This window comes from Telmatherina bonti (genome assembly GCF_933228915.1).
Source record: "Telmatherina bonti genome assembly, chromosome: 23".
Taxonomy (NCBI): Eukaryota; Metazoa; Chordata; class Actinopteri; order Atheriniformes; family Telmatherinidae; genus Telmatherina; species Telmatherina bonti.
In genome coordinates, this window is record NC_136632.1 from 26,089,029 (window position 1) to 26,161,117 (window position 72,089).

A 72,089-nucleotide genomic window follows, 5' to 3' on the forward strand; every position below is an offset into this window, starting at 1 on the left:
ATAATAAAATGTTGGAATATATGCAAATTAATAATAGCATATGCAAATTAACAGTAAAGTGTTGTAACATATACAAATTAATTATTAAATATGCAAATTAATAGCAGTTTATGCTAGTTATTAATGATATATTTCTATATACAGTAACGCAGGTTCCTGCAACATGCAGGAATCGAACATGACCCTGCAACTGTGGTAACTGATGCTTCTCTGTCAAGCCCACTGCGCAGAGGGCCGTTCATGCTTTTCAACTTTCTCCTGGTGCTTCAGTCTTTTTCTTTTGGGCCGTTGGTCTTGAGAAGCATGAAGTCTGATTTCTGCAGCAGTCAGGATCACAGTGCTGCACCGCGGTCATCTTCTGGTCCTCTGTTTATCCCACCACACCACCAGAAGGACTCCTCACGCTTGTTAACTTTTATCTTCGTCCTTCTGGCTGCTGGACCTGAAAACTGATGCGCTGATCATAAGGTTTGATCCCAGGTGGTCCACACCACAGCGCTTCCTGCTACCAGCCTGAGCTTCTCCTCCTGACATGCTGCACCTCCACCATGAACATTTTCACTCTTCGTTTCTCATTTGACTCTTACATTGATTGTAGTTCTAATGGAGATGAAGCAGATTTCGCTTGGTTTGACTGGTTTTAAACCAGCTTCAGACTGGGTTTGGATCAGATGTGGACCCTTTCAGGCGGTTTCAGTCGTCAGACTGGTTTTTGACACGTCTCTGGTCCGGGGCTTCGTTTCAGGAGCTTCAACGCCTCCTCGCGGCCTTTGTGGCGCTTGACCCCGTTTCGCAGGCAGCTTTGACATAAATCAGCGACAGGAACCAGATCGCTGTAAATTCAGCTTCAACCCTGCAGATTGGATGTAAAAACTCCGACTGATGAGCGACAAACACAGAAAACTGGGCTCCATGCAGCTGTTGATCACACACAGGCTGGGAAGTTTGCTGGTGTTTCCTCTTTTCCTCCTCACACCTGTGTGGGAAATCCCCTGTGATGACATCATGCAGGTAGAGCGCTGTTGGCCCCGCCCCAAGTGGGAGGAGCTTAGATTAATGTGTGTGTGTGTGTGTGTGGATGACAAAGCCTCTCTTCGTGTTTTCCAGGTAAATGCAGACATGAATAGTTGGAGGATTTACTCAGTAAACTGTGAGAAAGTTTAACTTCACGTCGAGTTCAGCAGCAGGAAAATAATCCGCCGCCGCCGTCCACATGACTAAACCAGTTTTAACCGGTTCAGTCCCAGTTTGGTGTGGCTTTAATGACCAGAAACCAGCATAAAAGAAGGTTTCTTTGAGATTATTTACTGGTTTAAGAGGAAAACGTGACCACAGACTCACCTCGAAGCTTTTTGTGGAGATGATTCTCAGTCCATTTTAGAAGAAAAGTCCAGTAAGAAATGGAGAAATGGACTTTAAAATCAGGCGCTCTGATCTGGAACCGATTCTCCTGGCTTCAACAATGGATTTCCAAAACATTAAAACCACTAAAACCCTGAAACTGAAGGAAACAAGATTAGAAAAATGTTTAGAAAAAATAAAGAAAACTGGAAAATTTAAATAATATACAACATAAGAAATGATAATAAAGAACAGTAGAAAATTTAAATAATACATTAAAATAAATATAAGATCAAATAATTTAAGAAAATAAAATAGAAGTAAAAAAAGTACAATGAAAATGTTTTTAAAAGCATAAAAGTAACATTTTAATATCTATTTTTACATTTTCCTAGAGTTAATATTTTGATTATTTTAAGTTGAACTAAAGAGGGACTGAAAGAGGAAAACATAATTATCATCAATAAACCTGATCATTAAAAAACCAACAAACATCCAGGAAAGCAGACTGGATAAATAAAGGTCTCAAGCTCCAGTGTTTCATTGTTTCTCTGCTCCAACACACCTGAATCAGGTTGGATCAGACCAGCAGCTTTTTCACACTTTCAGTCAGGTGTGTTGGAGCAGAAAAGCAGTGAAAATTGTCCTGATTACAACCCTGTAATAAGTAAACATCTACAACTTTACATGAGAAGCAAAGTTCAAATGATCGCCTCCATCTGTTTGTTCCATATAAATGTTCGTGTGACAGAAAATTAAACAGCTGCAAAAGTCCAGAAAAGCTCAAAATCGACTCTTTCATGAAATAAAATGAAAAATACTTTATTAATCCCCAAAGGGAAATTCAAGAATCGGTTGATTCTTCCTCGTCATAAATACAGACTTTATAAAATAAAATGTGATCACATGATTTGAGCTTGTGCAGGTCAGTGTCACAGCGCCGCTCCAGTGCCTGGAAAAGCACGTCTTGACGTCATCTGCTGGCAGAACGTCACAGCTGCAAACATGGATGATGGTTCCAGCGCTGGTTTCCAGTCTGGTTCAGGTCTGACTGCTTTAGTGCGCCCTCTAGTGGACTTCCATGGTAACAAAGATAGAATAACGCTGGTTAAAGATACAAAACGAGACTAAAAAGCAGGAATATTCTGTCTGTCTGAGGAACACAAATAGAAACATCAACCATGATGAAGAACATGCCAGTGATCCTCATCTGCGGTGAAAAATTTCCCATTTAATTATTGATCAAATTCGACTTATTCCTCAGTGTTTGTCATCTGTCCTTCCATTTCCATCCAAACTGAGATAAATTTACACATTAACTTCTTACATTTTCTGTTTTATTTTTTAAAGGATCAAAAGGTTTAATTTAAAGTGACCTCTAAATAAATTTACTCTAATTCTGCACAAACAAACGCAAATAAACTGGAAACAGAAAAATAAAATAACCTTTTATAGAATGAAAGTGCAGAAAAACGGAACTTTATTCACTTTTATCAAAGAGAATTCATGCATCCTCCAATGTGAAATGCAGTAATGTTACGTTTGCTGCTTTGGCTTCTTTTAAATGCTGGTTGACCCCCCCCCCCCCCCCCCCCCCCCACACACACACACACACACACGCTGACATTTTCAGTCATAGCTGAAACTAAACCTGAAAGTAGGTAAGTAGGTTGCATCTACTTGTGGTCTCTGCAGGTTTCTGCACCAGTTAAGCCAATCAGAGAAAGTTTAGAGTCCATTGCGTGGAACAACCAGTTTCCATTTCATAAATTATTCATAATAATCCTGTACAGACGTAAAAACATGTCACAGGATGGACTGAACGCTTACAGACTTTCAGCTTCGTATGTGTACCGCCACCGCCGTCCCAGTGTACACGGGAAGGTCATCAACTCTCAACCTTGTTTGTTTAACAAAGAGTTCAGCATTTTGATAGTCAAAAGGTTGATATTAGAAATGACAAGTTGGCGCTGCGCATGTGAAAAGCGTTACGATCGTATTAAATCATGTGAATACACCTGATCGGATCATGTTCATGTTTCAGCATAGGGCTACACGATTATGAGCAATATTGTAATCATGATTATTAATCACGATCATTCATTGTGTCTGGAAAAACATGTATTTTTAATGAACCACTTGTAAACAACCTACCTGGCAACTCTACTTTATATACATATATATGTATATATATATATGTATATATATATATATATATATATATATATATATGTATATATATGTATATATATATATATATATATATATATATATATATATATATATATATATATATATATGTATATATATGTATATGTATATATATATACACATATATACGTACAATTTAAGGTTTATGTATATACACACACACACACACATATATATATAGCGCTCCATCACTATGACCTCGACATTTTTCATACAGCGCAGGAAACGCCCCTTTGGAGAAATAATTACACGAAGAAATCTCATATTTCTTATCCAGTGTTTTGATGCAGCTGTATTTTCCATTCTCGACATGACTTGCTCTCATCAGTCTAAAACTCGTTACATCCTCCACGAGAAGCTTCGTCTGAAGCCGGGAGGGATCACTGTGGGCGGCAATGTCTGCTTTTTGTGCAGTGAAGCTGCTTATTTCATATTTAACGAGCAACGTCATCCGCGACAGGGCGGGTTGTGCATGTGAGTTTGTGTAGCTTAATGCCACATGTTGTAAAAATGTTCATACTTTATACCACCTCGATCAGCTGTTTAATCAAAACAATTTGTTTTACCTGCAACAGGAAAAATGCGAAACTCAAATGTCCAACCAAACCAACAATACTTAACTGGCTGCTGGTAAAAGTTGTGTGCGGTCGGTATTTAGACAGCTTAATGAAGCCTTAACCACGTGTTCGGCCCCTGGTGGTTGGCAGACCACTGGTAGAGAACGTGAGTAATCAGCGACGCAGGCAGTGGAGCTCGCGTTTTGAATGTAAATATTGTTGACAATCATGTTTGTTTAATTGTGGCCACCAAAATCGTGATCCCGATCAAAATTCGATTAATTGTGCGTCCCTATTTCGGCATTAACTTCTGCTTCAGGCATCATTCAGTAGCATTCCTAAACCTAACCTTCTGGGTTAGGTTTAGGAACCCAACCGTCTGGGTTAGGTTTTGGAACCCAACCTTCTAGGTTAGTTTTAGGCACCCAAACTTCTGGGTTAGGATTAGGAACCCAACCTTCAGGGTTAGGATTAGGAACCCAACCTTCTGGGTTAGGATTAGGAACCCAACCTTCTGGGTTAGGATTAGGAACCCAACCTTCTGGGTTAGGATTAGGAACCCAACCTTCTGGGTTAGGTTTAGGGAACCCAGCCTTCTGGGTTAGGTTTTGGAACCCAACCTTCTAGGTTAGTTTTAGGCACCCAAACGTCTGGGTTAGGATTAGGAACCCAACCTTCTGGGTTAGGTTTAGGAACCCAACCTTCTGGGTTAGGATTAGGAACCCAACCTTCTGGGTTAGGATTAGGAACCCAACCTTCTGGGTTAGGATTAGGAACCCAACCTTCTGGGTTAGTCTTAGGAACCCAATCTTCTGGTTTAGGTTTAGGGAACCCAGCCTTCTGGGTTAGGTTTAGGGCACCCAATCTTCTTGGTTAGGTTTAGGGCACCCAATATTCTAGGTTAGTTTTAGGCACCCAACATTCTGGGTTAGGATTAGGAACCCAACCTTCTGGGTTAGGTTTAGGGAACCCAACCTTCTGGGTTAGGATTAGGAACCCAACATTCTGGGTTAGGATTAGGAACCCAACCTTCTGGGTTAGGATTAGGAACCCATCCTTCTGGGTTAGGTTTAGGAACCCAATCTTCTGGGTTAGGTTTAGGGAACCCAATCTTCTTTGTTAGGTTTAGGGAACCCAATTTTCTAGGTTAGTTTTAGGGAACCCAATTTTCTAGGTTAGTTTTAGGGAACCCAATTTTCTAGGTTAGTTTTAGGCACCCAACCTATGGGTTAGGTTCCTAAACCTAACCTTCTGGGCTGCCTCCCCTGCCAATCGGTTAAAATTGTAGTGATCAGATGCAGAGTCCAGACTCATCAAGTGTTTGTGTCTCTCACAACGCTGACGGTGGGTTTGGTGGAAGTCCACATTATTGAAGTAAATGAGTACCCGAGTTAAAAGATGTCTGAAAAAATCCAACAGTTGTTTGTTTACCAACATAAAACCATAAAAATCTTGACTTAAAGCTGGTTAACTCGTCTTGAAAGGGCATGACACATCCTGTCAGAGTGACTGTTGTCTCGTGTTGTCTCTTTGCCACAAGGTCTCGGCACTTGTCAGAATTCACCACTGATCTGTTTAAGATTTGCCACCACGAAAAAACCCAACAGTTTATCTCTTCACCTGAGCCGAGCATGGAGGCGGAGCCGGACGTTATTTCTGTCAGAACTAGATACACCTAGGGTGAAATGAAAGTCAGAAGATATGTTTTTTCCTTATAAAACTACATTTTTTTTCACAAACAGAAAGAAAATCATGCCTACCGGTTTTAAAAGCATGTTTATTGTAGTGATAAAGAATGAAAAAAATATGTTTATTGTGTCTTTTTCATTGTCTTTTGCATATATTTCTTGAAAAAAAAAAAAAAAAAAAAAAAAATTTTAGTTTTTCTTTGGAACTTTTTACTGAGGAAGATCAGGGGTTTATTCTACCTTGAAATTAAAAGTGAGCAACACGACTCGATCGTCCTGCTCTGTCCCCGTTTGCATCTTTTACTTGGCAGACGAACAGAGCGATGATCTCTTCGTCGAAGAATAGCTCAAACTTTCCCCTTCAGACACATCATGTCTTCTAAATGTGGCCCGACAAGTTCACCAACAGTGAACTCTGTTACTGCATTTCAGTCGGCAGTTGTCGAGCGCTTGCAAAAATCGAGCACATGAATGCGCCGGTAGTGTGTTGAAGGTTAATGATAATCAAGTAAAAGTTCAGAAGCGGGCTGTAAAAAGTGGTCCATCTTTCCTGCTTAATTAGTACAGATCAATGTACAGACCAGTTCATCATCATCAGTCTCTTAAAAAAGTAGAAGTTTGACCAGAATTCAGGTGTGTTGATGCCAAGGAGGAAAGACACCTGTCATTATCTTAGATAAGCAGCTCATCTGTCTGGGATGTCTATAAAGTCATTTTCAGGCTGCTTGAAGTCCGTTATTCTAGAAAGATTATTTACATGCAACACATGAAACTCTACATCAGACTGTCCAGGCCTCCGTCAGCATGTTCCTGACAGACCGAACCAGTGTGGCTCGTATGGAAGAGTTGCAGAAGAAAAACCACAAGACTTCTGAAACTATGTCCCTTTGGGTTAGAGTTAGACATCTGGAGAAAACCAGCAGTCCAGCACGGTGGTGGAAGCATGATGATCCGGAAACCCTGCAGTCATTCCTTCCACCATAAACTCCTCTGGATGCCAACGTATCCTCAAGTCCGACAGCTAGAGACAAGCATCCAAACACAGATTTTAGATGCTCTGGTTGGACCAGAACCTGTAAACCTTCATGAACCGAAGCAACTGAGTGCAGAAAACTGGACCAGAATATCTCCAGGATGATCTCAGAGACTGAAAACTGGATCGCAGCTTTTCCGACGACTCTAAACTTTACGTCGCGTTTCTGAGAAACTCCCAACAACTAAAGACAAATGTTTCATGAAGATTTTTATTTGAAAACGTCACCAATCTTACATTTCCTTCATGAATGTCCAAGTTTGAGACATTTAAATACTGTTTTTATTATAATAAGCCATGAACATGGCAATATGAGCAACACCAGAGTCGTCCAAAAGCTCTGGTCAATAAACTTATTAGTATAAATATTTTACCCACAAGTTTACAAAAGCAACATAAATATCTTTTAGTTTAAATAAATCAATAAATAGAGTATAAAAGTCTTGGCTGTAAAAGTTAAATAAGATAAAGGTGCTTGTGCTGAAGGCGTCAGTGGTCGTCGTTGGCGGCATGGCGCGGCTCCACGCAGTAGTCGTACAGGTACGTGAACAGGATGTCGATCTCTCCCATCGCCTTGTTTATGCCTTTATCGCCCTCCAGCTGAAACAAACACATTTTATTTACTCAATCTGATCAAAAAAGATTCAAACAAACCAGTTTTTCACTTTGCAATTTTTCACAAAAACATCTAAAGAAAATCACGAGGCGTTCAGGCTAATTCATCTTTTGTTTGATTAAACCAAAAATCTGTGTTTTAAAAAATCAAAATAGCAAAGTTTTATGTTATTAATATCATGATTATTATAAAAACTATCTTGGAACTAATAGATAACACTTTGTCTATTATAGAAGCAATAATGAAGCGAAATAGTCAAAATATTTCTGAATTTGTTTTAGTTTAATTGTGGAATTATCATATTTTAGTTGATCTGAAGAGGATGAAGCTGAAAAAGAAACGAAACCATCAGTAAATGTAGAATCTGTTGAAATCTCACCTTTTCCAGCTTCTTGCGGAACTCCACGGCGTGATGATGATCATGGTAATGAGTCACATTCTGCAGAGACAGACGGGTTCTGGAGGTTAGCGTCTTATCGGTCTGATCTGTGTGATGTCTGACTCTGTTCTGAATGTTCACTTTCAGCTCCACAGAAAGTCTTTATCAGTTCAGTGTGTGGAACAACTTTCGACTTGCAGAAGGTCTGATTAACCGCGTCTCAAGCGGAGTGTGCTGGAAAAAAAAATGGCTAAATTTCACCAGAAATCTGAGGAAATGAGGACTAAAGGATCTAAACTCACACATCCACGGGTCTGCAGATCCTGGCTGACACGGTGCAGGTCGGTCCTCAGAAGGTGCATGACCGGCTGCTCGTCGTCATAGTGATTGAGGATGTTGTGCAGGTAGAAGTCCAGGATGTTGGCGTGCAGGCAGCAGATCTTCAGGTGGTCCTGGAGGGGGGCAGGAGGTCACATGTCAGGTCATAGTGCCGCACCGGGAACGTCTGCCTGTAAAGCGGGATAACCGGACGTACCTGGTTGGTGGGGCTGACTCGGGGCATCAGTCTGGAGCTGGTGTCGTCATCTGGCTGCTGCTTCTTCTGAGCCTGGAAAGACAAAGTGGGAGCCGCCGTGAAGTTTCCAGCCTCCAGGTTGAGACAAACTCTTTCCTTCAGGCTCATGTTGTATAAAAGACCATTGTTCTGAATTTACCTGCTGCGAAACGACCCGGACGGCCTCATGCGTCTGCGGGTGTCGTAGCGGCGCGCTGAGATGCTGCTGAAGCGGGTGCGCCACCACCTGTTCGGCCCAGCCAATCAGAAGCAGAACGGCGAGCCCGGCGGCGACGGGACGGAGCAGGGAGGCGAGCATGGCGGCGTTGACCTTCATGGTTCGGGCTGATGAGCGACGATAATCCGTTCAGAGGAGTTTTCAGCTGAAACAGATCAGAAATCAATAAAATGCAAACAGCTGAAGGGATGTTAAAGTGTTTGATCTGAGCGTGTGCACCAACCTGTCAGCAGGTGCCGGTGTGAAGGAGTCTCTGCGGCACGGCCCTTTATACCGACCAACCCTCCGCCCCCACCGCCAGAATATAGGCCAAGAAAACCCCCAGACGCTCTCATACAAACACAGGTTGCTGCTCGCTTACAGAAAAAGGAAATTAACTGTCAATCTAATAAATCCCGTCATCGCTTTCTAATGCTTCACTTCTCATTTCCTGCCTGTGTGTGTGTGTGTGTGTGTGTGTTCCCTGGCGGATTACAAACTGGAAGTAGAGAAAATCTCACTTTACAAGATTTTATTACACATTTATTGTTGTCACCTGACCTGACTGCACACACTTCCAGTGTGCCGTTATGCAACAGCTACTGTGTGCTTTCAGAATCCTGCGCTCCAAACGGGAAAATTTGTTTGTTTTTAGCTTCAGGTTTTCTTGTTTCATCTCAGATAAACAGAAGTTTCATAACTTGTATCCTGATACTTGTAATTACAACATTAGTACAGGTAGAAACCAGATATGCAAGACTTATGGTTCAGTTTCATCTCAAGCAGGACGGACCAGAAAATAACCGATTAACAGGAAAAATTCCAGATTTTTCTTCAAATTTAATGCAAAAAAGTTCAGGTGCATTATCAGTGAAATAAGGTTTTTCCAGTTATATTTATCCTCAGTTACACATTTGCATGATTTCTAGGTGAGGTTAGGTGGGTGGACGGACAAACATGCCGTTTGTGTCTGCATATGGAAGATGTTATTGACAAACATCAGGATGACATGATGGTAAAACCAGCAGCATCGCATTGAGGGAAAGTAAGTAAATGAGAATAAAAAGGGGACCAGGATGGACCCCCTGGGGAACTCCAGAAAACACTAAACCTCCAGCAGTAGCTGCTCCTTTGTGTCCACTAAGTAAATTAGCTTCTGTGGACATGTAATCCCAACGCCTCCACAGCTCCTCTGTTAATACAGACGCTTCATCTCCCATCAGTTTCCCTGATCCTCTTTTATTCTGTCTTTATTCTCTTTAAGGATCAAGTGGCCACTTTCATTCATCCGTTTTCTACTGACTGTGTGGGCTGTGGGTGTGTGACTCCCTCAGAGACTCCACAATGAAAAGCTCCACACCTGAAGTAGAGCTTCACGCTTAAGACCTGCTGACATCATACATCCTGAAAGGCGGAAATTCGGCAATTTATTCCCACACAAACATTTCCTCTCTGATGCAGTACAGCCTGGTTAGTTAGCAGTAAACTAGTTCTGTGTCACAGGTGGAAATGTTGCGACACGCCGAGAAAAAAAAGCAATGAGGAGAGGAAACTGCAGAGAGAAAAATAATCACACCCTTTTATTTTTATCATCGTTGGAAACCCAGATCGCACTGGGATTAAAATCCACGTTGCCATAGAGACCGTCTCTCAGGTCGTGGTTCAGGACTTTGCTGGATTTCAGATTCTGTAGAGTCTAAAGGTGTCAAACTCCAGTCCTGGAGGGTCGGTATCCTGCAGGTTTTTGTTGTTTCCCTGCTCCAACACACCTGACTGATGGAGGGAAACAACAAAAACCTGCCGGATACCCTGAAGGACCGGAGTTTGACACCTCTAGACATCTTTTATTTAGTCCTGACTTGGTGTGTCTCGTCTCTGCCTCTATGCAGCTAAAATCCCGACTATCTGATCTCTCCGCTACGCGTTGACAAAACTGAATGATTCCAGTTGACTGAGCTGTCAGGACCCGGTCGGTCCACCTGCGCCTGTTTGATAGATTTATATTTGTGTTTGTAGACATAAACCAGTAGAAAGTCTATGTTCTTGTTACAGGAACTAAATATGTTAAAAACCAGTTATTTTTACCTTTTTCAGGATGTAAATGATAGAAGAGTGATGTCATGGTGGCGTTCCAGTGTTTGTTCTGCTCTGGACTTTCTAATGAGGGGAATTTACCCCCAGTCAGCGGCGGGGCCGCATACAGGTGGAGGTGTGTTTGAACAGAGGGAGCTGCCCGGCAGTCCGTCCCTCGCTGCCACTGGAGGAAGTAACGCTGTTTGCTCTTCCTCTGCTGTAGCGTCAACAGAGAAGCGTGGGAAAAACGTTTTCTGCTGCGTCAGCAAAGCAGGCTAAAAATAGAAGAGCCGCACCAGGAAGAAAAACTTTAAGGTGAAGCTTCGGTCAGAACGAGCTGAGCGTCTCATCTCTGCAGAGACTCGACTTTAATATGAACGTTTGCAACAGGAATGTCGTCAACGACATGCGGCGCTGTAAAAAATGTAAATTAAACCAGAAAGCAATGATTTATAAATCTAATCCGTGTTTTATTCCCTCATGAATCTGATGACAGAAAATTTAACATTTTCCATTCCAGTTTCACCATCAGATATGTGGTTTATCTCCTGATGGGAATAAAATGTGGCTCTCTGACATTTGTAACTCATTGCTTCTTATTTAGTTTCACCGGAGCGAGGTGGGCCGCCGTTACCAACAAGCCGGTTGGTAACGCACCGCGAGAAAGTTGTTTACAAACGTCTGAAAAGACCACAAGAAAAAGAAAGCAATTAAGTTTTCTTCTGCAGGTGCTTTTTATTTAGCCATTTCCACCATAGACATCATAAATACGCAAACGCCTCATTGAGCACTGGAGAGTGAACCAGCATCACCGCCATATTGGATGGGTCTCCACCATATTGGATGGGTCTCTGCTTCCGAGTCAACGTAGTTTCCCCACATAACTGTTTTCTGTGGAACAACGCGTAAATATTACACACAAACAAAACAGTTTTCTACATAACTGGTTGATAAATAATGTTAACACAGTGAATAATCTACTAAATGAAAATGATACATTTTACTCCTATGAGGTGTTTATGGAAAAATATGATATTGATGCTTCACAAAGAAAGTTTTCATGGTAGCATGTTGTGTTTTTACCAGCTTTATCTGTTTGTGTTCAAGACAACTTAAAAAGTTAAGGAGGAATTTTCATGAAATTTTCAGGACTTGTTGGAAACATGAAAAGGAAGAACTGATTTATTTTTGGTGGTGATCCGGATCACCGTTTGGATCCAGGAACTTTTTAAAGAACTTGGTGGAGGTTTACGCTCTCCAAGTGTTTTTCTGGGTAACTTCTGAATTACACAGTTTTGATTCAATACTTTATTTTCGGAATTTGTACAACTGTATCTCTATAATGATAACTTAATAAATGTAAATAAGAGTCAACCGTAGTCAACAGAAAGCCAGCAACTATTCCCGTATTTTGTTCAGCATACAGTTGCAATAACTGTATATTAAACATTGAAAGCAGATTGTGGTCTAATAATAATTTATTTGACCATATAAAAATAAATTATATATAAATATATATATATATATATAAATATAAAAATAGATAAATTCCAATAAATTCCAATGCATCAATAAACAATATATATATATATATATATATATATATGTATGTGTACACATACATATATATATATATGTATGTGTACACATACATATATATATATATATGTATGTGTACATACATATATATATATATATGTATGTGTACATACATATATATATATATATGTATGTGTACATACATATATATATATATATGTATGTGTACATACATATATATATATATGTATGTATGTATATATCAGAAGTAGAGGAAGTAAACCGAACAGGTGATGTTTGTGTCTTTATTATTTTAATTCTGCAGCAAAATGACTTTACAAGATAAAACTTTAATATTTTCTACAAAAATACGTCTAGTTATTCCACGATGATTGTCAGGCTAAACGCTCCGCTAACTCGTTTCCATGACGACAGGTGCAGCCGTCATCACGTCAGCTCTTCCCCCAGAAGTTCTCCCTCCTCTTCTGAGCGCGCTCCAGGACAGCAGACGCCGCAGAGCAGGAGGCCGCTGAACGCCATGACATCACAGAGATCCGGTCGTCTAGGCAATGAACAAAACAACAGACGTGAAGAGATGTTTTCATGCTTCAATTTAGTTTTAATGGCGTCCGTGACGAGGAAGTTCACCTTCGTCGCAGCCGCCTCCGGAACACAGCCGCTCCCTGAACCTCAGACCCAGCTCGCCTGATGGGACAAAAAGCAGCGATGAAGCACGGACGCCATCTCTGCAGTCTTCCTCCTGCAGCAGCTCCAATCTGTCCGGGTTAATGAGAAACCTGATCGCTGGAGGAAGCTGCAGGTAAAAAGAGGAGGAAGAAGAGGAGAGGGAGAGTCCCTGCCACCCCCCCCCTTCCTTCCCTCGCAAATCGTTTTTATTTTGCTGCGATTTGATGCAAGCTTGATTCGCTTTACATAAAAACCGACGCTTTGTGGATCTGAAGCTCCGGTTTCTTTCCGTCATTAAAGATGTCAGATAAACAGCGAGGCGGGAACTCGACACATTTCCTCCTTAGATCCAAGATACCGGTTCTTCATGAGACCCTGCAGGAAGCAGCAACGCCACATGATGCGGAGAGACTCGGCACGTCCTGCTGGTCTCCATGGAGATGAAGGTGGTTTTATTGTCAAGTATTCTCTCTGTCCTGGTCCTCATGTCTTTGTTTCTGAGGTGAATGTGGGATGTACTCCTGGATTTTCCTGACTGACCATCATCATCGACTGATGTACCTGGTAACACATCTTTTCAACACCTGGAAACTGTTGAGCTTCACTTTTTAGGAACTTTTTTTTTTTTACCTTCTGCTGTCGAACACTTCCTGATTACATATTACTTTCCTCATTCTAGGATTACTTTACTCGTCCCTAGGATAACTTTGCTTGTCTCAAGGATTACTTTACTAGTTCTAGGATTACTTTGTTCGTCCCCAGGATAACTTTATTCGTTCTAAGATTACTTATTCTAATTACTTTGCTCGTCCCTCGGATTACTTTACTCATTCCTAGGATTACCTTGCTCATTCTAGTTTCTTATTTTCGTTACTTTACTTTGCTAGTTCTAGGATTACTCGTTCTTTACCTATTCTAAGATTGACGTCTAAGTAATCCTAAAACGTTACTCGTTCTAGGATTACTTTGTTCGTCCCCAGGATAACTTTATTCGTTCTATTACTTTGCTCATTCTAGTTACTTTATTTTGATCGTTCCTAGGATTACTTTACTTGTCCCTAGGACAACTTTGTTCTAGTTACTTATTCTAAGATTACTTTGCGCATCCCTAGGGTTACTTATTCGAAGAAATACTTTGCTCATTCTAGTTACTTTACTTTGTTCAGTCCTAGGATTACTCGTCTCCAGGATTACTTATTCTAAGTTTACTTTGCTTGTTCCTAGGATTACTTTATTCGTTCTAAGATTACTTTGCTCGTTCTAGTTACTTGATTCGTCCCTAGGATAACTTTGCTCATTCTAGTTACTTTACTTTGTTCGTCCCGAGGATAACTATGTTCATTCTTGGATTACATTACTCATTCTAAGTAATCCTAGGAACGAGCAAAGTAATCTTAGAATGAGTAACTAGAACAAGCAGTTATCCTTGGGACGAGTAAAGTAATCCTAGGGATAAAAAGTAATGTTAGAATTAGTAATCCTAGGGACGAGCAAAGTAATCCAAGAATGAACAAAGTAATCCTAGAACGAGCAATCTTAGAATAAGTAAAGTAACTAGAATGAGTATAGTAATCCTAGATCGAGCAATGTAATCTTAGAATAAGTAAAGTAACTAGAATAAGATTACTTTACTTATTCTAAGATTGCATTGCTCGATCTAGGACTACTTTACTCGTTCTAGTTACTTTACTTATTGTAAGATTGCTCGTTCTGGGATTACTTTATTCGTTCTAGGATTATTTTGCTCGTCCCTAGGATTACTTTTAACACATCTTGACTCGAGTACTTCCGCTGTCGCTTTCAGCCAGATTAGACGTGAAATCCTCGTCGATGTAAAGAAACCTAATTTGGATGTTTCGTGTTTTTCCCAGCAGGCAGCAGATCGAGCCTCATGATGAATTTTAGCCACGTTTCGTGTCGCGTTTTCTCGTCTTTAGGAGGTAAAATCTGAATCTCGCCATGTTTTTATCCAAACCGTTCAAACTGAAAACGTCTGCTGGTACCAGACCCCCTCCAACCTGCGGCTGGACGTAGACATGGCGTCCGTGCTCACCGTTATGCTGGAAGTCGGCGTGCCTCAGAGTTCCCTGGATACCGTGCAGTGAGGCTGGGATCTGAGGGGGCGGGTCCAACTGGGACAGATGCTTCATTCTGATTGGCTTAGGCAGAGGGCTGGAGGTCGGTTTGTGGTTGGGGGAGGAGGCGGCGGGGGGATTCTCTGACCACGCTTCCCCCCGTTTGGTCGGCATGTTGATGGCTATGCCGTCCCCCGTTGCCATGGAAACAGCCAAGCCACATCTCTGAACAGGAGGAGAGCGTAAGCATCGTAGTGTGACATCATCATGGTAGTGTGACATCATCAAGCTGAATCACCTGTTCTTTGTTTGAAGACGAGTCGTCGGCGGACTTCGAGTTACCCACGAGTAAAGCGCCCCCTGCAGGACAAATGGATGTCAGGACGAGGAGGGTGATGCGGTCCACGGCACTGCTCGTGAGGTAATCTGAGTGCATTTATTGACGAACGGCATGAGTACGCTGTCGGACGTTTATTGGCGAACGGCGGGACTGCGTTGTCGGACGTTTATTGCCGAACGGCGGGACTGCGTTGTCGGACGTTTATTGGCGAACGGCGGGACTGCGTTGTCGGACGTTTATTGGCGAACGGCGGTACTGCGCTGTGGGACGTTTATTGCTGAACGGCGGTACTGCGCTGTCGGACGTTTATTGGCGAACGGCGGGACTGCGTTGTCGGACGTTTATTGGCGAACGGCGGTACTGCGCTGTCGGACGTTTATTGCTGAACGGCGGTACTGCGCTGTCGGACGTTTATTGCTGAACGGCGGTACTGCGCTGTCGGACGTTTATTGGCGAACGGCGGTACTGCGCTGTCGGACGTTTATTGGCGAACGGCGGTACTGCGCTGTCGGACGTTTATTGCTGAACGGCGGTACTGCGCTGTCGGACGTTTATTGGCGAACGGCGGGACTGCGTTGTCGGACGTTTATTGGCGAACGGCGAGACTGCGTTGTCGGACGTTTATTGGCGAACGGCGGGACTGCGCTGTCGGACGTTTATTGCTGAACGGCGGGACTGCGTTGTCGGACGTTTATTGGCGAACGGCGGGACTGCGTTGTCGGACGTTTATTGGCGAACGGCGGGACTGCGTTGTCGGACGTTTATTGCTGAACGGCGGTACTGCGTTGTCGGACGTTTATTGCTGAACGGCGGTACTGCGCTGTCGGACGTTTATTGGCGAACGGCGAGACTGCGTTGTCGGACGTTTATTGGCGAACGGCGAGACTACGTTGTCGGACGTTTATTGCTGGACTGCGCTGTCGGACGTTTATTGGCGAACGGCGGGACTGCGCTGTCGGACGTTTATTGGCGAACGGCGAGACTGCGTTGTCGGACGTTTATTGGCGAACGGCGAGACTGCGTTGTCGGACGTTTATTGCTGAACGGCGGGACTGCGCTGTCGGACGTTTATTGGCGAACGGCGAGACTGCGCTGTCGGACGTTTATTGGCGAACGGCGGGACTGCGCTGTCGGACGTTTATTGGCGAACGGCGGGACTACGCTGTCGGACGTTTATTGGCGAACGGCGAGACTACGTTGTCGGAACGTTTATTGGCGAACGCCGTAACTATGTTGTGGGATGGAGATTCGCCTGTTGGAAGTTACACTTTTATGCTTAAACTTTAGTATTAATAGAAAATCGAGTTTTCTGGCGAGTACGGAGACTGTAAATGGAAAGATGGGCGGAGCCTCCGTGACATCTTATGCGAGCGTCTGAAGATGTCGCCACCTTGGCAACGTCACATGCATCATCCCTCCCGTAAAAAGACGAGGGGGGGCCATTTTCCCAAGTGATGACCAACGTGTCACCGTATTTATGACCACGCCACTGAGCCAAACCGACGAACGGAGATCCAGTTCCCTGCCGCTGTAGATACATTTTTACAAAACTTTATTTCCATGTAAATATAAACAATCCACAACTGCTGCAGGCTGATGTCTGCCGTTGCCATGGCGACAAAAGCATCACTTCTATAAGACACGATCACATAGCTGGTGAATAGTGATGCTACAAGCTAAAATGCAGCCAGCCGATGTTTTTTTACTGCACGTTTAGACACGGCTGATCCCTTCTGGTCTCATTCATACGAAGCGACTTATCTCACGGACAGGTGGAGGATGATCCATCCATCCACCGAGACTTTCTCTACGTTAATTTTTTTCCTCCAGACATCACAGCAGCGTCATGGCGATCATGTTACAACACAAATCTGATTTGTTTTTCCATCAACCCCACACACTGAAAGGTTTCTAGGTCTTCTAGACCTCATCTAGACTTTCTTCCTGTTTCTGCCTCATGAATTGCAGTGAAAGCAGCAGCTTCCTGGAAGCAGCAGTGACCATCGGTGTTGGGGCTTTTCTGCGAGCTGTTAGGAAGCCGGGAGGAAAGCTTTAAACTCTGCATCATCTGGTCCTTTTGTAACAAATGAACCTTTCCTCAGCGTTCGACAACATTTCATTTGTTACAGATCGGCTTGTCTTCACTGAACAGCGGCGACAGCTAAAGCTGATCGGAGCACAGAGGGAACCTTTCAGCTGAAGGTCTGAACAGGTGGGAACGTGGCTGTGTACCTGTAGCAGGTGTGGTGAGGTCATGGTGAGTCCTCTGAACCGGTCTCGTTTTCAGTCTCGGAGTCGGTAGCCTTCCCTCCTCTCTGTGCACACACACACACACACACACACACACACACACACACACACATTGAGTTTCTGTAGAAACCATGTGGCTGCTTTGATCTGAGTTTCAGACTTTCGACACACTTTTTGTCTTCAGAAACGAGTTCATGTCTGAACCACCAATAAAATCCCCAAATCAAAGATATTGTGGACGTTGTTGAAAATTAAAATCAAGATGTTGCTCAATTGGAATCTCCTCCTGCAGCAGTTTGTTACAGTCATTTTCTGTATGACATCAGAAAATGTATGACACCGCCAATCAGGCCGGTCCTCTGAGGTTTGCTGCTTTCTGAAGGTCCAATTCCAGTCTGGACTTTGGATCCTGACAACAGCCTGACTGCTGCTGCGTTTCATCATCCTGCACCATGAGCCAGTTTCAGACACATTTATGCTGGATGCAGCAGGCGGACGGACAGATGCGCAGCCAACAGACACGCAGATAGACGTGCAGGCGGACAGATGCGGAGCCAAATGAGCGTGCAGACGGGTGGACACATGCACACGCAGACGAACGCGCCGTACAAAAGGACACACAGACGAACGCGCCGTACAAAAGGACACACAGACGAACGCGCCGTACAAAAGGACACACAGACGAACGCGCCAGACGGACACGGAGACTGACGCCCAGCCAACAGACACGCAGATGGAAAGACGCAGCGCGCGACACGCAGACAGACGGACGCACGCGCAGACCAACAGACACACGCGGAGAAAGACAGACGTCCAGACGCGCAGACTTATGGACAGAGACAAATGCACAGACCAACGGGCGCAGGCGGACAGACGATGGACACGGAGACTGACAGAGACCGACGCGCAGACGGACGGATGCACGTGTAGACGGACAAACGCACAGACCAACAGACACACGGGCAGACGTGTCCACACGTCTACGGACATGCAGATGGACGGGCAGGCGGATGGATGGACGCGCAGACAAACAGTGTTTTTCTGGACTGGACTGTCAGGAACGTTCTGCAGTTTCTCTCAGTATTACGTGATCTGACTTTCAGCTGGACTTACTGGGACGTCCACCACTGGACTGAAACATCTCCCTCCAGGTTAATGGGCAGCGGTTGCATCTCTAAGACAACTTCTGGCTTTCCTCCTTGGCGTCATGGTAACAACTAAAAGCCTAAAGGTTCTTCCTCAAGTTGTCTGAGTGCGATGCGAGATTTAATTTATCTTCTATAAGAAATTTAAAATGATGCGCGGAACATCCCTACATGTTTAAAGAAGAAAGAAAGAAGCTAAAAATGATAGACCAGGATGAATCAAATAAAGAATCACACCTCCAGTACGGATCAAACATATTAATTCTGCACCAAACTGAACATTGTAAAGAAAATATAAACTTACTCATCTGTATTTTCTTTTTCTTCTTCCCACGCAGTCCGTCGTTCATTCGGAGGTCCTGGAGATGTTCGTAGTTTTCTTTGCGTCTTCTTGTGTGTGTGACGCGTTTCTCCAGCACCAGCTAGTGACGACGCCTTACTGGAGTTACTGGAACAGACAGAAATGAGCTCATTTACTCAACCGGGAATACAGCGTTTCCCTCCATCACCGCAGAACCACTTGATGTTTTGACATGACGGCGTCACCTGGCCAGGTCCAACGCCTCCACGGAGGAAGTGCCGCCGCTGTCCGGCTCGGGGGAGAGGCTGGAGGTCAGGCGGGGGCTGGAGGGGCTGACATGGGAGGCGGTGGTGTCGGTCGGCTCCCACAGGGCGTTCTGTTCAGACGTCAGCTGGCCGAGGTGGACTCTGGAGAAGTTGGTTCCCCAGGCTCGAAGGCGGTACGACCGCGCCTTCTGCCTCAATTCCTTCATCTGGACGAACAAACAGAAAGTCCCTCATCGCTTCCTGACCGAACACTTCATTAGTTTGGGTCATTTCCATGTTTCTGACCACCAGAGAAACACACACTGCATCCTAAAAGCTCCTTAAATGGAGTCTAAATGTAAAAACTACACACAATAAGCTAAACAAAGACGTTTCCTTAGTTCCCTCACACCCTCGTCTGGCTCGTCACCTCTCCTGGAACCTTTAACCAGTGTTCAGGCCCCTGGGGAAACTTTTGCCCGAACACCCCGGAGGAGGCACCAGTCAGGTGGCCAACGGACCACCTCACTACAAACCACATCCTGAACACACACATTTACACATCTGCCGTCTTAAAACTGAGAAAACTTTACGAATCCTTTTCTCTTTCGCAGACATCTGGGACACAAAATCATTTAATAAAAAACAAACAAACCAACACTTGTCTTTTCAACTTTATGCATATTTAAAGGTCAAATGGGCCTGAACAAGGATCCAAAGTTTTATTTTACACATTTAATGCACCTACTGCTTATTACATCCCTCAGCTATGACTGCCAGGCAGAACTCTGTTGAGACTGATTTAATGGATGAATTAAACCACAGCTGAAGCAAAACCAGGTAAATTTTTAACCCATATAACTCCACTAAATTAGCGATAACATTTATAACAGCAAGTCAGGATCAGCAGTGTGTAACAGTAGCCCAGCTGGAGGGTCACATAGGGTCATGTAACCCTCAAGCTGGTCTACGGAGGTTTTCTAGCATGGATGACGGCGGATGCTGAAAATGTCGCAACCTGCACGGACACGGCTGGGATTAAAACCTTCAGTTTCTATATTAAGACATAAACCAGGTGGATCAAAAGTGACATTAAGTGGAATTTAAAGTTTTAAAGACCAAAATAAGTCAGATTTCTGGCTGCACAGGTCGACCAAAGGAGTGTGATGAAACGTTTCTTCATCTAAAGCGAAAACCAAATCAGTTTAATTACAGAACATGACGTAGAGAGAAGCAGCATCGTGTTTTTATTGTCCATATTTATCAGTATGGATAAATATGGATCTGAAGCTCCGCTGAAGGGGTAAAGCTTTTTAAAAAACTAAGCAGCTGGACCTAAAAGAGCGAAACGTGTCTTTCAGGTCAGATGAAGGCTTTATCTGAACAGCTGGATCTGGTGGATGAAGTTGCGACACGGTGATGAGTTTCCTTCTGACGTCATTTCACTGCGTCAGCATCTGACTGGATTCAAATTAAAAGCTGTGACCTGATAACCTTTTGCTGAACTGCGACGCTTCGTGTCGTAGATTCTGGCAAACCTGACTCAGGTCCAGACCCCAGATAACCCCGACACGAGCCGTAAGCCTGACGCTGCACCTCCCTCTGCAGTCTGAGGCTTTTATCACTTCCTCTCAAAAACACAGCCGCCTCAGCCAGAGAAATCATCGATTATAGAGCGCCGTTATCCATGAAAACCTGCTGCAAGTCACCACATCAGTCCAGTTCTGATGTCTCTGCCAGACAATGGACTTCAAAGTTCTGGTCTGTAGAGCTCTGAATAGTCCAGGACCCCTCAGGTCATCTGGATCCGGTCTTCTACAGCAGACATAGAGAAGCTGCATTCAACTTCTATGCTCCACATGTCTGGAAGGAACTCCCAGAAAGCCTCAGATCAGCTGCAACATGCAGCTTAAAGATCCTCCTGGTCTCAGCTCCATGGAAACGGGTTTATTTAAAGTCCAAACTGGTTTCTTTCACGCTGACCACATCTTTATCTGGTCTTGCTTCTTGTTTTCTCCTGTTGTTCAGGTTAAAGTCATTTCCGTTAGAAATACCAAATCCTTTCAGTTCTAACCCTCCAAGTCAGGGCAGGGTTCTACATTTCCTGCTCCAACACACCTGAATCAGCTGAATCAGGCTTTATAGGCTGTTGGATTCAGGTGTGTTGAAGCAGGACAACATTGAAAACTTGCAGACAGCAAAAGTCAAGACCGACTTTAGACATGAAATAAAATAAATGTCCCTCAGATTATCCAGATAAAGTCGCAAGTCTAAACACACACTTGCCTGAAGCGTGTCCAAACTTTTGATTGGCTTTGTACATGTAGAAACAATAAACCAGTTTACTCCATGCAGCAACGTGGAACTGAACCGCGTTTCCATGCAGCGGAGCGGAACTGAACCGCGTTTCCATGCGGCGGAGCGGAACTGAACCGCGTTTCCATGCGGCGGAGCGGAACTGAACCGCGTTTCCATGCGGCAGGAAGGAACTGAACCGCGTTTCCATGCGGCGGAGCGGAACTGAACCGCGTTTCCATGCGGCAGGAAGGAACTGAACCGCGTTTCCATGCGGCAGGAAGGAACTGAACCGCGTTTCCATGCGGCGGAGTGGAACTGAACCGCGTTTCCATGCAGCAACGTGGAACTGAACCGCGTTTCCATGCAGCAACGTGGAACTGAACCGCGTTTCCATGCAGCAACGTGGAACTGAACCGCGTTTCCATGCGGCGGAGCGGAACTGAACCGCGTTTCCATGCGGCGGAGCGGAACTGAACCGCGTTTCCATGCGGCGGAGCGGAACTGAACCGCGTTTCCATGCGGCGGAGCGGAACTGAACCGCGTTTCCATGCGGCGGAGCGGAACTGAACCGCGTTTCCATGCGGCAGGAAGGAACTGAACCGCGTTTCCATGCAGCAACGCGGAACTGAACCGCGTTTCCATGCGGCAGGAAGGAACTGAACCGCGTTTCCATGCAGCAACGCGGAACTGAACCGCGTTTCCATGCAGCAACGTGGAACTGAACCGCGTTTCCATGCGGCGGAGCGGAACTGAACCGCGTTTCCATGCGGCGGAGCGGAACTGAACCGCGTTTCCATGCGGCGGAGCGGAACTGAACCGCGTTTCCATGCGGCAGGAAGGAACTGAACCGCGTTTCCATGCGGCGGAGCGGAACTGAACCGCGTTTCCATGCGGCGGAGCGGAACTGAACCGCGTTTCCATGCGGCGGAGCGGAACTGAACCGCGTTTCCATGCGGCGGAGCGGAACTGAACCGCGTTTCCATGCGGCAGGAAGGAACTGAACCGCGTTTCCATGCAGCAACGCGGAACTGAACCGCGTTTCCATGCGGCGGAGCGGAACTGAACCACACCTGCGTTTGGGATTCTGGACGCTCAGCTCAGACTTTCAGTGCCCCGTTCGTCCCTTTCCAAAGGAAAACTGAATCTGCGACGCGATGCCGTGTGACTCCAGAGGTTTGACCTGCTAAACTAGATTCTGCAAAGTCTTTCAGTCATCTTTATGTTCCAGTTCATCCCTGATTCATTAGATGGCGGGTTCATTTTATTCACCAATAAAACCAGTAGCAGGTTTTTTTTCTGTCGCCAGCTGAACTGTTTAGAAGTGTTTCATGACACACACACACACACACACACACACACACACACACACACACACACACACACACACACACACCAGTACAACCACTGGTGGGAAACCTACCTGTAAGTGTGACTAACAGTAATTTCCCTGAAGTGAAGCTCTGTGGTTTCACCGTTGACACTCAGCACTCTGGTTTTCCATCAGCAACACACACCAACACACAGCTCAGCACAAATCCCCTGAAAGCCTCAGGATGCAGAAATCACAGTAACCACGGTAACCGACTGTTTTTATGGCGCCGTGTTCTGACCTGCATCGTGGCGGCATCCGGAGCTTCTCCTCCATCCGGGTTCCTGCAGAGAGGAGAATGAGGGGGCGTTGCCTTGAGGTGTGACAGCGACCTGCTGCCTTCTCTCTGAGGGGTTTCCTGCTTAGAGTGGGGGTTCCTCTGTGACTCCTCCCTCCTCTTCCTGTTGGCCTGCAGGTGATCCAGATCAGTTAACCGTCTGCACGCCAGCTGCATTGTGGGTAGTTTAACATGAACACAGGACTCATTTCAGCAGAAAAAGGCTCAGAGAAACTTCACATTGAATCTTTAAGCTCTTCACTACCAGCATGTTGCTGAGATGCATCTTTTGTTTCTGTTGCCTTGGAAACCAGCTAAGATCAGACCGAACACAGCAACAAGGTGATTCCCTGCTAACTGGGAACTCGGCACATCCCAGCATGGAGGCAGAAACTGGACACATGGAGGACAACAGTAGCTGTACATAAAGAGATGGGCGGAGCCTCCATGACGTCACCCGTAGGTTTCTGAAGAGCTGAATTGAAGCTCGGTGGGCGGTTCCTACCATCACCATCTTGGCAGGGGCATGCGCGTCGTCTCGCCGGGAAAATACAAATATGGGCAAAGAGGCGGAGCTGAGAGGGGGGCTGTGAGCGTCATGGTGGTTAACATGGGAGTCTATGGGGATTTGCTCTGTTTTGCAGTCCCTAGTGGATGAAGGGGGAACTGCAGGTTTATGCGCTTCCACATAGGCTTAACTTTTAACCGCCGGAGGACATCAGAGAGCCACACTAGGATCTGAAATCCAGCAAAGGACCAGTCCTCATGTGGGCCGGTCCTCTTTTTTTTTTTTTTTTTTCTTTTTAACCTGTCCTGTCCAGCATCTCAGCATACAGAACAATCTGCGTGCCATATTTTTGCCAGACAGATTTGCTCTGTCAAAGGAGACATCTCATGTAAATAGCTGCCCTTGATAATCTGAATATTTTTATTATTATGATAATTATTTTTATTTTATTTATTTATTTATTTATTTATTTTCCTTTTATCATTTTGCAATCATCGTCAGTCTTGATTTGGCCGAGCTGGACCTGGCAGGGAAAGAGGAAAAAAAAAAAAGAAATGAAAGGAGGAAAACGAGAGACAGAAAAGAAAGGCGTGTCTAAGCTGCTAAAGTTACAGTATTTGTAAAGCAATATAAATTACTGAAAAAATACAACAAGACATAAGTAGGATAGTGACAATATTCAAAAACAGACAAAAAAATGAAAAATAAAAGTAAAAAAAAGTAAATGAATTAATAAAATAACAATTACAATACCAACCGTTATTAAACATACCTACAGAGAGTCATCAGCAACATTTAGTAGGAAGCAGATGGGAAGATGAGCCTGGGCAGGCAAAGCAGAGAGAGCCTCCGTCCCCCGAGCCCAGAGCAGTGGAAGCCCCCAGACAGGCGCCACCCGGCGCCTCGAGGCAGGGGCACCGGGTAGCACAGGGCGACGGCAAGCTGGCCCGGCAGGTGCCGGGTGCTGAAGCGTGGGCCGCACAGAGAGCCGGCAGCCCACAGGCCCCAGGACCACCCGTACCCCCCGGCAGAGCCCCGGCCAAGACCCAGCGGGCCCCGCCCACCCAGAGCAAAACCATCGCGGGCCGGCGCCACCACGATACCAGGGGCGGGATCCCCAAGGACAAGGACACGTCCGTAGACCATCCCCCCAACAACCCCTCCCCACAACCCTCCCGCTGCTTCCTATCCCCCCTCTCCAGCACCCTCCCCATCCCTCTCCCTCCCAAGCCCTACCGTCCGCAACACTCCCCCGCCCTTCCTCCACCCCCCACACACACACCTCCTCCCATTCAATCCTCCCTCTCCCTCCCAATCCTCCCCCCCCCCCCCCCCCCCCCCCCGGCGACAGCCGGAGCTGGAGGACTGCAGGCCCCAGACCTCAACTCCCCACATTCACACATGTGGGCCGGTCCTGTTGTCGGCGTGCGGGCCGCCCCCGGTCCTCAGACTGGTAAATAACGGTTCTGACTGAGTGTGTGTGTGTGCGTGTTTTGCATTTACCGTTTGTGTGTGGAACAGTGGGACTCTCTCGTGTTCCAAATGCCTCCGAAGACAAGGCCCAGTGGCTGGGATCACGGTCTGGAAGCGCCGCTGGTACTCCGTATCCATGGAAACGGGGTTGGTCTTAAAGGGCGGGACGGACCGGTTGCTGGAGTAGAGCACCTGCAGGATGAGGGGACTGATCAGGACTGGTCTGTCCCCATCTGGTGGACACTCAGAGGAACTGCAAGATCAAACTGAAAATTCATTTTGTTTCTTCAAAAACTAAAAATGTTTTACATTTAGTTTCATGATCAATTAACCTAGTTTCCTGAATAATCAATACTGAGACTGAAATCTCACAATGAAGACAAAACATCTGAAATCAGGCCAGATGGGTAGAAGGTGCCGCTTGTTTTGTTTTGACTTTAAAATACAGCTGCAAAGCACATTAAATAAATATAAATAAAAGAAATTGTTTCAGTCCTGTTTGTTAAACTGTTGATTTATTCTGTGTGTAAATGTTTAACTTCTCTTTTTAATATCCTTATAATGACCAGATATGTAAAATGATAGAAGTTTCTGGTCATGTTTGTAGAAACGTTTTAAATAAAAAGAGCAAACATTAAAAACTCAGGATGGTGCATGAAAGAAGTAAAATAAATTAGAGTTAATGTCATAAAATTAAGAATTTAACAAAATTATTTCAGGTCTTTCAGAAAAAACAACAACAAACCTTTCTGGTTTCTGTCGTTTAATCTAAAGTTTTTGTTTCTGTTGTTTTTAAACTCTTCATTAATCAGATTTTAAAATATTTTCCTGCTGAACATCTGGACTAAGATGTGAAACAAACGCTGATCCTGCTGCAGTTTAACACCTTTTACTTGTTTTGCACAAAATAAATAAACCTGCAGAAACCACAGTTGTTTATCTGTATTAAACTATGTTTTACTCATAAAACATTTAAAGTTTTACTTTTATTTTCCATCTGATGTGATAAATACGACCTCTGCTGGCCTGCAAAGGGATGGAAATGAGCTGCTTACAGATTTACACTTTATGTTAATTAGCAGGAACTTTCCCTTTTTAAACATCAAATAAACAACTAAAAACACAAAAGGCTGTTTATTAACTCGCCATCCAGAGAAGAGATGATGGTTTGCAGCTGGTTATTCATCCCAGTTTAATAACTGGTTGTTGTCGGCGTCTGCTTTGCTCCTCGCATCGAGAAAACGGGCCGAAGTCGAGATGAATCGTTACTGGGATTAAAATCGATCAGCATCCTGGCGCGCATTCAGTCACAGGACGCAATTATTTCACAGTTTCTGTTATTGGTGACGATGATTATTGGTGTCGTCCATTTTAACTATTTATATTTTATACACAAAAGAAGGAAATAATCCTGGATTTTAGGAAGAAGTGCGACAACTTCATCCAACGACGTGACGTGTGGTCATCTGCACCACGACACCAAGTTCTGTGTAACTGGAACCTGCTGAACACTGGTTTCATGCCAGCTGCTGTCAGAGGAGTTGCTGCTCCTCCGTTTGTCCACGACACGCACGTTCCCAGGACACGCACGTTCCCAGGACACGCACGTTCCCGACACGCACGTTCCCAGGACACGCACGTTCCCAGGACACGCACGTTCCCAGGACACTCACGTTCCCAGGACACTCACGTTCCCAGGACACGCACGTTCCCAGGACACGCACGTTCCCGACACGCACGTTCCCGACACGCACGTTCCCAGGACACGCACGTTCCCGACACGCACGTTCCCAGGACGCACGTTCCCGACACGCACGTTCCCAGGACACGCACGTTCCCAGGACGCACGTTCCCAGGACACGCACGTTCCCAGGACACGCACGTTCCCAGGACACGCACGTTCCCAGGACACGCACGTTCCCAGGACACGCACGTTCCCAGGACGCACGTTCCCAGGACACGCACGTTCCCAGGACGCACGTTCCCAGGACACGCACGTTCCCAGGACACGCACGTTCCCAGGACGCACGTTCCCAGGACACGCACGTTCCCAGGACACGCACGTTCCCAGGACACGCACGTTCCCGACACGCACGTTCCCGACACGCACGTTCCCAGGACACGCACGTTCCCGACACGCACGTTCCCAGGACACGCACGTTCCCGACACGCACGTTCCCGACACGCACGTTCCCAGGACACGCACGTTCTCAGGACGCACGTTCCCGACACGCACGTTCCCAGGACACGCACGTTCCCAGGACACGCACGTTCCCAGGACACGCACGTTCCCAGGACACGCACGTTCCCGGCACACGCACGTTCTCAGGACGCACGTTCCCGGCACACGCACGTTCTCAGGACGCACGTTCCCGGCACACGCACGTTCTCAGGACGCACGTTCCCGGCACGCGCACGTTCTCAGGACGCACGTTCCCGGCACGCGCACGTTCTCAGGACGCACGTTCCCGGCACGCGCACGTTCTCAGGACGCACGTTCCCGGCACGCGCACGTTCTCAGGACGCACGTTCTCAGGACGCACGTTCCCGGCACGCACGTTCTCAGGACGCACGTTCCCGGCACGCACGTTCTCAGGACGCACGTTCCCGGCACGCACGTTCTCAGGACGCACGTTCCCGGCACGCACGTTCTCAGGACGCACGTTCCCGGCACGCACGTTCTCAGGACGCACGTTCCCGACACGCACGTTCTCAGGACGCACGTTCCCGGCACGCACGTTCTCAGGACGCACGTTCCCGGCACGCACGTTCTCAGGACGCACGTTCCCGGCACGCACGTTCTCAGGACGCACGTTCCCGGCACGCACGTTCTCAGGACGCACGTTCCCGGCACGCACGTTCTCAGGACGCACGTTCCCGGCACGCACGTTCTCAGGACGCACGTTCTCAGGACGCACGTTCCCGACACGCACGTTCCCAGGACGCACGTTCCCGACACGCACGTTCCCAGGACGCACGTTCCCGACACGCACGTTCCCAGGACGCACGTTCCCGACACGCACGTTCCCAAGACGCACGTTCCCGACACGCACGTTCTCAGGACGCACGTTCCCAGGACGCACGTTCCCGACACGCACGTTCCCGGCATGCACGTTCTCAGGACGCACGTTCCCGGCACGCACGTTCCCGACACGCACGTTCCCGACACGCACGTTCCCGACACGCACGTTCCCGGCACGCACGTTCCCGACACGCACGTTCCCGACACGCACGTTCCCGACACGCATTGCAGCGCTTTTGTTTGGACCAGCAGCAGTTCGTGCTCCGGACCAATCAGTGAGCAGGTGTGTCTCACCTGTTCGGCCGTCAGTAGAGGCGATTCCACAGGTAAAGGGTTCTTCCAGCCAAACTGCCGGTGGTACTCTGACCTATGGATCCCTGGCCTGCGACCCCGGAGCCGAAGCCCCGCCCTCCACTGCAGAACCTTGTCGACCTGCCGAATGAGGCGGTAAAATCCAGCTGAATCTGAGACGTATGGTGATGACATCACAGCGCGCAGACTTCAAACTCCTCACCTTATTGGCCGACGGCGGCAGCTGCTTATCGGGTTTACCGGGCTCTGGTTGGCTGTCGGGCTGTGAGGGGCGGGGCTTCACTAAGGACACAGAGAGCAGACGCAAAGCCAACAAGATCCGATGTGTTCTGTGGAAAATCAGTGTCAAACCTCGTCAGAGGAGCATATTTACCAGATTTCCCATCGACTGATGATCCAGGATCTGGTTTTTCTGGAGGCTCCAAGTCTGCAGCAGGTCTTGGTCCTGCTGGAGTTGCAGGTGCAGGTGGAGGTCCAGGATCTGCTGGTGCTGCAGGAGATTTATTCCTGGGAGCTGGAAAAGAAGAAAAGCCGACATGAGATTAGCATCCTAACGTCTTAAAAACAACCTGAAAGAGTCGGATCCAGGACTTGCTGAGTCTTCAGCCTAAAACGCCTTCAGGGCCGCTGTATCCCTGCTCCAACACACCTGACTTCCATCAAATGGATTCAACAGCCACAATCTTAAAATAGATTTTTTTTTCAAATAAAATTAATGCACTATAAAATTTTTGTAATTTGTATTGTTTTTATTGATCCTTTAACTTGTCGTCTTAGGCATGATAGCAGCAGAACGATGGTTGTTTTTTCCTCACTGAAATGAAGAAAAATGACGAGCAAAAAAAAAAAAAAAAAAAAGTTTCATACATTTATTTTGTTTTTAATCTACAAATAAAAAATCAGCAATATTGAAGAATTGTGAGAATTGCAATTTAAATCAAATCCGCACCCAAAAAGATTGGAATCGAATCAAAACAAAAGCACATTATCACACTCCTACGATCTAGTGGACGAGAATTACCCATAGTGCTCCAGTCCTCCGTTGCCGAGCAACCAGTCTTCCGTTGCCTAGCACCCACATATGCCAAGTTTATCTAATTACTGATCCCATTTCCACAAAAAAACATGAAAATATTGTTTAAAATGACAGAAAATGGTGCCAGTAATTTTATTTTTAATTTCTTTTCCTTTGTGTGTAACTGACCAACACGAGGCGGTTTAGACGAGCTCTTCTCTGGCTGACAGCTCATCCTGTCAAGCTGACGTAAACTTCAGTGGAAAATAATCCTTGTTTGACACATGTACAGTCTTCCTCAGGTGTTTTCTGTTCCTCTCAGTCAGACTTCTGCACCTGTTGACAGGTATTTTGTCCCACTGGTCAACAGTAAAATGCTCTAATTTGTCCAGGACCAATTTGTTGTTTTTTTTTTAAACTCAATTAAATGACAAAACAGTGTCTTTTATCACTGGATTATAATTTAGCACATGTTTAATTATTGTACCTTATTCCAGTCTCCAGTTATCTGAGTGACTGTAATAAATTCAGCCTTTAATGAAAGGAGATGAAGACGTCTGAGGACGACTGGAATGAAATTTATTTGTGGTTATTGGACACAATGTCCTCCCAGCTTGTCTGCTGGGACAATATGTGTGTGTTTATACATAAAAATAAATAAACGGTCTGGCTGGTGTGGTTCCTACACCGGCGCTCTGCTGCTCATTCTTCTCTATCAGGAGTGCAATGAATTCTGGGATAGGAGAGGGCGCTTAGGATACATCTCTTCGTTTTAAGATAATCTGGAGCCAAACGAAGGGCGGGTTTGAAGGCTGGACTCGAAGGAGGCTTTGAAATGAGACAGCACTAGGCGTGCCACGATGACGCATGCAGCCGCCGAATCCGCACCTGGATTGAGACACAGCTGATGACAGGAGCGTTGGAGCAGGGATGCATGGAAAAACCTGCAGGATCTGCTGTTTTTAACATGTTAACCCCTGGTTAACCCCTGGTTAACGTGGACCCTGAAGTGGATCTACAAGCATGATATTAATGAATAAATCATCTGTCATTATCATCATCTGAGTGTTTCCTGTTTCTCTGAAATCACTTTAAACTCCTTTAAAAGTCAAACTACGTGACTTTCCAACCCTAAAACTTGGTGTTCCTGCCGTGTCTGGTGGCGAAGTGACTTCCATTCCTGAAAGGTGGAGTCTGACGCTCCACCTCTGCGATGACGAGGAAACAACTTGCTCCCATCTTACGGGCTCTTTGGAGGTTTGTGGTCATAAAAACGAGAACAAACTGGAGGTTTGGGAGATGAGAAGCAGATCATGACGGGACAGCAGGTTTTTTCTGCTTTTGATAAACTGGAGCCGATTTCTGCTTGTCGGATTGACGTTTCGTTTGCTAGCAGGGTGCTGCGTGTCTCCTAGAGTGTCTGAGTGACATCAGAAGTTGGATGATCCTGAACTTACTCAATTTTAATGAAAAAAAGACAGAAGTCATGCTTTTTAATCCCACTGCCACTGGTTGCACCGCCTCTTTGGACCGGTCCTTTCCAGAGTTACAGATCTAGGTGTGAAACTGGACTGTCTAGACTTAAGCCCCTTTTATGGAGACGCCATCTGGAGACAGTGATGCTTTTATTACCTCCAGACTGGATTACTGTAACTCAGTTTTTATTGGAATCAGCCAAAACGCCTTTCTCACCTGCAGCTGATACAGAATCTCTGGTTTTAGCCTCACTGGCTTCCTGTTCAGCTTAGGATCAACTTTAAGATTCTCTTATTTGTTTTTAGGTGCCTTAACGTCCTCGTCCCCTCCTTACATTAAATGCTCCAGCACCTCTCTGAGCTCCTGCAGCATCATCGTCCCGTTAGAGCTCTTGGATCAGAAGACCAGATGCTTCTAGTCGTCCCGAGGACTCGACTCGTGACTCGTGGAGACCGAGCCTTTTCTGCCGGAGCCCCCAAACTCTGGAACCGTCTCCCTCTTTCTGTCAGGTCTGCTGGGACTTTAAGTGCTTTTAAGTCTCTTTATGTTGGCTTTTAACTCCGGAGAGCAGGACCACCACGTCTTTTCTGTCTTATTTTGTCTTTTTAACTACTATGTTGTCTTTATTTTAGTGCTTTTAATGTTGATTTATTTTACCTGTACAGAACTCTGGTAACTCTGCGACGTGTGAAAGTGCTCTACAGATACAGTTTGACTGATTGGTTACCTGGTTGACCAGCTGCATCGCTACACACTACAACATGCTCTTAGATCAGCGGACCAGATGCTTCTAACTGTCCCTAAGACGCGCTGTAAATCCAGAGGAGCCTTTTCAGTTCCAGCTCCAAACATCTGGAACATCCTCTCTCTGCAGGTCAGACAGGATAACCCCCTTGCTGTTTCTAAAGGCCGTTTAAACACATTCTTCTTCTTTTTGCATTTTAGCAAGACTAAGTTGTCATCTGTGTCCTTGTATTTTATTTTTAACTGTTCTTTTCATGTCCATTTTATTGTTATTTTATTTTCTTAAGCCGTTTTGTTCACTTGCTGTTTCTGTACACACTTTGATCAGCTGTTTGTTGTTTTTAAAGTGCTTTATGAATAAATATGGTATGGTGTCGCCTTGCGGGCGTCGTTCGTGAGATGCTGCAGGGTGTAAAGGGAAGCGTTAGGAAAGAAAAAGCATCTTATTAGTCAGGAGAGAGACAAACACTGGGGGTGGTATTCCCAAAACTAAGGAGAAAAAAAGGAAGAAAAATTCAGCTCAGAAGTGAAAACGTCTCGTTCAAGTCCCGCAGTCTCGGTGTTTCGGTTCAGTTTGAGCAGCAGGAGAGACGGCGGCTTGTCCACCGAGTGGATCTACATCATTTCCCCGTGGCTGAGATCAGCTGCTGCGAGGTGGAGAAGACGGCTTTCAGCAGCGTCCTCCTCCTCCATTCTTATTTTCATGCTCGTCTTTCTATTTTTTCTTCTTTTACGGGTTTTATTCCTGTTTCTATTTATTTCCGTTAGATTTCTGCCGTGTGGCAACAGCCGACTTGAATCTTCGTGTGCAGTTTAGGGCTGCAGATATGATACTTAAAACACATTTTCCATGCAACAGCTTCAAAAATATACATTTATAGATTTACTTTGAGTTTCTAGTATTTGTTTTACAAATTAGGATAAAATAGATATATATAAAATCGTTATAGTACTTAATTACTCAAAGAGATAATCGACAGAGATACCAAAAGTACTCGATAGTTGCAGCTCCAGAGCAGTTCAGACGTTAGCATGCGTTTCCTACCGGCGGCGGGCGACTTCCTGCGAGGTCGAGCATCCGGCTGAACATCTGGAGGACGGAGCAGCGAGCTGCAGGACTGAGCCGCAGCGAGCCGCCTCCGGCGCTGGAGACCCGGTTCTCTGCTGACGCCTGCAGACAGACGGACATGTTGAGGTAAACGGATCTCTGGAGCAAACAGCAGGTTTAAAACGGCGACGTTGATTTTAATCGTGTAAAACAGGCATGAAAAGTTGTGGTTTCTGGTGGTTTGAAAAAGGGCTGTGACAATCTGCTTTTGTCCCGATTCCATTCCAATTTTTTTGGGTGCCGACTGATTTAAATTTTGATTCGCACAATTCATCGATGTTGCTGATTGTTGTAAATTTAAAAAACAAACAAAAAAAAAAGTATAAAACTTTTTTTGCTCGTCATTTTTCTAGATTTCAATTGGGGATAAAAAACAACACAGTAGCCAGATCATCATTCTGCTGCTATAATGCCAAAGAAAACAAGTAAAAAGATCAATAAAAACAATAAAAATGACAGAAATTTTATTGTGGATTAATTTTATTTATTGGGAAAAAAAAATCAATTTAACAAAAAAAAAATTCATCTTAAAATTCATCTTAAAATTGTGAAGCTAGAAATCCCGATGTTTTGATTTTCTTTTCCCACCCCTAGTTTAAAGGGAGAAAAACGTAAAAGAAGGTTCTTCAGAACCAGGTTTACCTTCATCGTGGTTCTTACCCATCTGGTCGGAGCGAAGGCCTGCTAACGGGGTGCTTCTGGACTGGGGAACTCTGTAACTCTTCTGGTATTCACTCCGACACTAAAACACACAAACCGGTTCCATGTTTTTACAGGAATCTCAAGACGTTCCTGGAAACAGTCAAGATCCCTCTGCAGCTGTTTCTTCACTCCAACCAGGAAATATAAAATATGTTTCATGTTGCTCTGCAGGCGCCTCATTGCCTCATGATAAAACCATGGTCCCAGATGGAGAAGGCTGGAGCGTCCTCTCCGGATCAGGAAGGAGGTTGTGTCGCACGTCGGGGGAGGGGGGGGGGGGAGGACCGACCGGGAGATCTACAGGTGCATGGATGTGGCGACCAGTAGAACAAAGTTCCGTCTGATCACCAGCTGTAGGCGTCGGGATGTCACGCTTTGTGCAGGATCATCCCGCATTTCTATTACTTTTCACTCGTCCCACAAAACGGGGCGCTGTCCGCATCGTTACGACCAGGATTCACTTTTATCAAGGAAAAACAAACAAATCAAAACTGTCTTTTACTAACTGTGTGGCAAAATATTTGACAGCATCACACCGCCTGCTGATTTGAGTTACACTCATGTCAATCAAACTAGGAGGCGGGACTTAATGCACATCTAGGATGCACCGGCGCAGCCACTAAGGAAAATAAATAAATAAATACACCACCTGATCATGGAGGACAGGGAGGCGACCACAGCGAAGAAGAAAAAGTATTGTTACAACAAAGACTGGAAAAGCAGATATTCCTGGGTTAGACCTGTTCCAGGAGACTGAGAGAGGGTTTGTCAAAGTCATTTTTCCGTGTCACACGGCGGGGAATATGACGTGAAACGGCACAAAAATCCAAGCACAACTCAGAGGGAGGCTTTGTAATCACAGATTTGTTATGTTTGGTTTGTAATTTTATTACCAAAGAGCAGAATAGAAACTTTGTCATGGAAGAGTGGAATCTCACATTGTCCCACATTTGATGAGAGAAGATCTGGTCACCCTCGTCGTGACTGAAGGAACTAAATGGCAGATATAAGCAGCCTAAATGGGTTTCCTCCACACGGCGGCGAAACTTGTCTTACAGACTGGATAAGAAGCTAGGAGGACCTTGGAGTCGAACCACTGTTCTTCCAGTGGTAAACAGAAACATGCCAGCCGGTGTGCTGGTGGACTTTCCTGGACAGCACCAACACATTCTGCTTTTGGATGGTTAAAAAAAAAACTTTTATAATAATAATAATAATTTATCCTAAATGGTTCCTCAGGAATAAAAGCATATAGAGGTTTACAATCCAGACACAAAATGTAGTGTTTATTCAGAGACTCTAGATGGTAAATCCACCATTATTTATCACGTCTTCATCACCATCACTACCATGTTGCTAAGAGACCTCTATTTTCACCTGGACATGATGATGAAGACACTTCCTGTCAGACTTTCCACCAATCAGAGAGCTTAAACTGACGGTAACGTCCAATCAGGAGCAGCCAAAGATCAACAAGTAATGAGAAAAGCAGGAAAATAATGATCCTCTATGGCTGGAATAAAGCCAAGAAGACGTTTGGGATGCAGCTGAGGTGGAGGTGCTGCAGTGAGGATAACAGGTAGATAGTAGCAGGAATACATAAATAGTTTCCATTGTGTTGGTTTCAATTCCATATCTGTTGATTTACTGAATTTTAGCCTCATAATCTGAAAACAGAAGCTGTCCTGAAAATTTACACCTCTGAAGTAAAAAAAACGACAATCATTTACATGTTTGTTTTCTGCCAGTTTTCACTTTTATGGTCCTTTATTTTTTATTTATTTGATCAAATATGAGACAGTTAAAACTTATGAAGCAAACATGGATTTAAATTCATGTATATTGTATATTATGATTTATTGTGTGTATTACCACTATCTATTGTTTAAGTTTTATTTATTTTTTTTTGTTTTATTATTTTCTTATTTATTTTTATTTATTTATTTATTGTTTACTTTTTTTTAGTTGAAGTTTTTTAAGTTGTCAAGTAATATAATGTCCATTAATTCTCAGAGATCCTGTATAATGTTTGGGTATTATTTATGAGGGGGTTTTGGACCAGATAAGTGTTCAACTTCTTCCAGAAGCTTGTTTTGTTTGTTGTAATGACTATCTATTCTGTTTTAAACTTTGTTTTTTAGTTCGAAATAAATAAATGATAATAAAAAATGTCTACAAAATGCGTGTAGAAGTTTAACTCTAAGCACAATGATCACAGATGTAGGAAGTGGAGCAGCGAAGTATTTCTGCAATGACAAAAAGCCAATCAATCGCATCCTGATCAGTTGGATTAACAGATTTAATCAGATTAATACTAGTCCTGTCTCTGCTGTCTCGTGCACAATCTATTATAAACCAACACAAAAACGTTTCACTACAATTAAATGTGTTTTATTTATTTATTAATAAATATATGGAACCAGACTTCCAGTTTAAAGACGCTCGCAGCTAATAAACCCCGATAGCACCGTTTGGCTAACTCTGCTCATGCTAACACCTGATGCTAACATAGACATAATATACATAGACGCCGCACCGCTATCTTGGATGCACTTCCATTCATCTGAAAGGTGTAGGTCCAACCGCAACAATAATTTCACAAATGTTTACCAGATTTTTCTCACAGTTTGGTTTGCTACAAAGGACAAAGATATTGTTATGATACAGATCACTGTAAAACAATAACGTGTGTTTATGCTAAAATATTTTTATAATGCTATTTAGCAAAGACATAAAGTCGCTGCAATATAAATAAATGTATAAATGAATTTGAAAATAACATGTTTGTTTATTGATGCATTTGGATTTATCTATCAATTTTTATCTCGTCAAATAAATTATTGTGAAATGTGAAATGTAATGCCTCACGATCTGCTTTCATTATTTTGCCGGTTATTGTATGCTGAACAAAATACAGGAACAGTTGCTGCTTTCTCTTGACTACAGTTGACTTTCTTTTATTTACATTTATTAATTCATTAATATAGAGATACAGTTGTACAAAGTCTGAACATAAAGTATTGTATCAAAACTGTGCAATTCAGAAGTTACCCAGAAAAACACTCGGAGAGCGTAAACCTCCACCAAGGTCTTTTAAAAGCTCCTGGATCCAAACAGTGATCCGGATTACCACCAAAATTAAATCAGTTCTTCTTTTTCACATTTCAAACAAGTCCTGAAAATTTAATGAAAATCCGTCCATAACTTTAGTTATCTTAAACACAAACAGACAAACATAAAGCCGGTAAAAAAACAAAAAAAACAAACATAACCTCCTAGGCAGGAAATTATGCTTACATGTAAAACTCTCTTTGTGAAGCATCATCATCATTTTTTTCATAAACACCTCATAGGAGTAAAATTTATCATTTTCACTGAGTAGATTATTCACTGTTAACATTATTTATAAACTAGTTATGTAGATAAGTGTTTTGTGTGTAATATATACGTGCTGTTCCGCAGAAAACAGTTATATGGGGAAACTACGTTGACTCGAAAGCAGAGACCCATCCAATATGGCGGAGACGCTGGATCACTCTCCAGCGCGTAGATAATGTCTATATATATATATATTATGTCTATGATGCTAACTCCGCTAATGCTAACACCTGATGTTAGTAGCTTACCTTGAACCGGGCGGTCATGGCGCACTCACGTGCGGACCACACTTCGGTAAAAGTTGCTCCTCAGCACGTGCGCAGGTCTCCTCAGACATTACGACACATAGAGCGCGTGAACAGGTCCGTAAACACGCTGAAGCAGCTTCTACCGACCGGCTGATTAGCGGCTCTGCTCCCCGCAGGTGTTTCGGCGGCGCCGATCTGCCGTTGCCATGGTAGCTCATTAATGTATGGAAGCCAAAGAGGGTCTTAACTCTCCAACTTCGCCCACCGTTCAACTTGCCTTTGTTGCTTTGTTAAAAATGACTCAAATTATAGTTTGCTGTTACAAAATTGCACCACTTTTATTCATTTAAGGCTTTTTAGTTTTTACTTTACATTTGGCTTCACCCCCCCTCCTCCCCTCCCCGCTGCTGCTGTGGGTTTCTGTAATAGAAGAAACCAGTTCAGGCCACTTTAATACCAGTTCTAGACCTCCCAAGGGGATTCTAGCCCGATACTTCACTGGCTGAGCTGGTTTCCTTTACATTGCACTGGTCATCATGCCATACAGAGAAAAAAGAAGCAATTTGATTTCAGAAATGGAAAACATTTTCCTTATGTTTGCATTGGGCTGCAGCTGCAATCGTCATTTCAATGCCAACATGGCATGAAAAGCTAGTCTGAGAATCTATTACAGAGTTTCTGGTTAAGGATGTGTGTAATACATAAATGTACGCAGTGACTAAACAATTAGTTTACAACACACTAATGTAGTCATAGCAGATATTTGGACGTTTCCTGTAACACCATTACACAACTATCTGCTTACAACTACATTACATGTCTTATTTATTGTTGTTTAATAACTGACTATAAATGTTAATACTTCAAAGTGTTAACTGTTAGTAAAAATCCTTATTACCACAACTGTTAAGGCCACAGGATCCTTTAAAAGAAGTGCTTGCAGACTGTCTCCACATCTGCCACGTCGTCACGAATCTTAGTTTGGCCTTTGTCATGAAATATTACAAAAGTCCCATGAAATGACAAATGCCACTGCAGCCTGTGTGTGTGTAGGCTGGAAAGGTCTGAAAGCAGCCGCGGCTTTAATGGCTGAAACTCTTTTCTGAATCACTAAGCTGCAAAGAAACTAACGCTATAAAAGATGCAAAGAGATAAAAGGACTTTTTAAGGTTTTGTCTACACATGATCACAATCACATTAAGGGGACTTTTATATAAACATATTAACTATTAACCAAATTATATTTATTCATGAGGTATTCTACATTAAAAAAGAAAAATATACTGAAGCATCTTTTCATAAATGTGTCATAAACCCACTAAAAGTGACATCATGACGTCCTTGTATCTCTATAGTTACAAAACAACCTATAAAGCAAAAATAATACAGTATAATATCATTGATGGGGCAAATATTTTGATTTTAGGATCATATCAAACATTGATCTCAAAATGTAGAATTTTAATACTTATTCAAAAACCTTTAATATCTCAAAAATTTTAAGTCAGAAATGTGATATATGATTTTTACTTTGAAGTATTTTCCCCATCAATCATATTGATGAAAATTCATTAATAATCCTCGACTGTTTCTGACAGACAAAATTTGCCATCGTGTCGGCTCACCGTGGCTGCAGACAAACCTTTCAACCTGGAAACTTCTGCTCGGCATGCAAACAGTTTCAGCATCTCCTGGAGGTCAGATTGTGTACTGACAGAAACATCAACATGCTACATGACTGAACGTACTGAGAGAACCAGAATACTGACAGCAGTACCACGATGTGCCGCAGTACTCCCAAAAGTACACCGCTGTGCACAGCAGTACTCACAGAGGTCACTGGTCCGACGCAGTTTCTGTAAGCCGACCACTCGCATCACATTTCAAGCAGAAGACAGAAACTTGAGGGCCTTCAAGCTGCTGCTTCACAGACCACGCCCCCATCCACAAAAGGGGCAGGTCCACACATAAAGCTCAACCCCCAAACAAACTACTGTTAAATGGAAACACTGACATCTTTTTAAACCTCTTTCTTTAACTCTTCAGAATCATCCAGGTGTGGGAAGTTTTCCATGCTAACATCTTAGCAAGTGTGGTCCTCCAAACCTTCATGAGTTTAAATATGTCCATCAGTGACGAGCATCAACTAACAAGGCCAAATATTCAGTGTTTTTCTGTCAGCTGAGCTACTAATATTAGAACTTAGTTACTATTACGGTTAATGCAGAAATATCACTTGCAGCCGTTTATCTCAGTATCACACAACCCTGCCGGATCATCTTAGCCACTGCCCTGGTTCACCGTTGTTACAGAGCTCACACTCAGAACACACTCACAAACACACACACATACATACAGAGTCAAAGTACTGGACCAGTGTGAGTCTGCTGTCTAAAGGCAACATGTCCGCCCAAATCAATAGGTCCACAGTTAGCTCTCTGTGCTGCTATACCACCAAATTAGCCAACAGCTAATAATGCTAATACCTCTGAAAGCGCAACACTACTCTGTCTAAAATTTTTAATGCGTCTAATTGGACATTTAAATTCCTGTAAGGGTTTTTAATTCTCTTATGGAATTAAAATTCAACAACTCCACAAAACTTTTGTTAGCATTTTTTAGCATTTCTTAAAGGAAACAGAAGCACTTCATTAGCTTTAAGGATTAGTAGCTTTCCTGCAAATGTAAGAATTTTCTTTGGGAATTTCTCCTAGGTGAGTTGTGTAAATTCTATAACTGTAACTATGTGTGCGTGTGTGTGTGTGTGTGTGAGAGTGTGTGTGTGTGTGTATATATATATATACATATATATACACACTAACAAAATTCCAGTAATAGTACTTACACATTACATTTTCTCCTAAATTTGGCAACAAAATTTTTGTTGCTAATTCACACGCTTGCTAGACGCTAGGCCCGGACCAATACACGACTATGTGTTTCACTTGGGATATGCTAATAATGCTAACACCCAGCTAGCTGTAAGACTAACAAATAAGCTCAAGTTAGCCTAAATAATCTACAGTTAGCACATATAAATCCTCCACATTCCTTTTGAATGTTGCCAAAACATGTTCTCTGTTAGCTGTCAGCTAATTTAAATCAGTTTGTTGGTAACAACACAATGAGCCGACACCAGAACCTGCTGCACCACCCCGCCCCACTCCCAACCCCAAAAAGAAATTAAAATCAAACATTGACTGACTTAATATCTTTTCACACAGAATTATAATAATAACCATCATAATAATAACCACTGTAAGGATCCACAGGTTCAACCACAGCCACACACAAACACACAGTTAGCACATGTTAGCATGTCAACCACATGTGCCAACATGGCTGACAGTCAAACTGCATGCGACTGGCTTGGAACTGCTAGAAAAAAAAAGGAAAAGAACGAAAGAAACATTAAAAATCAAAAAGCAAGAGGCCAATCATCAGCGCAGAATGGCCCAGAAGAGAGCATGATGGGAATTGCAGTTTAAATCTGGGCAGTTGTTTGGATAGCCCCCCCCCAAATTCCTGCAACAGCAGAGTCATCATCATCATCATCACCGCAGTCTTTTGATGTTTGGTTTTTGTTTACAAGGCAACAGTCTCCTTACAACGACATGGCGTGGGAATGGAAGGAGTGGTCATTGTGGGAATAAAGGTCAGAGGGGGCTGATGTTGATGATGACATGTTAAAGGGGTGTGATTGGCTGGAAGATGTCCTGTGATTGGTTGGTTTGTCGGTTATCCGTCAAGTGAAAACTGGGGAGAGGAAGGAAACAGAGCATGTGTAAACTTTCAGTATGTAAAATAAAAGAGTGTGTTCAGTCACATCTGGCTTGTAATGCTCACCTGTCATTAGAGAAGCTGACAGGTGGGCTTTTTGCGAGTTTTTCCCTGAACCGGACTCTTCCGGTTAATCTGCCGGACGAGGTCGTAGAAGATCTGCACACACACAAAGACAAGTCAAAATCTGTGGAATAAAAGGCTGATGTTGAAAGAAGTGTGTAGAACACAATAACAGAGTGGAAGAAGACATGTGGAGGCTCAATATTGGACTTCTTGTTATTCAGCATTGTAATGGCAGCCTGAGCTGCCACACAGTAAAGGTCTGGTAACTTTCGTTTTCTCTCAATTAGTTATGTAAACACTTTAAAGATCATTTTTCATATTTTTATTAACTGGGTTGGCAGGGGGTTAACTAACAGATGCACACATTGTGTCAACTTAGGCTATGTTCACACTACAGGCGGAAGTGACTTCAATCCGGTGTTAGAGCCCCGATGCGACATGTAACCGATCTTTTCTTAACAGTCTGAACGATACAGATCTGATATTTTCTAATGCGACCCAGGCCGGTTGGATATGTGGTACTAAATCCGATATGTATCTGATCTTTTGCCATGCGACTCTGAACTGTCGCATCAATCCGACACGTGACAAACATCGTTATTCTGCATTTGTTGTTTATGAACTCTTTATCGGTAAATGCGCTCACATCACTCTCCCACCAATCCTGACTGCGACTCCGTACCCAAACGTTTCTCTCTACAGTTGTTGCTGCCACAGCTCCAAAAAGACCAAAACTTTTACTTTCCTCTTCCGTAAACATCTCCTTAAAACGAACCCCTTCATTTATTTTTGTTAAATAAATGTAGACATCATATTTTTCGAAAAAAATTCCTTGTGCTTCTCTGGGTTTTTTTTGGCTCGGTCCCTGACAAGCATCGACACAAACCCAATCAGTAAATATCAGATCATCAATATGCTGATGACACCCGGCTCTACGTCGCTGCATCACCAGGCGATTCTGGTGCCGGACAAAGCTTAGGCGCTAAATAAAAGATGTCTGCATGCGCGATCACCTCGTTGACGTTAATCTTGCTCTTGGCGGAAGTCTCCAGGAAGGCGCAGGAGTTCCACTGACGGGCGAGGCCGATCCCAGACTCTTTGGCAACCACGCGCTCCACCTCCAGGTCACATTTGTTTCCAACCAGAATCATGGGAACCTACGAGACCACACAGAATATTTACCACTACAAAAGCTTTGCTGTGTCTATAACACAGAGACGGCTTTTAAATGTGATTGTAAAAATGTAGAAACTAAGTCAATGTTCAGTTCTTTATCATGTTATGAGATTTTATTAATTTATTTGATGGAAATTATCTAGAAAATGTATATTTTACTAGTATGAATCTGCAAAATCATTTTGATATCATTCTTACTTGGTTGTGTTACAATACGTACCTTTTTTTCTGTGTATGATGGTTTAAATAGTTATAGAATTAAATCCTTGTGATTTATTTTTGTAAAATTAAAATTTAACTTCCATTTGAATTAATATTTTTATCAATAAATGCAGTAATTTTTATGGGGTTTTCTTGCCTGCTATCAATAAACTCATTTCAGTGGACTTTCCATTAAGTCCTTTCTTAAAAACATTTTTAAATTAAATCTGTTTGCTTTGTTCACATGTTTATTTATTCACCTGACAGCTAGATTTACAGTAAATATCTCACAGCTTGTATAAAGATAACTTAAAACAGGACCAACGTCTAAAATTCAAGTATTTCTTTGTATTTTAATCCATTTCTGACTAATTTATTCACTTGCTGCTATTTTTCTGTTAAATTGTTTTATTTAATTACAAAAAATATTGTATTTAATTACAAAAAATTATTCAATTGTTCTGTTTAATTAAAAAAAAAAGATTTATTAAGTTTTTTGTTTAGCAAATGTCTAAATTCTCATCATTTTGTTTTAAATCAGTCTTTTTTTACCTTTATGTGAAGGATTCACAGCTTCTACAGACAGAAAACGAACGTGACGTCCAGCAGGCGGCAGCAAAGCTACACGGCTGCTGAAAGCTGTTTGGAAACAAGCGTGTGGTTTCACATGACTTGAGGCGACGCGTCAGAGGAACACTTTCCTTTTTATTAATGAAAACGTGTCCTCAGCAGCAAAAGAAGTGTCATGTGAAACCACACGCTTGTTTTATGACTTTAGTATCTTCCCAGCCAGAAGCCTGTTAGCATACTTAGCTTAGCATAAAGACTGGAAGCAGGGTTGCCCGACTGCTGCCTGTTTCAGTTACTTTATTTCTAAAACAGTAAAATATAAAGACCCGTTAAACTCTTAAGAACTGATAAAGACCAAATGAGAAGAGATTAAGTGAAGTTAATTTCATTTTCTTCACATAAAGAGCCGTGTTGTGGGGAGGTAACCTGCTTCTGCTGTCGTCACGGAAACATAAGTCAGAATAAATAAAGTTGTTTGAAGTGTCAGAACACGAAAGTGTCATACATCATCGGTGTCCTTCACTCTGAGGATCTGCTCTCTGAGATCCTGAAGATCGTTGAAGGTGGACTGAGCCGTGATGGAGTAAACCAGAGCGAAACCCTGACCGTTCTTCATGTACAGGTCTCTCATCGCTGTGAACTGCTCCTACAAACACACAGATACAAACACACATCTTCAGCAGACACACACACACACCTGTACGACACTGTTTTGCTTCTGGCCGGGCGGATCTTACTGTTCCTGCCGTGTCCAGGATCTCCAGCATGCACTGCTGTCCATCCACCTCCACTTGCTGCAGACATGACGAGGAAAACGTGCAGTTTGAGTTTTACATCATTTCTGCCTCAGTGTTTTCACATTTTACATCAAAATATTAGAATTATTAGAATTTTTCCTCACTGACTGTGATTACTAGGTAAAAAATGTATGAATGATTGTTTAAAAAAAAGAAAGAATGTTAATTCTGATCAATAAAGCACCCAAATTCATTGACAGAAAATTAGATTTTCATATTTTGGTTTAAAAATAAAAATTTTAAATTAAATTAAAATTATGAAACTAATTTTAGAAATTGAAATAAAAAATAAAATTAAAATTATTAAACTAAATTATTGAACTAAAAAAAACATTTAAAAAAATTATTAAAATTATTAAACTATATTAAACTAAATTTTCATATTTTGGTTTAAAGAGAAAAGTTTTTAGTCTGAAATATATTTTTGTTTATTTAAAACATTTTAGACTCATACATTAAAAAGAGTTGCAACAAAACAAGCTGCATTTTTCTGAATTTAATATTAACTAAATAATAAAGAGACAACGATATTTTCTCTTTATTCATCTGTAATTAATTGAATAATTATTAATTAAAATTATTTTAGTCTCCAAATTATTTATTTATATATATATATATATATATATATATATATATATATATATACACACATATATATATGTGTGTGTGTGTGTGTATATATATAAATATATATTTACATTTATAAAAAATAGGTTTAAAAAAGTTCTATTATATATATATATATATATATATATATATATATATATATATATATTTACATTTATAAAAAATAGGTTAAAAAAAAGTTTTATTATATATATATATATATATATATATATATATATATATATATATATATATATATATATATTATACATATTTTATTATCATAATATAAACTATATTTTTTCTCCATAAAAAGCATCTTTTATTTTCAAATAGTTGTTTTTTCTTTACTTGAAAACAGAAAAATAAAAATAATGAAAAGATTTTATTTAAAATGCTTTTCTGCTGTAATTCTCTGTAAACTAATTTGAAAAAAATCTTTTTAGTTTTTCTGAATTAATTCTTTAAACTTAAATACTTCAGAATGAACTCAATTTCACATTAAAAGAAAACTTCATATTTTTTTAATTCATGACTTTTTAAAATAAATCATTTTTATTTTGTGAATAAAAAGAATAATTTTACATTTATATTTTAATCGAAACAACTTTTAAAGTAACTTTTAAATAACTTTCTGTATTTTTATGAATTAACAGTGACATCACACATCAGGCAGCATCATTATTTATAAAGCTGATGTAAAGAATAATGAAGCATTAACCCCGTGTTGTACCAGTAAACAAACTCCCCACACACACATCCAGTCTCCAGTAAAACCAAAGCAGACGTAAACACAGACATGAGCAACATGACGTGACGATGAAGAGGAACAGTGATGAAGAAGCTGAGAGCCCGCCTACCTTCCTGTAGGAGTCCTCTATCGTCGGGTCGTATTTTTCTACGAAGATTCCCTGAACAAACTGGACGGTCTGGACAGGAAGTAGGACAGTGGCGTTAGTGCGGCTCTGCTCGCCATTGCAGGTCGTCAGAGTGGAAATAACGTGACACACTGACACGTCTCCATTATTTCATCTGGACAGAAGCTCGTCTTTGTTGTGACTGACAGCAGTGTGTTTGTGTGTCGGAGCTGAAGGAGATCATTCAGGCCGTCTCGTTCTCAGAGAGATGAACCCAACATCCTCGCTTCCCCAAATACCCGCTTTAAAGGGACATTACGCAACATCTTCTCTTTACTGCCTTCTCATCTGCGTTTTTATTGGTGCATTACGACTCCGTTAGCCATCTGGCGCATTCTCATGAGGGAAAAGTTTTACATTTGTTCATAAATAAAAATGAGGCAGATTGGGAAGCCCCATGCCAGTCTAATATCCTGAAACTACGGCATCCGGTAAGGGACAAACAGCACCAACGTGGAATACGTAGCGTTTTTGTTGCGAGCCGACCACAGACTGTATATGAAAGATGGACGGAGCCTCCGGTGGTTAAAAGTGAAGCCTATAGAAGCGCATAAAACTGCAGTTCCTCCTTCATCCACTAGGGGCTGCAAAACAGAGCAAATCCCCATAGACTCCCATGTTAAAAAGACCAACTTCACAGCAGAAATAAACATGTTTACAGCAGAAATAAACATGTTTACAGCAGGAATAAACATGTTTACAGCAGAAATAAACATGTTTACAGCCTGGTTCAAAAATCCATTTTAGGTTTAATAGGTCAGATTTATCTTCATGACAACTGTGGGGGGAAGTGAATTTTTTTCTAACTCGCCCGTTTAAAAGTATTTTAATCCCGAATTTTGTCATATTTAGGGGCGTGTCCTTTTGACTGACAGGTACCCGATCTCCCGCTTCAAGTAAGAAGAATGTAGAACAACCGCGGTTTTTAGCCAGTTAACAACGTGACTTAGCTTTAGCCCGCTTACCTCCGTTAGCTGGTTAGCTCAGTTAGCTCCGGGTTAGCTCGGTTAGCTCTTAGCTACAGAAAGCTTGGAGTTCGCTCGATGTCAATCATCCACCATGACGCTCACAGCCCCCCTCTCAGCTCCACCTCTTTGACCATATTTGTGTTTTCCGGACTAGACGACGCGCATGCCCCTGCCAAGATGGCGATGGTAGGAACCGCCCACCGAGCTTCAATAGGTTGGTCTTTTTAACATGGGAGTCTATGGGAATTTGCTCTGTTTTGTAGCCCCAAGTGGATGAAGGGGGAACTGCAGTTTTATAGGCTTTACTTTTAACCGCCGGAGGCTCCGTCCATCTTTCACACACGGTTTATGGATACAACACCAGTGAATGTTTACGGCACTCGAATCTGACGTAACTGATGTTTCATCAGTGAAGATCCTGTGAGCGTGTCACTAATACAGATGTCTTTAACAAATCACAGGTTGATGCTGCATTTCAGGGAACTTTGAAACAAAGAGCGGGAAGTTTGATGCGGGTTCGGTGGCTCTCTGCTTTGACTGACATCTGAGTGGAGGTTGCTACTCACCAGAGCCGACTTTCCGACGCCTCCTGATCCCAAAACAACCAGTTTATATTCACGCATCCTGACTGTCTGTCTGCAGGGCGAGACACACACACACACACACACACAGAGAGAGAGACAGAGGGTTACATCACTGCTTGACATCATACTGCAGCAGCCAATCACAGATCAGCGTCGCTGACAGCAACTGGAGCTGTCAGAAAGAAAAGCCTTCCCGTCACAGGGAGGTAGTAATTACCCAGCATGCATCAGGATCAGTTCATGTAAACAGTGAGGTCACATGATCAGACAGCTGGTGGTGATGTCACCACTCCAGAATCCTTCCTGGTTACTGTTGCTATGTTCATATCTCTTCTTGCCTGTGCACACCAGTCACGCCTCGTGGCGTGTGGTTTGTCTGCAGCGTCATGGCAACAAGAAGCAACACGACTACACGCACACACCTGTTTGCTCTTTGTGAGGACACGATTCAGACCTGAACTGATGCCTCTTTATGAGCTTATTTATGATAAAGCAAATTAATTTAATGAGGTGAAGTGAGTTTGTTGCGGGAAGCTGATGTTTAATGGTGTCGCCTTGTTGTCCAGATAATTAAGCAGCGACGCTCATTAGTTTCCTTAAACTGCAACTTAAGAAAAACATTTAGAGAATATAATAAATATTCCACAAAAGTTTTATTGTTTTACTTTTTTAATCCTTTTTTTTATTTTTCATAAAAAAAATTTATTCTTTATTTGGATGGTTTGAAAACTAAATTATGATTAAGATTTTATTTATTTTCTCATTTTTATTATTTTTTCAAATACATGACATCTAATAATTTATTCTAAGTTATTTAAAATATCCTTTGCTATTTATTAACTTCTCATTACATTCAAGATATTTTAAATATTCAATGTATTAAAATATCTATTTAATATGACAATATTATTATTTATTTAATTTAAATAATTTAAAATCAGTTTTGTTTTAACTAATTATTTTGTAATAATCTTTAATTGATAATATGGTATTTAATCCTAATATTTCATTTTAAAATAAAATATTTTAAGTCAATTAGTAATATAATTCTAAAATATCATTTTGCAAATAGTTCTTTTAACAAATAATAAAGGTTTTTTTTTCCTGTGAAATTGGGGCCATTATGATGTATTTTCTTTGCATATTCCAAATCTAAATAAAACTTTTGGGTATAAAGCTCAAGTCTCTGACGTTGCATCGTCATCCATGGATCAAATCAAATCAAAGATTCTTTATTTATCCCAGAGGATAAATTCAAGGTTTCCAGCGAACTCGTCCAAGGTTTGACAGACAGACATGAAACACTTATGACAAGTTTACAGAAGCGAACTGAAGCTTCGGCCCTGCAGCCAGTTCAGATGTAGAAAGATGTAAATTCCTGCAGGTGAAACCTGAGATTCATTCTTTCCAATCTCACTCGCTGATTCAGATTGAGATTAAACTGGACGTTCTCTTTTCACACTCATCAGATCGGGAGGAGGAGGAGTCGGGATCAAACAGCAGTTCTTCAACCAGAGCAAACCGCTGTTCCACCTGAGCCGCCGTGCAGACAGTAAAGTATCCGTCTTTCATGCTTACACGCTCTCTCACACTTTGTCTTTGCTTGTTTTGAATAATTTAAAACCACAGAAGAAGAGTGAGTTATGACTCAGGAAGGAGAAGACGAGTAGAAAAGTAAAGATGATCCAGTTTCACTGTTAGAGGAGAAAACAAAGCGGAATAAATCTGTAAACATGCAGCTCAGCTTTAGGTAAACATGCAGAATTTCAACAGGAAATAAGACAAACGCAGGTTTATTATGAAAAGTTCTGCTTTGGTTTCATTTTCTACAGTAAACAGGGTGAAAAGGCACAACGCTGTAAACGGATTAAAACCATTTATTTATGTGTTTATTTATGCACCACACACTTATCTGATTATTCAACCATTATATTCCTTTCCTTATATTGTCCTGCTACATGTTTTAATACCATAAAAATCAGAATTTTGCTCGTTATAAACCCTTTTTACGTCCATTTAAAGGTTGCAGATGTTTTCCTGCGCTAAACTGCAGCAGATACACAGAGATGCATTTTTATTGCACAAATAAAATCTTATTTATAAATTACAGATGTGGTTAACATGAAAAATAAAAGTAATGGATCTTTAGGATAAATGGCAAAAAAAATATTTAAAATAATTTTCTATAATAGTAATTTTTTCTTGTGATCACTTTGAAACCGGAAGAAACTTTAAACAACAAAAGTTTTTTGGGTTAAAAGTGTCGCTCTGGTCCCCACAATGTCAGATAAACCCACACACACCCACACACAAACACACTGAGCCTCTCATCTGTGTTAATGAAGGTCTGCTGAGGTTACCATGGCGACGAGATGAGAGTGCATGTGGTTACCAGGTGGTGTGTCAGGACCAAACATTAACATTTCTCTCTAAATACCATCTTCCCGCTGAGCTGTTCACCAGATCTGCAGCTTCAGACCGCCAATCAATAAACCCGACGGCGACTTCAGACCCGATCAATCCTGTAGCAGGTCCTGTTAGGATCCTGGAGAACTGTGCCTGGAAAGTCCTGTAAGGATCCTGGAGAACTGTTCCTGGAAAGTCCTGTTAGGATCCTGGAGAACAGTTCCTGGAAAGTCCTGTTAGGATCCTGGAGAACTGTTCCTGGAAAGTCCTGTTAGGATCCTGGAGAACTGTTCCTGGAAAGTCCTGTTAGGATCCTGGAGAACTGTTCCTGGAAAGTCCTGTAAGGATCCTGGAGAACTGTGCCTGGAAAGTCCTGTAAGGATCCTGGAGAACTGTTCCTGGAAAGTCCTTGAAGGATCCTGGAGAACTGTTCCTGGAAAGTCCTTGAAGGATCCTGGAGAACTGTTCCTGGAAAGTCCTTGAAGGATCCTGGAGAACTGTTCCTGGAAAGTCCTGTTAGGATCCTGGAGAACTGTTCCTGGAAAGTCCTGTTAGGATCCTGGAGAACTGTTCCTGGAAAGTCCTGTAAGGATCCTGGAGAACTGTTCCTGGAAAGTCCTTGAAGGATCCTGGAGAACTGTTCCTGGAAAGTCCTTGAAGGATCCTGGAGAACTGTTCCTGGAAAGTCCTGTTAGGATCCTGGAGAACTGTTCCTGGAAAGTCCTGTTAGGATCCTGGAGAACTGTTCCTGGAAAGTCCTGTTAGGATCCTGGAGAACTGTTCCTGGAAAGTCCTGTAAGGATCCTGGAGAACTGTTCCTGGAAAGTCCTGTTAGGATCCTGGAGAACTGTTCCTGGAAAGTCCTGTAAGGATCCTGGAGAACTGTGCCTGGAAAGTCCTGTAAGGATCCTGGAGAATTGTGCCTGGAAACTCCTTCAAGGATCCTGGAGAACTGTTCCTGGAAAGTCCTGTAAGGATCCTGGAGAACTGTGCCTGGAAAGTCCTGTAAGGATCCTGGAGAACTGTTCCTGGAAAGTCCTTGAAGGATCCTGGAGAACTGTTCCTGGAAAGTCCTGTAAGGATCCTGGAGAACTGTTCCTGGAAAGTCCTTGAAGGATCCTGGAGAACTGTTCCTGGAAAGTCCTTGAAGGATCCTGGAGAACTGTTCCTGGAAAGTCCTTGAAGGATCCTGGAGAACTGTTCCTGGAAAGTCCTGTTAGGATCCTGGAGAACTGTTCCTGGAAAGTCCTGTAAGGATCCTGGAGAACTGTTCCTGGAAAGTCCTTGAAGGATCCTGGAGAACTGTTCCTGGAAAGTCCTGTTAGGATCCTGGAGAACTGTTCCTGGAAAGTCCTGTTAGGATCCTGGAGAACTGTTCCTGGAAAGTCCTGTTAGGATCCTGGAGAACTGTTCCTGGAAAGTCCTGTTAGGATCCTGGAGAACTGTTCCTGGAAAGTCCTGTTAGGATCCTGGAGAACTGTTCCTGGAAAGTCCTGTAAGGATCCTGGAGAACTGTTCCTGGAAAGTCCTGTTAGGATCCTGGAGAACTGTTCCTGGAAAGTCCTTGAAGGATCCTGGAGAACTGTTCCTGGAAAGTCCTTCAAGGATCCCGGAGAACTGTTCCTGGAAAGTCCTGTTAGGATCCTGGAGAACTGTGCCTGTAAAGTCCTGTAAGGATCCTGGAGAACTGTTCCTGGAAAGTCCTTCAAGGATCCCGGAGAACTGTTCCTGGAAAGTCCTTCAAGGATCCTGGAGAACTGTGCCTGTAAAGTCCTTCAAGGATCCTGGAGAACAGTTCCTGGAAAGTCCTGTAAGGATCCTGGAGAACTGTTCCTGGAAACTCCTTCAAGGATCCCGGAGAACTGTTCCTGGAAAGTCCTTGAAGGATCCCGGAGAACTGTTCCTGGAAAGTCCTGTAAGGATCCTGGAGAACTGTTCCTGGAAAGTCCTGTTAGGATCCTGGAGAACTGTTCCTGGAAAGTCCTGTAAGGATCCTGGAGAACTGTTCCTGGAAAGTCCTGTAAGGATCCTGGAGAACTGTTCCTGGAAAGTCCTTGAAGGATCCTGGAGAACTGTTCCTGGAAAGTCCTTGAAGGATCATGGAGAACTGTTCCTGGAAAGTCCTGTTAGGATCCTGGAGAACTGTTCCTGGAAAGTCCTGTAAGAATCCTGGAGAACTGTTCCTGGAAAGTCCTTGAAGGATCCTGGAGAACTGTTCCTGGAAAGTCCTGTAAGGATCCTGGAGAACTGTTCCTGGAAAGTCCTGTAAGGATCCTGGAGAACTGTTCCTGGAAAGTCCTGTTGGGATCCTGGAGAACTGTTCCTAGAAAGTCCTTCAAGGATCCTGGAGAACTGTTCCTGGAAAGTCCTGTAAGGATCCTGGAGAACTGTTCCTGGAAAGTCCTGTAAGGATCCTGGAGAACTGTTCCTGAAAAGTCCTGTTAGGATCCCGGAGAACTGTTCCTGGAAAGTCCTGTAAGGATCCTGGAGAACTGTTCCTGGAAAGTCCTTGAAGGATCCTGGAGAACTGTTCCTGGAAAGTCCTGTAAGGATCCTGGAGAACTGTTCCTGGAAAGTCCTGTTAGGATCCTGGAGAACAGTTCCTGGAAAGTCCTTCAAGGATCCCAGAGAACAGTTCCTGGAAAGTCCTTGAAGGATCCTGGAGAACTGTGCCTGGAAAGTCCTTGAATGATACTGGAGAACTGTTCCTGGAAAGTCCTTGAATGATACGGGGGAACTGTGCCTGGAAAGTCCTTGAATGATCCTGGAGAACAGTTCCTGGAAAGTCCTTGAAGGATCCTGGAGAACTGTTCCTGGAAAGTCCTGTAAGGATCCTGGAGAACTGTTCCTGGAAAGTCCTGTAAGGATCCTGGAGAACTGTTCCTGGAAAGTCCTGTTAGGATCCTGGAGAACTGTTCCTGGAAAGTCCTGTTAGGATCCCGGAGAACTGTTCCTGGAAAGTCCTGTTAGGATCCTGGAGAACTGTTCCTGGAAAGTCCTTCAAGGATCCCGGAGAACAGTTCCTGGAAAGTCCTTGAATGATCCTGGAGAACTGTTCCTGGAAAGTCCTTGAAGGATCCTGGAGAACTGTTCCTGGAAAGTCCTGTTAGGATCCTGGAGAACTGTTCCTGGAAAGTCCTGTAAGGATGCTGGAGAACTGTTCCTGGAAAGTCCTGTAAGGATGCTGGAGAACTGTTCCTGGAAAGTCCTGTAAGGATGCTGGAGAACTGTTCCTGGAAAGTCCTTGAAGGATCCTGGAGAACTGTTCCTGTTCCAGACCTTTAGAAACGGTGTTTTCAGCTGATCTGGAGACGTTTGTCCAGGTGTGTGACAGACAGGTCACCTAGCTTCACCTAGCAACAGTAACCTAGCAACCACGCCAAACATTCTGCAACGGCGTGAGAATGGAACGGGGATCTGTGGGACGCTTCGTGTGTCTGAGGGACGTTTCCAGCACCTTGTTCAGTCTAAACGGCCCAACCCGGTTCTAGAAACCAAACACTCAGGAATAACGTTTCCAAACGCTGCTTTCAGACCGGATGATAAATGTCACGCCCCGTAACAGGAGCTGCAAGGCTAGCCTCCCGCTACCTCAGGTGTTTTCTGCTGTCTGCTCCGGCGGTAAAAAGTGAAGACTATGCGGAAGTGCATAAAACTGCAGTTCCACCTTCATCCACTAGGGGCTGCAAAACAGAGCAAATCGCCATAGACTCCCATGTTAAAAAGACCAACTTCACAGCAGAAATAAACATGTTTACAGCAGGAATAAACATGTTTACAGCAGAAATAAACATGTTTACAGCCTGGTACAAAAATTCATTTTCGGTTTATAGGTCAGGTTTACCTTCATGACAACTGTGGGAGGAGTGAATTTTTTTCTAACTCGCCCGTTTAAAAGTATTTTAATCCCGAAGTTTAGCATATTTAGGGGCGTGTCCTTTTGATTGACAGGTACTCGATCTCCCGCTTCAAGTCAGAAGAACGTAGAACAACCGCGGTTTTTAGCCGGTTAACAACGTGACTTAGCTTTAGCCCACTTACCTCCGTTAGCTGGTTAGCTCCTGTTATCTCCGGGTTAGCTCTTAGCTACAGAAAGCTCAGACTTCGCTCCATGTCAATCATCCACCATGACGCTCCCAGCCCCCCTCTCAGCTCCACCTCTTTGCCCATATTTGTATTTTCCTGGTGAGACGGCACGCATGCCCCTGCCAAGATGGTGATGGTAGGAACCGCCCACCGAGCTTCAATTCAGCTCTTCAGAAACCTCCGGGTGACGTCACGGAGGCTCCGCCCATCTTTCATATACAGTCTATGGTGTGGACACTGTAGTTGGACGGACATCCAGGTCGCCTTCCTGAAGTGTCCGGGCGTTACACAGCATATGTTCCTGCCTTTACAGCTGCGCTTCCGTCATTTTTTTTTTTTTTTAAAAATGATCATTTTTAAACCTTTACGGATCTGAACAGAATCGCGGCGTTGCATCAAGATGGATTAATTAAATAATGAATCGGATCATTTTTAATGAAAAGAACATTATTTATCTTTTTTTCACGAGACTCTAGATGGTAAATCCACCATTATTTATCACATCTTCATCACCATCACTACCATGTTGCTAAGAGACCTCTACTTTCACCTGGACATGATGATGAAGACACTTCCTGTCAGACTTTCCACCAATCAGAGAGCTTAAACTGACGGTAACGTCCAATCAGGAGCAGCAAAAGATCAACAAGCGATGAGAAAAGCAGGAAAATAATGATCCTCTATGGCTGGAATAAAGCCAAGAAGAGGTTTGGGATGCAGCTGAGGTGGAGGTGCTGCAGTGAGGACAGCAGGTAGATAGTAGCAGGAAGACGTGTGGAAACATGGAAACTGTTTATTTCTACAAACTTCGCAAAGAGAAGGTTTTGGAAGCTTTACGTGGAAACAAACCACATACTGGTCATCTAATAAATGCAGGTTTCCCAACAGAAGATTTATTGCCAGGAAGAATTGTTCCAACGAAGGATTAATCCACCAAACACTGATCTACTGACTCTTTCTGCCACGTTTATGACTATTGGTGGTGTACTTTTTTACTTTCCTGAAACTATCATCTTTACACACTTTTTCTACCAATAATACTTTCTACCAATAAAAAAAAAATTTACAACTCATTTCTAAAGCATCCGTATGATTAATAATCATTTCCTCTCGCTCTGATCTGTATGCAACCTGCAGATGACGGCACATGAAGTCACGAAGTTTGAGGGAGGCATTTCCATCTGCAGATTAATCAAACAGTGAGTGTGTCAGGAGATAATTCAGCGCCCGGAGGTGCAAACATGGCTCGTCTTGCCACATAGCTGCAATGCAACAAGTCTGAACGAGTACGACAAACCGCAGAAGGTCTGCGACCGGAGCAGGGTTCGGGAGAAACAGTTATTAAAGACTAAAACATTTCTTTTATCTCCAGTTGAATTAATCCAGAATAGTTTTCAATCAGTAGAATGATTGGTGAGGGTGTCAAGATTGGGTATAAAAGCAGCCTCTACCAAAAACAGCTCCAAACTCAACAGGTCATTTCTGAATGACAGATTGAGAAGAACTTTGGTATTTTAGCATCAAAAAGTGAGGAAATAACTATTGAGAGACAGGCTGCCATTATGGTGACACATAATTTCAGCAGGAAGTTGGATGACTTCAACTATTAAAGATCCTGAAATCTTGTTTTAACAGGATTGAACACAGATTCTTCTGGAAAACATTAACTAACAGGATCCTCAGTTTCGTTAAAAAGGAAGCCAACTGAATATAATAGAAACATGACTATTTCACTTCGACTGAATGTTGTTGCTTGGAAAACTAGATTTATTGATATTTTCTAAATGAAAGTCAGGCACTGAAACTCATTCTACAGGAAACAGATATTTGTTCTGATATTTATTCTGTGACTTCACAAATAACTACGGAAAGAATCACATTTCTGCCGGTTTAATGAACAAAACCGAGTCACGTTCTTCGTGTTTGTCTGCTCTCCTTTCACAGGAATAACAAAGTGACAAATGTGACGTGGATTTAAATCCAGGTACGATTAGCATAAACAGCCTTTACTCGCTATATTTAGCGAGTTACCAAGACCTTCTAGCCAATATATTTCAAATAAAAATCCTTCAATCAATGCCATCTCATGTTCCATTCGGCTAAAAAAGGCGATTTCTAATAGTCATGATTTTTCGCGTCACTGAGCAGAGTTCTCTAAACTCTGCTGGAACATCCATCGATGGAAAACCAGATATAAATCAAGAGATGCTGTGAATCAAGACTAAAACACTCCATATTTAGTCTTTTATTAAAGATAAAACTCCAGTTTTCCCCACAAACACAATCACTGAGAGGAAGAAAGACTTTTTCAGCCCCACCTGGTCCAACAAGGTCCGGGTTCCGTTTTTTATGTTGAGTTTTTCGTCCTAACCTCAGCAGGTGTAAAAACCGCGGAACATGGTTGGTCTTACCGCTGCAGCCATGTTGCTTCACGCAAACAGCATGTCCTCATTTTCAGTTCCATCATCAACAAGCTCATTTACAGCTGAAACCTTCTGGCAGCACGCTCAGCTGCTATTGGCTCAATGAGCTGTCAATCAAAGCTAAAAACGTCCTGGTTCAGCCCAAACTGAATCGTATCAGAATAAACAGAAAAAAGAGAGAAAGAATGCAAAACGATGCAAAGCTGATCAATAAATCTGCAGGAACTTTTATTTTGGGCTAAAATCAATGCAACAATTTGGATCGATCAAATCACAACAATTTTAGTCATTTTCCAATGAAAAAGAAAGAAAAAAAAACTCCATTATTTTTCCCCAAACCACATATTTTCACCATTTCTAGCCAAAATTGACAAAAAGTTTAATTTTATGAATTCAACATTTAAGATTTTCAGAAACTTTGAACAAAAAGGAAACTTTTTAATCTGATAAGATTTTATTTTAATCAAATTAAATTTCAGAGCATCGCTGAGATTTTTCCAGTCAGAATTCTGGATCATTTTCCAGATTTTTCCGCACAAACAGGACTTTATGGTTCTTCAACTTATAAAAACATTAAGTCTATTTGCTTTTTAATCCTGTAATTTTATGTAACTTTTATTTGTTTGTAATTTAACAGTGTCCACTCATCAAACAAACATTCACATAGAAAAGCTAGTCAAAATTAAACCAATCTTTTGCACTTTTTTTCTGATAATTTGGTGTTTTTATTGCATTTAGAATAAATATTCAGATTAAATCTTTGGATTCTAATAAAACATGTCTGTATATGTGTGTTTAGCTCGTGAGGCTGAACATTTAGTTAAAAGCTAAAAAAACTAGATGCAGTCATGTGATAATAATGTAAACATTTTAAAAATGCAATAAAACCGAGCCTCTTCTCTGTATCTGAGGAGCGTTCTGAACCTTGTCTGACTCAGAATCTTGGTCCTGTTCCTACTTTCTGCTCTGAGGACACCAGCATCTCCAGTTTGTTTGTATGCAACACAGCAGCCTCAGAAACTGGAAATAAGAACCACATAAACACCAGCGATGCATGAAGCAGGGTGTTAAAAGAGCTTTTTCTGACTCCTTTGTAGGTGTTTTCTCCATCTCTGCTGTAATCCAGACGTGCATTATCTCTTTTTGCAGGAGCTGTGAGTGATGGGAAGCTACTGAAGTAAAGTTTGTGGAGGAGAAAGATGGATTCAACTCTCAGATCCCTGAGTCAAGCAGAACTAGGTGGGGCCTGTCAATACTCTGCTTGTTGCTGACAGTACAAGCAGAGGAATAAACCAAAGCTCTGTCTGTAAATAACAGGATGTCACAAAAGGTCCGACAAACTCCTCCACTCTGCAGTCTGTCTTCACTTAACCGGTACTTCCTCTCTTTATCCTCCAGCAGAGCAGCGGGGGTTCCGCCGCTCTGTGGCCGCCTCACAGCGCTCCCTGCCCGGTCTGCTTTGCCAGCAGGCCCCGCTGCTATGGAGGACCTGAGACAAACTGCAAGCAGGAGCCTCGTGCACCCTTTCACCACCCAGAGACAGTCGCACAGACGGACAGACAGCCGCCCAGCAGTCTAATATTAACTGTTTTACCGTCAGGGAGCCCCTGTCTGTCTGCCTGTCCGTCTGTCCGCCGGTCGGTCGCTTCCGCAAACCCAACCCAGCTCAGCACCGGCCTGTCCGCCTCTCTGTCCCCGCCGGCCCGCCCTGACCTGACCCGGGCCGCTCCGGGTTAAGCTACGGGTCAAACACGGAGCAAATAAAAATAAGAAAATGACAAAAAAAAACGACAGAAATGAAGCGGTACTTACAGTCATCCACCCGTCCGCTCCGCTGCGCGTTCCTCTCTCTCTCTCTCTCTCTTTCCCACTTTCCGTCAACGTCGCTCGACCAGAGCCGCTCCCTCCTGCTGCCGCCTCTCTGACGTCAAGCCGCGTGCGGTAAACCGAGACACTTCCTGTCAGACTTTTCAGATTAAAACTCTTAAAAAATTAACACTGATTTTAAAAGCTGAAATGTTCAACACGAACCACAGACCGTATATGAAAGATGGACGGAACCTCTGGCGGTTAAAAGTGAAGCCATGCAGAAATGTATAAACCTGCAGTTCCCTCTTCATCCACTAGGGGCTGCAAAACAGAGCAAATCCCCATAGACTCCCATGTTAAAAAGACCAACTTCACAGCAGAAATAAACATGTTTACAGCAGGAAAAAACATGTTTACAGCAGGAATAAAAAAAAAATGACACAGCAGAAATAAACATGTTTACAGCCTGGTACAAAAATCCATTTTCGGTTTAATAGGTCAGGTTTACCTTCATGACAACTGTGGGGGGAGTGAATTTTTTTCTAACTCGCCCGTTTAAAAGTATTTTAATCCCAAAGTTTAGCATATTTAGGGGCGTGTCCTTTTGATCGACAGGTACTCGATCTCCCGCTTCAAGTCAGAAGAACGTAGAACAACCGCGGTTTTTAGCCGGTTAACAACGTAACTTAGCTTTAGCCCACTTACCTCCGTTAGCTAGCTCCTGTTAGCGCCGGGTTAGCTCGGTTAGCTCTTAGCTACAGAAAGCTTGGAGTTCGCTCGATGTCAATCATCCACCATGACGCTCACAGCCCCCCTCTCAGCTCCACCTCTTTGCCCATATTTGTATTTTCCGGGCGAGACGACACGCATGACGCTGCCAAGATGGTGATGGTAGGAACCGCCCACCGAGCTTCAATTCAGCTCTTCAGAAACCTACGGGTGACGTCACGGAGGCTCCGTCCATCTTTATATACAGTCTTTGACACAAACTGACATTTTACAATAGAAGCTTTTTCATTTAAACATTAAAGTCGCAATCAAAAATATAGTAATCCAAATCAATCAATTTCTTTCAAAATAAATCTTCAAACATGTTTTTGTACATTTGTACTTTAACCATTGTTATTTAATTTCTTTTTATCTCACCATTTTTTTTAACCTTTTGCAATAATTTATTTACAGTTGTGTATTTATTTTGATCATTTATCCATATTTGGTCATTGTTATTAATTTATTGAATATTTATTGTCTTTTACCTGTTTTTTCCTGTATGTATTTTATTTTAATATATTCAAAATAAATTCAACTGTAAAGAGGTCATGGCAGGTTTTGAACTAATCGATACTGTCTTGATTTGTTGTAAAAGTTTCATCGTAATCATTATTTTTATTGTGTCATATCTGATATGGTTCTGGTATTATAATATTTCTTAATGTTTTTATGGTAAGTTGTTGACGTGGTCGTGGCTGAAAATGAGCATTTGCTTAATCCAACATAAATCTGTTAACATTTACATTTACTATTATGTATAATCTTTTTCAAATAAATGACACATGAAAATTTGGGGACAAGAGAGCATTAAAAAATATAAAAAATATTGCTTTAGATCAGAATACCAATGATTCAACACATTTTCAATCTGAAAAACATGATAGTTTACTCCAGTCTGTGTATTCAAATTGAAAACGTTATTTTCGAAAGATTTATTTCTGGGACTATAAAGTCTAAATGTTTTGGCAATAATCAATTATCTTGGTGAATAATCAGTTTAAAATATTGCTTTCTATAGATAAACAAACATCAAATGTGTTCCACATCTGTCTCATGTTGAGAGGTTTAATCAACTTAGTCCATCTGTCCCAGATTTAAGTCCTGGCCTGGCGTTATTTCCGGCGTGTCATCCTCCTTTGCTTAATCATAAAGTTCAACTTCAGTTTTTTCTCTCAAAAAAAAGAAAGAAAAAACTGGTTCTTTGAGCTTGAACACCACCCCCTCCTCTCTCTCTCTCTCTCTCTCTCTCTCTCTCTCTCTCTCTCTCTCACACACACACACACACACACACACACGCACATTTAAAAAGGGGTCTTTTTCATGCAAAGACAGTGAAAGAGACTAAAGGAACAGAAGAAAAAGGTCAAACATTTACTGGAGGTCATTGTGGTGCTTTGTGAATTTCCTCCATGTAAATGGATGTAATGTCAGCTCTTCAGGTGAGTCTTCTGAGCTATAATAATAATAATAATAATAATAATAATAATAATAATAATAATAATAATAATAATAATAATAATAATAATAATAAAAATAAATCAATAAATGAGTTAGTAAATACCGTAAATGCACTAAATAACAGCTAAAATACAATAATAAAATTCCGCTAGGTTACAGGTAGGTCTTGACTCTCTTTTAAAAGCATAAACAGTTCAGAGGTGGGGAAAAAAGAGGTTTTATATGGAACTATGAAACTCACTAAATACTCACTGCAAACGTTCACTATTTCCCACTTCCCAACGAAACCTATTTTATTTTGAAAGCAGATCATATTTACTTCCGGTTTTACTCTGACTTCTTCAGGACAGCTTTCGACACTTCTTTTAAAGTGACGTTTCTGTCTCGCTCTTAGCTGCCCATCGCCTCCTGCAAAGTAGAAATATTTTCACTGGTTTCCAGTTCTCCCAGAATAAAGTAAAATGAATCACTGAGTTTGTAAAGATCAGTGGAATCATATAAAAATAATAAAAATAAATTCTACACATGAGGGTAAATATGTTTTTGTAATCTATCTATCTATCTATCTATCTATCTATCTATCTATCTATCTATCTATCTATCTATCTATCTATCTATCTATCTATCTATCTGTCTGTCTGTCTGTCTGTCTATCTATCTATCTATCTGTCTGTCTGTCTGTCTATCTATTTATCTATCTATCTATCTATCTATCTATCTATCTATCTATCTATCTATCTGTCTGTCTGTCTGTCTATCTATCTATCTATCTATCTATCTATCTATCTATCTATCTATCTGTCTGTCTGTCTGTCTATCTATTTATCTATCTATTTATCCAGCTTTATTTCCATTTGACAGAAATAAAACATTTTATTCCATTTAAGTCTCTGATGCAAGAATTATTTTTTTTTAAAAATTTTTTACATGCAATATTTTACTTCTACAGACACTTTTCTTTGTTTTGAACATTATGTGACTTTTTATTTATTTTATCTCTTCTATAGAAATATGTATAAAATAATAAATCATCATATTTATATCATAAAAGTATCCAATAAACATGTACTAGTATCATTTTCTTGTCTTATTTATCACTGAGGTAAACTCAGTAAATACATTTACATGTATATATGAACATATATATATATATATATATATATATATATATATATATATATATATATATATATATATATATATATATATATATATATATATATATATACATATATTAAATGAGTTTATTCTTCAGTGAGTGTGTTGGGGACTCCTAATGTGACAAAAGTGATAATATTCCATCCTCACCTCTGACTATACCAGAAAACAGCCTTTAAACGGGCGCCAAACGTAGTGGACAGGATGCATCACAGGGTTAATAAAATGTTCCAATCAGACTGAAGTCATATTCTAATGACTGTTTGCTCCACACAGGCAGTGGGGGGGCAGACGTGTTCATAGGAACACGCCTTTACACACAGTCATGTTTCCTCTGCTTCAGAGAACTCAGTCCAACTTTAACCTCAAGTCCTGAGCTCCGACCTCCCAATGACGGCGACAAATACAAGTAACACACACACACACACACACACACTTACAGTGTTTACTACATACGGGTTGAGTGTTACGAAGCTACACCCTGACAGGAAAGAGTCACCAAGAATAGAGTCTCCCTCCACCCAACCAGCTTCCCTTTCACTGACACACACTTCCTCTAAATCAGCTTGTTTCACTTCAACACGCATGAAGCAGTGCGACACACACACACACACACACAGCCCTCAGAGGGCTGCAGGGAGAGGAGGACATTTTCCTGACCGGTGTCGGTCAGACGGGTCTGAAGTCACCTCTTCTTACTGCAGAGTCCAGCATGAAACAACAAGAAGTGATGAATCTGAACCCTGATGTTCACATGAACCCAACTCATCTCTAATCAGAAGCAGAAACTGGATGAAATGCCAACTGCTTCATCATCCAGGGAGGGTTTGTCGTGGGTCACTGGAGACTTTAACACCTGCATGGTGGGATGCAGGACAAATGAGACTTCCTGCTGTGAAAGCTCCACATTTATCCGTGTGAGAACCTGGAAACTTTTAATCACCTGAAACATCGATGACCTCGGCTCAGGCAGACCTCAGACCAGATCTGAACCCTGAAATGTAAAAACCAAGCATCTGTAAAGCGGATAAACTGATGGTGAAACGTCACCGGTGGCAACCAGAAGCAGGAAGTAGGAGGAAGGGTCACGGTTTGGTGATGAAGGAACTAAAAGCTGTTCAGCAAATAGAAACATTAGAAATGTGTTGAAATAAAGAAGCTTTTCTACTGGAACTAAACTGATCTGAGACGTTTCCAACGCCGCATTTACTGACCCAGAAACATCTGTGTTATCGTTCCAGCTGACAACGCTATGATGTGTTTTCTTTTTCTCTTTTTATTCATTTTTATTAGTTTTATTGTCAAACCTTTGGGGGTTTTTACGTAAGAAAGGTGCCGTAAAAATAAAGTTAGAGTCGGATAAACTGGTTAACCTGTAAAGTGTTTCATCTCCACCCAGGAAACAGCCTGCATACTGGTTTCCACATGATGCATCAAATGTTTTTTCTGTGAATTTATTGATCTGGTTTATAATTCAGATTCATCAGCACTGAATTCTGGAAGGAAACATTAAAATAATTTTATTTGTTTCCATGAAATCAACTCTACAGCTGCTCCAGGGAGGAATTTTTCCCATTTATTTATTTTATTTGTTCATTTATTCATTAATTTTATTCTAGTTAATTTTTTTTTTTTTAAATTCTTTTAATTTACTAGTAATTTATTACAATTATTGGTAATATTTAAATATATTTTGACATTATCTTTCCAAATGCATGAATTTACAACAAACAAAGAAAACTGAGACTTGACACTGATTTCCAACAACCCCCTGCTTAGTGACACTAAATGCAGCAGGAGGACCTGCAGGCTGATACGTTGTCATGTATTGATACCTGATGTGATTTTAAGTTGCTTTCAGTAATCATTAATATACAGTTGTGCTCATATTTATTCATTAAAGAAGGAAAAAAACAGCTGCCTGTAAAATAAGCTGAAATTGACTGAAGTAATAATAAATAAAAATTTTATGAAAATCATCACATTATTTTCTAATTCTGGTTCAATAGAAATATTTTATTTAGAAAGCAGATAAGATAATTTATTACACATTCCATCAGTCATAAAGTAATATTTAGTTGAACAATCCTTTTAATGTTTCCGCTCCAGTCAGGTGTTTTCTGTTCCTCTCAGTCAGACTTCTGCACCTGTTGACAGGTATTTTGTCCCACTGTTCAACAGAAAAGTCTCTCATTTGTCCAGGACACATTTGTTTGTTTGTTTGTTTTTCTTTCTTCAACTCAATTAAATGAAAAAACAGTGTTTGATATTACTAAATGATACTTTTGCACATTTTTAGTTATTGTTCCTTTTTTAAGTCTCCAGTTATTTGAGTGACTGTTGTAAATTCAGCTTTTCTTTAATAAAAGGGGATGAAGACATATGAGCACAACTGTACAAAACCATTTAGTTTAAATTAAATGTAAGAAGGAGTCATTTTAATGCAAAGACGGTGAAAGAGACTTAAAAAAAACAGGAAAAACGGTCAAACATTTACTGGAGGTCATTGTGAATTTCATCATGGAAACGGATGACATGTCTTCAGGTGAGTCTCCTGAGCTGCAGGAGAAGCGTTCTGATTGGCTGATCGCTGACATTTGGATGAGGGAAGCCTGAAAGGAAACCAGTTCATCCAGCACCAAACAAGCTCAGTTTAACTGGAAAACGTCTCCATGTTCAGCATTTCCCAGTCGTGTTCGTTTTCCCCTCATTTCCTTCTTTTCTTCACGACTTTCATGCAGACACGACGGCGTCTGAAAGCAGCCTGAATAAACGATTCAACATCAAAGAGGGAAAATCATCAGCATGTCAATGATCGGCCATGCTCTCTCTCTCTCTCACACACACACACACACACACACACACACACACAACTACCAACTTGTCAGTTCAGCGGTTGCTAGGCAACAGATGAATGAGCGTCATTTGGCTTGTTTGCTCTCTAACGAGTTTCTGCCTCATTTCAGCCAATCAGAAGCAAACGCAGCTGAAACCAGCTGGGAGTTGTTTTCACCACCGTCTGGGTTCCCAGTTCAACCAGTTGACAAGTTCCAGTCAGGACCCTGCTGGTGATCAGAAACACACTTCATCTGGTGTCTGACTGGGAGGCAGGCTGGAGGACTGGTTCTGCTGGCGATGCTGTTTCATGTGTTCACTGTGACACATGAATATTTCCCATCAGACTGAACCGTAGCGCCCCCTGCTGCTCTGATCACATCCTAAGACCTCGGATCAGCACACAGTTGGGTTCATATGTCTTCATCCCCTTTCATAAAGAAAAGGCTGAATTTACAACAGTCACTCAAATAACTGGAGACTTAAAAAAGGAATAATAACTCAAAATGTGCAAAAGTATCATTTAGTAATATAAGACACTGTTTTGTCATTTAATTGAGTTGAAGAAAGAAAAAAAACAAAAACAAATGTGTCCTGGACAAATGAGAGACTTTCCTGTTGAACAGTGGGACAAAATACCTGTCAACAGGTGCAGAAGTCTGACTGAGAGGAACAGAAAACACCTGACTGGAGCGGAAACATTAAAGCATTGTTCAACAGAATATTACTTTATGACTGATGGAATATGTAATAAATTATATTATTTGTTTGCTTATTTAAATGGAATATGTAATAAATTATATTATTTGTTTGCTTATTTAAAAAAATATTTCTATTGAACCAGAATTAGAAAATAATGTGATGATTTTCATAAAAGTTTTATTTATTATGACTTTAGTCAGTTTTAGCTTATTTTACAGGCAGCTGTTTTTTCCTTCTTTAATGAAAGGGGATGAATAAATATGAGTATAACTGTACGTGTCCAGATTTTAGTGTCGGGCTCCAACAGACTGGAAGTCTCTGCAAAGGACAACTGAACCTCAACATCTTCTAACTTTATCCCAGTTCAATGCTGTTCTGAAGGACCTGGACATGAAGTCTTTAAGCTGCTGTTTTTAATCTCTTATCTTGCTTTTATTGTCTTGGGTGTGTTTTGCTTCTTGGCCACAACTCCCTTGAAAAAGAGATATTTGGATCCCAACAGGACTTTCCTGGTTAAAGAATGGTTAAAAATAAATAGATAAAATAGGAGATGTCTGTTTTCACCTGGACATGATGATGAAGACACTTCCTGTCAGACTTTCCACCAATCAGAGAGCTTAAACTGATGGTAACGTCCAATCAGGAGCAGCCAAAGATCAACAAGTGATGAGAAAAGCAGGAAAATAATGATCCTCTATGGCTGGAATAAAGCCAGGAAGACGTTTGGGATGCAGCTGAGGTGGAGGTGCTGCAGTGAGGACAGCAGGTAGATAGTAGCAGGAAGAAGAAACATGGAAACACTGTGTGTGTGTTTTAGATGAGAAAAGGCTTGGTCACTGCTGATCTATGTGTGTTATTTCTACAAACTTCTGGTTGCTTTTTATGCTGCTTTATCTGTTCATACATTCATACATCATTTCAGCTTCAGAATCTGACAGCTGAGGCTGAAAATGTCACGTCTGCACGGAAACGTCACGCCTGACTGTTTGGCATGTCGATAAAAAGGATTCAGCTTCGACCAGCAGAATGAAATGTCTCGTTCTTTTATGGGTTTAATAAGAACAAATGATGTCTGTGTGACAGGCTGACATGTTTGTTTGACGGGGAAATAATCCTCCAAGTGATCAACGGTGAATTAGAGAAACTTTCCTCAGTTTGGTTTCAACATATTTCCCAATGACTTCCTGTGCAGCATCACTCCGAAAGTAAGAAATGAGGGGAACTGAGACAACCAGCCACATGATGGTTATTAATCCCTTTATAAAGCCTAAATATGAAGATGTTTACGGCACAGTAAAATCATCTTCATCTGTAGTCTGTTGCGTTTATGGTCAACACTTTACCTCGACGTGTTACACAGTGATAAACAGAATATGCTAATTATCACATTTTTCTGACCTGGAGCCAAAACAGAGAGCTGGTTTATAGAAATAACATCTTTCTCAAGTTCCCTGTGAAATTTACAGTGTTATAATTTCATACCATTTCTGGCTCATTTGCGTACTTTCTTTTTACAGTTCTTTATGCGTTTAATGAGTCGTTTTGAAGTTCAGCTCAGAACTAAAGAAGTTCGCAGAAAAAACAAACAAAGTTGTGGAAACTGAAAGAAAACCAGTCAGTCGGGGTATGAAGGCAGGCAGAAATGGACCTTTTTATTTTTCTTGGGCAAACAAACAACAGTGGATTGTCCTGACCAGACTGGACCGGACTGGAATAAACCGGTCCGCACCCGCTTTCACCCCATCAGACCAAGCAAAACTAGCAGAACTTTAATATCAAAACTGGAGCTGACCAGACTGAACCGGCTTGAACCGGTTTGAAGCTGCCCAACTCACAGAACAGCCAACAGAAAAATGGTTATTTGCTTTATACTATGTTACCATGGCAACAGCCAGCGTCCAGTCAGGTCTGGTCAAATGTAATATGGTCCAATAATCTCTCTTGTCTCTTTCTTCTGTCCCCCCCCCCCCAAGGGCTGCTCTGGTGAACCTAACAGAGATGCTGATTGGTCCACAAAGAGTGAAACCCCGCCCCACAGCCTCCTATTGGTTACCTAAATCATTCAGAAAAAAACAACAAAAAAAGAAACAAGACGTGAGCCCTTCTCCCATTGGTCACCACAGCTTTAGGCGGGAAAGGCTGTTCTACTTCCCCTATTGGTCAGTTTCGATAACACACTAACTGTCAGTCTCTCAGCAGCGGCCAATCAGGTTGCAGTACCTGTGGAACTTTTGGAATAATGAAAAAAAAAAAAAAAGGAATGATGATGCAGAAGGAGCTCAGCCAATCGGATGGTCTCGTTAGAAAAACAAACAGCAAGTGGGAGGAGCTTCCAAGCCTAGTATGGAAATTATTTTTCTGGAATTTTTTGTTTCTTTGACTTCGTTTTTGTCCGTTTTTGTCCGAGTGTGAGAGCCGTCCGTCCGTCCGTCCGTCCGTCTTCCTCCAACAGCGGATTTCAGTGCGATGCATCATGGAACAATTGGTCGCTAGGAGAGGGTGTGTCACTACATCTGTGTGTATAAGTGTGTGTGTGTGTGTGTTTGTGTGTGCGTCCTGTTGTCATGGAAACATGCTGCAGGGTTAGCGCTCCAGCAGCGGGGTGGTGCCGTGTTGCATCGTGGGAATCTTTTCTCTGTCCGCTTTTAGCTGGTGTCCATGGACTCCATGTTGGCTGAGCTGGAGTCTCTCTGGATGGAGTCAAAGATCGCCGCCAGCTCCTGATTGGACGATATCTGGGACTGGAACTCTGACATCAGCGGCGACTTCTCGGCCTCGGGGATCGTCAGCAGCGCGACGACGGCTCGCATCGCCGATCGTTTCAGCTCGTCCTGCTTCTCAAACTCCTGCTTCACCGAGTTCGCCTTGACCTGCAGAGACGGGAGGATTTTCAGTTGGCGGTTCACGTCACGACCACGTCACTGCTGTGTTCCCATTTCTCTTCCAACATTAGATTAGTGGCTTTTTCTCACGCTGTCATGAATCTCAACTTTCCAGTTTTAACATTTTTGTCAAAGGGTTTTTGTTTTTTTTTATATCCGACTCATTTTTGATTTGCAAAATAATAGATATATTTAAAATCCCTTTTGTAAAACTGTTTTACTTATATGTCAACAAAGTGGAACAATCATTTTGAACCTGCCTTTATCAGGGTTCAATGCTTTTCCTGGAAATGTATGTAAATTAGTGCATTTGTGACTATTTAATTCCTAATTTTAAACAAAATTTCAGGAAATCTGAAAGAGTTTACCAAAAATAGAAGTCTAAATGCAAGTCATAAATCTGCAATATTTTCTGGTGATAACTCAGTTTTTATGTACTTTAGTTAGGCGAGTGGTTTAATGAAGAGAGAAAACGTCGAGTCGTAGCTTTCTAGCCGGGCCGCGTGGTCTTCATGCACTCTGCAGGTGTGAAATGTGGTAGAAAAAAAAACTATTTATAGATTAGGTTTTGTTTTGTTCCCTGGAAACATCTTCGGGAATTAAAATGCTCAAAATATACAATTGTTCCAGTTTTTTTACTCATATTCTGGGTCTGAAATCTCCTCATTCGTCACATGAACACCAACCTTTCCAGTCCGGCTCGTCTGTATGTTTAAAGTTTTGACCTGAGGGTTCGTCGATGTCTCACTACAGCCTGAATTACAGAACATTTCAACTCAAACTGTGGCTAAAACCTTAGTTTTTCTGGTTGTTGACAGTACGTCTGAAATCAGAATATTCTGGAAAAGTTCAATGTTTTTTGTCACTCATTTCAGAATGTGAAACCCAGATGTTATATATAGATTTATTACACATAGAGGGAAACATTTCAACCATTTATTCTGTGAAATGTTAATAATTGTGGCTTATAGAGAATGAAACCCCAAAATGTCTCAGAAAATTAGAATATTGTGGAAAACCTTCAATCTTAGAAAGTCATGGTGTCACACCCTGATCAACTCATGAACTCAAAACACCTGCAAAGGTCTCCTAGACCTTTAAATGGTCTCAGTCTGGGTCAGATGGCGACACAGTCATGGGGAAGACTGCTGACCTGACAGATGTCCAGAAGGCGATCATTGACCCTCCACTAGGAGGGAAAGCTATAAAAGGTCATTTCTGAAGAAGCTGCTTGTTCACAGAGTGCTGGATCCAAGCATGTTAATGGAAAGCTGAGTGGAAGGAAAAGGTCCACCAGCAGAAGGCAGAACCGCCTGGAGAGGATTGTCAGGAATCTGGGAGCTTCACAAGGAGTGGACTGAAGCTGGACTCATCAAGAGCCGCTACGTACAGACGGATCCTAGACATGGACTACAGATGTCCCATTCCTCGTGTCGAGCCACTCCTGGACCAGAGACAACAACAGAAGCATCTCACCTGGGCTACGGAGGAAAAGGACTGGATCTCAGATGGAAGCAGATTCTGCATTTCATGTGGAAACCAAGGTCCCAGAGTCTGGAGGAAGAGTGGAGAGGCCCAGAATCCATGTTGCTGGAAGTCCAGAGGGAAGTTTCCACAGTCAATGATGGTTTGGGAGCCATGTCATCTGCTGGTGGTGGTCCACTGGGTTTTCTGAAGGTCACAGTCAACACAGCATCTAGCAGGACATTTTAGAGTCCTTCATGCTTCCTTCTGCTGACAAGCTTTATGGAGATGCAGATTTCATTTCCCAGCAGGACTTGGCTCCTGCCTACACCGCCAAAGGTACCAAAAGCTGCTTCCATGGCCACGGTGTTACTGTGCTGGACTGGCCAACAGACCCACCTGATCTGAACCCCGTAGAGAATCTGTGTTGTCAGGAGGAAGATGAGACACCAGAACCAACTATGTAGATGACCTGAAGGCTGCTATCAAAGCAACCTGGGCTTCCATTACACCTGAGCAGCGCCACACGCTGATGGCTTCCATTGCCACGCCGCATTCATGCAGTAAATCATGCAGGAGGCCCAACCAGGTACTGACTGCATGGAAATGATCATTTCTGTTTAAAATATCCTTTTATTTCCCATTGATCTGATGTAATATTCTGATTTTCTGAGACACTGCATTTTGGGTTTTCATGATCTATAAGCCACAATCATCAATATTTCTAGAAATAAATGTTTGAAATGTTTCTCTTTATCCCTGCGGTTACATGGGAGTTTTAATTCCTGTTTAATTCCGAATAAAAGTTAATTCCGCATTAATGAAAAACCATGTAAACACTTAATTCCTGATGCTAATCATTCTGAAATAAACCTAATTCCGATGTAAGTGTCTGGTTTATTCGCATTTTAATCCCAAAGTATTTAGTTCCTCTGTCATGTAAACCTTCATTCCGCTCTAAGTTAACTCCGGTCGTTCTGAGCATGCTCGTTACCTTGTCCTGTCCCGATGACGAGCGTTGTTTTGCCTCCCGTGTTCGGTGGTCTATCTTTCTTCTTCTCAGTTGCTGCAGAAAGTGAAGTAGTATGCTGGTGTTGAGCTGCTACTTCACATTTATAATAAAAATAGCAGCGAAACTGGTACTTATTATGTAGTTTTTACAAGTTACGACTAAAAGACGAGAAGCAGGGAGACAACTTTGTTTATTTCTGGTATACGTCATACGTCACGTGCACCCTCTGTCCAATCAGAACCCTTCCCAACCCGCCGCTCTAAAGAGGAGTTAAGTAAGGACGTGTTTCATTTAAACCTCCGTTCGGAATTATTATCTTAATGTAAATTTGTAAGAGAATAAAGTTAATTCCGAATTATTCATTCCGAATATCTACGATCTACGTTCCTACCATCACCTATGGTCATGAGCTGTGGGTCGTGACCGAAAGAAGGAGATCTCGTATACAGGCGGCTGAAATGAGTTTCCTCTGCAGGGTGGCCGGGCTCTCCCTTAGAGATAGGGTGAGGAGCTCGGTCATCCGGGAGGAGATCAGAGTAGAGCCGCTGCTCCTCCGCATCGAGAGGAGCCAGTTGAGGTGGCTCGGGCATCTGGTCAGGATGCCTCCTGGACCTCCCTGGTGAGGTGTTCCAGGCACGTCCCTCTGGGAGGAGACCCCGGGGAAGACCCAGGACACGCTGGAGGGATTATATCTCTCGGCTGGCCTGGGAACGCCTCGGGATCCCCCGAGCAGAGCTGGTTAATGTGGCTGGGGAGAGGGAAGTCTGGGCTTCCCTGCTTAGGCTGCTGCCCCCGCGACCCGATCCCGGATAAGCGGCATGAAGATGAAGATAATTCCAAATAAAAAACAACATGTAACCGTACCCTATGTGTAATGAATCTATATAATATCTGGGTTTCACATTCTGAAATAAGTGACGGAAAATCTTGAACTTTTTTTACAATATTCTAATTTTCTGAGATGTACCTTTTTTTAAAGTGATACATACTGATGTCCAAATCCTCCTAGTAAGAACTTTTAACTCTGACATGTTGACGAACTCTGAACCAGAGCGTTTTTGTCTGCAGGCCTTGCAGCGCTCTACACGGGGGGGTTTGCCTACCTTGGTGGTGCAGGTGGCTCTCAGAGGCTCCACCAGTCTGTCCAGTCTCTGCAGGACAGCACTGGGACACAGTGATGACAGGCGGGCCAGCATCAGGAACGTCAGCATCTAACAACACAACGGTACGGATGAGAACTGAATCAGCTCAAAGCCGCTTCAGCCGACATGGCATGAAGACGTTGGCGTGCTGCCCCCTGCTGGCCAACCACACCTTGATGTCGTAGTGGTCCTTCAGGCCGTCCTCGACGTGGTTCAGGAAGATGAAGATGTCGAGTCGGTCCAGGCAGCTGTCCAGCAGAGTGTACATGCACTCGAACGCAGCTTTCCTCAGGTCCAAGCCGTCATCCACCGTGTGTTTGAAGGGACCCATCTCCACCTGCAGGGAGCCGCAGCAACAGTCAGTCACCTAAACCCCGCCCACCTGCTGATGTCATACCGCCGCTGGGTGGTCTCACCTCTCGGATCAGCTCCTTCCTCACTTTGGTCTCGTTGTAAAGCTGCGGTAAAACCGAGTCCAGCAGCTCTCGGATCAGACTGGGTTTATTGTGGGCGGCAGAGTTGAATGTTACCAAGGCAACGCGTCGCACATTTAGGTCTGGGTCTTCCAGCGTCTTCAGGAAATCACCTGCGGGAAAGAGAAACGGCCAATGGCGCAGCAGGAAGCAGCAACACAAACATGTAGCATAGCAACATGACGGGGAGAATCTCAGGTTGGTTTCCATGGAGACGAGATGGAAGTTGTACAGTGAAGTATCCTCCCTATTGTAAACTGTCCTGTCTTCATGTTTCTGGACCTTCATGGTGTTTCTGAGGTGAATGTGGGTCTGTCCCTGGATTCTCCTCTGATAGAGGTGTCCACCAGCATCATCATCATCATCATCATTGACTCATGACTACCTGACATATTTACCTGGTAACACCTCTTTTAGACCTGCTCAGCTTCCCGTTTACATCCTTATCACGTATTACTTTACTCATCCCAGGATCACTTTACTCATTCCTTGAATTACTTTACTTGTTCCTAGAATTACTTTATTCATTCCAAGGATTACTTTACTCGCTCCTAAAATTACTTTACTCGTTCCTAGGATTACTTTACTCGTTCCTAGGATTACTTTACTCGCTCCTAGGATTA

The 72,089-nt window shown here is 42.6% G+C and overlaps 3 protein-coding genes across 4 annotated transcripts in view; all 3 read right to left on the reverse strand.

Moving 5' to 3' along the window:
* Nucleotides 1-12,659: 12,659 nt before the first annotated feature.
* mdm1 (Mdm1 nuclear protein) lies at nt 12,660-37,198 on the reverse strand (the record flags this gene model as incomplete). The annotated part of the gene is made up of 15 exons (XM_079263424.1): nt 12,660-12,769; nt 12,856-12,912; nt 14,948-15,194; nt 15,268-15,329; nt 17,542-17,624; nt 19,009-19,152; nt 19,251-19,477; nt 23,159-23,326; nt 25,206-25,367; nt 28,492-28,629; nt 28,712-28,791; nt 28,883-29,023; nt 32,790-32,915; nt 33,495-33,594; nt 37,181-37,198. 15 exons carry the CDS (start codon nt 37,196-37,198, stop codon nt 12,660-12,662), a joined length of 1,863 nt encoding a protein of 620 aa, XP_079119550.1.
* A 3,206-nt stretch (nt 37,199-40,404) lies between these two features.
* On the reverse strand, nt 40,405-57,672 carry LOC306773698 (ras-related protein Rap-1b-like). Of its 2 annotated transcripts, XM_079263588.1 has the most exons (9): nt 57,573-57,613; nt 57,355-57,498; nt 46,828-46,897; nt 45,237-45,305; nt 43,711-43,767; nt 43,479-43,619; nt 42,040-42,183; nt 41,027-41,119; nt 40,405-40,936 (listed from the first exon to the last, which is right to left on the reverse strand). In XM_079263588.1, exons 3-8 carry the CDS (start codon nt 46,882-46,884, stop codon nt 41,033-41,035), a joined length of 555 nt encoding a protein of 184 aa, XP_079119714.1. In that variant the 5' UTR covers nt 46,885-46,897; nt 57,355-57,498; nt 57,573-57,613; the 3' UTR covers nt 40,405-40,936; nt 41,027-41,032. The 2 variants fall into 2 exon arrangements, with proteins under 2 accessions (XP_079119714.1, XP_079119713.1); XM_079263587.1 differs by lacking the exon at nt 57,355-57,498 and having other exon boundaries at nt 57,573-57,672.
* An 8,462-nt stretch (nt 57,673-66,134) lies between these two features.
* cand1 (cullin-associated and neddylation-dissociated 1) overlaps nt 66,135-72,089 on the reverse strand; it is a 24,562-nt gene continuing 18,607 nt past the window's right edge. The window contains exons 23-26 of the mRNA XM_079262899.1: nt 71,410-71,579; nt 71,166-71,330; nt 70,955-71,062; nt 66,135-67,363 (exon numbers count right to left, since the gene is read on the reverse strand). Coding sequence (XP_079119025.1) covers nt 67,139-67,363; nt 70,955-71,062; nt 71,166-71,330; nt 71,410-71,579 — 668 coding nt within the window. The 3' untranslated portion in view covers nt 66,135-67,138. The remainder of the gene's footprint in view (nt 67,364-70,954; nt 71,063-71,165; nt 71,331-71,409; nt 71,580-72,089) is intronic.

Coding starts and splice junctions, on each gene's coding strand:
- LOC306773698 (XM_079263587.1), bottom strand. CDS start 46,884: ATGCGTGAATATAAACTGGTTGTTTTGGGATCAGGAGGCGTCGGAAAG. Junction 43,768..45,236: donor TAGAGGACTCCTACAGGAAG/GTAGGCGGGCTC, acceptor TCATGTCTGCAG/CAAGTGGAGGTGGATGGACA. Junction 42,184..43,478: donor GAGTGAAGGACACCGATGAT/GTATGACACTTT, acceptor GTGGTCTCGTAG/GTTCCCATGATTCTGGTTGG.